The sequence below is a fragment of the Nansenia antarctica genome (assembly GCF_963989245.1).
Source record: "Nansenia antarctica genome assembly, chromosome: 2".
Lineage (NCBI taxonomy): Eukaryota > Metazoa > Chordata > Actinopteri > Argentiniformes > Microstomatidae > Nansenia > Nansenia antarctica.
Window position 1 is genome coordinate 63,828,676 of NC_137675.1, and position 72,089 is coordinate 63,900,764.

The following is a 72,089-nucleotide window of genomic DNA, read 5'->3' on the forward strand; positions in this document are numbered from 1 at the left end:
GCATATTCACACACATAAAACTGATAAGACCCATGTTTCTAAAATAGAGAATAACTTCACTGTCCATCCAGGGATGGAAATGTGCCTTTGGCATCACCATGCAAAAAGTGTAAATGAATTTAAAATCTATATATAATAAATAACCTTCATATTTTACATATTATCTTCAAATCATATCATCACATCATACACATTAAAAACAGCGACAGGACTGATCGATTTAAAAATAGTGAGTGGCTACCTAAGGTGTGAGTAGCTGTTGACTAAAGCTGTTGAGCCAAACAAACGGCTGTAGCTATAGCTAGTATTTTATTTTGTGACTGTCCTGTACTTGTTTCACCTTGTTAAACTGAGTCCTAGCCCTACACTGGGGGACATGCATTTATTCATGGGTAACTTACCACAGCACACACAGACACACTCACTTGAAATGACTGATTGAGCTACTGCTGCCTAGCAGCGGGTTGAGAAGGCTCTCTCCCACTCACTCCCACCAATCTGTGCTGTCAGCAGACCTGCACCCTTGTTCAGAGAGGGAAAACAGGCTGGAATAGATTAGACTCTGAGGGCTAGTTATTAGCAAAGAAACATGGGTAAGATACTCAAGAAATGTGAGTGAACCCGTACAAGTCCATACAACCTTTATCTCTTTCCATACTGTACTTTTATATATGGTGGGCTTCATCAAATAACCTATAGTAGTATAGTATGTTTCTACATAGACTATGAGATAGCCAAGTGAAGCCACAATGATGTGTGCTGTTTGAACATAGATAATCAAATGAACACAAATGAGACATCGTTAGAACAGGCCACCAGCAAAGCATTATCTTTGTTGCACCAGTAAACTCACTAAAAACAGAATACATCTTCACCTAGAGGAAGAGCAAAATGTCAACTTTATTGGCTATGACTCCCCTATTCAGTGGCCAACTGAAGACGGTCTAAGGGTACACTGGGGCACATCTGTATCTAAGACAAAGCAAACCTATTACGATTAATATGCAATTATGTAGTTGACCCATGACTGTACTAATATTCTATGTTATGGTGTGGCCCGAATCATCCTAGTCACAGACAAATGAGCTATATCCATGTACATGAATTCCACATTAAATTCCACATTAAAAGGTTAACTAGAGAAGGTTATCCTGGTCAATAACAACATCAAAGGCAGTTTATTGATCGGTATAACTGATCCGAAAAATCTAGATCCATTCACTTGATCGACTGTTGAAGTACATGGACTGTAGACTTGAGTTTCACAACGTGCTAATGAGGTGGCTGGGCTCAGAGGACATGAGCCAGCCACCACTACACATCACAACCACCTGGTTCACTCCCTGCCATTTCATTGTCACCGTGACAACGCTCTCCACGTAGGTCAAGCATGTGTCTACCTGTGTGACCACTGTTTTTGAATTGTTGTCAGTTGAACAAAAAGGGCACTATAAAAAGGATTCAAATAATAACACAACCATACACAAATATTTGTTTGATTTATGAAAGCATAGCAAGCCACATAACCTTGATCGCCCTGGCTGTCTCAGTAAGGAGCTCAAACAAAATAGCAAAAATGGCTTAGTGTACAGCATTGTTTGGTCCAGAGTCCAGTACCCAGACAAAGGGTCTATTCATTCCCCCAGTGAGCAATGAGTCAACCTTTTTAGGATTACCAATGTAAATGGTCTGTGCCAGGCTCGAATAAGCTTTTAGTGCCTAATAACTCAGGTGATTTTTAGGCATGGGGATATAATAATACAGGCCATCATAAAAATGACACCTCTGACATCATACACCCAAACCACCAGTCCAACTGTCTGTATACCGAGAAGTCAGATGGGACTTACAAACCAAACAATACTGAAGTTATTGTTGATCATGTGACATTATAATCTAGGCCAAATACAAACATAGCCAAATGCAAACCAAGAAGGAAATCACTTTGCTTATTCCATGGATTTGGGTCACTTGCCTCTAATGCATCACACAATAATGTGCATTTAGTATTAAGTACACCACCAAAATAAGTTTGAATGATTAAGGTGATTATACAATGACATGTTTAAATAAATATGTATTTATTAAAATCACATTGTGTTTCCACAAAAACCTTGACACCACAGACATACTGAAAGAAAGCAAAAACAGGTGAACTGTTGATATTTAAGACATCTCATCTGCCATCTAGTGGGCATGGCACAGAAGTACAATACAGGCATCTGTTGCTCAGTTCAGTCTGTATTTGGTGCTTATTCCATTGGAACTGTATGGAAAAGGAGGACATTTATAAAGTCCCCTGAGAGTCCACATCACAATGATTATCCATTGCCATAACACAAGAAAATTGGCAATATTCCAGGCAGGCAAACACACTGCTGGTGACCAGAAGCATGGCCTGGCAGATATTACATTGGCTCTCTAGGGAGGTAACCCATTTGTGGTGAAACAGCAGTGAATCACTCTGATACGCAGTCCACAGTCCATGTAAAGATGAACTTTCAAAGCAAGTCTGGTCCTTTCCTAGAGACAGTAGTGGTCCAGATCATGCCAGTGTCATCTTATACTGTACTTGATAGCACATTTGTGCTGAGACGAGGCTCACTGTAGCCTGGATGGATATCAATCTAGTGTCTAACGCAGAGGTTCTCAACCCTCTCCTCTGGGACCCCCAGCCGCTCCACATATTTGATCTGTTCCACCACCAGCACACCTGATTCAACTGATCAAGTATAAAGCAATTATGGTTTGTACTTGATCAGTTGAATCAGGTGAGCTGGTGGTGGAACAGATCAAACATGTGGAGCGGCTGGGGGTCCCCGAGGAGAGGGTTGAGAACCACTGGTCTAACGTGAGCTGCTTGTTCATGTTCCCTTCATGAGCCTCCACTAGGGTTTGGTTGTGCTGCTGTGGGGTCTCACTGGAGGTTCTGCAGCTTATGATAGATAGACTTTATTTGTCATTGCTACAGTACAGGTACCAAACAACGAAATTTAGGAGGGGAGGCTCCCCTGGTGTTTAGGAAAGGAAAAAGAAACACATTTTGGAAAAAGCATAGATGCATAAAAATCACAAGAAGGTAAGGAGCTGGTTTACATCAATAGAGGCTATGTACACAATCCACTGTACTATACTGCACAGATAGTCAACTAGGCTTATCCCGGCCAGCAGACTTAGCCTCCTTCTGCTGTAGTTTCTGTTTCTTCAGGAGGCGGTAGGCCTGCACCACCCTTACCCTCTCCTCCTCCATAATCCTCTGCCTGGCCATGGAGGGCTTGACTACTGTGGACACAGGGGTGTGGCCCAGCAGAGTGTTCAGGAGGAGCCCCTTGGTTGACGCACCCTGAAAAGACAGACAAACTTCATTTGATTTCACTCAATCGTCCAACCTTTCACCCACTCCGGGGTAGTGATTGACATTGAAATGAAGGAAGATCACACATGAATCACAGTTGGTTATAATTACCTGGAGCTTGACAGGAGCCTTCTTGGGCTTGATGGTCAAAGACGGTGGAGCCATTGCTACTTCACCAAAGCCGATTACATCTGAAAGATATCAACCAAATTAGACCACGACAGAGAAAAGATACTGTAGGATGATCTGATATGTTGCATGCTCTGGAGTTACTTACCTGTGAACCTATCTTGTTCCTCTTGATCCGCTCGCCTGTCAAGTTTCTTCTTGTGTAGTCTCTGTAACCTCCCTTTATCAAACCTGTATTCAGACAGAAGAAGATTAGTTGTTGTGGCTTCATTAAGGAAACATCACTTTTTTTTTTTTTTTGCCCCAACTGAAACTATTGGTTCCAGATAGTCTTGACAAACAGGTCGAATGTTTGAATGCATGAGTTTCCTGACAGATTTAAGACGTCCTCACAACACACCCCACTCACTCTTTCTTCTTCTCAGACTTGCGCTTCTCTGCAGGTTTCTCTTGCTTCTCCTGCTCCAGTTCAGGTTGTCTCTCCACCTGATTCTGGGTGAGGAAAAGGACGTGTTGTGCCTCGGTGCCCATGCGGCGCATGTATGCTTTCTCTGACTCCTTCTTTCCTCTACGAAAATGTGGGACAGGGATGTCCCCAACCTGAGAGTCACCTTTCTGGGGTTGGGGAGTGAGTTCTGTATGGGGACAGGACAGATGTAATGAGGAAGAAAGACACACAGACCTAAAGTTTAAACACTCGGCTGATAGTATACTTATAAGGCAGGCTGGAACTGCGTTGGTTTCTTACGTTTTAGTAAGTCTTTCTTGGTCTTTTGGGGTGCCGTTTTCATTCTCTCCTTGCTCTTCATGATCTCGCGTAGGCGAAATGGGATTTGTTGGAGATGGTCCTTTTGCTTTGGTTTGCCATCTCGCTTTGGCTTCTCCTGACTACAGAAGACACATTATTGGCACAAATGATCATGACATTACTATCTCGACTACCTTAGGGTGGAGACGGGTAATGATTTAATAGCAGCGGTAATCAAAACATAATTCATCGGCTCATTCCAGCATAATGGTTAGCAGGGCTAGCTCGTAAATCTTGTAGTCACCGTTTGGACAAAAATGTAAATACTTTCATGACAGCTAACTACCACGGAGTCTGTATTTCAGTCAGCCAGGAGAGCAGCAAGCTAGTTAGCTAGCTAGCTAGCTACATACATTCAAAAAGGTATTGTCTCTTGCTAACAAGCATAGCTAGCAAACATCTGTGGAAACCCCTTAGAAAGACAAGACTCGAGTTAGCTAGCTAGTAAGACGGCATTACCTTGGATGTTGCCCGGTCTTGGCACCTTGTTTTACCGATTCAGAGGATTTTGCCTGCTTATTCTTCCCCATATTTATTTTCTGTTGATTACAGTTATACAGTAGCTAGTGTTTCTCTTTTTCAAAACAGCAAACCCCACGTGAGAAAACATGCAACTCAGAAACCTATGACCTTTCAACTTCAACCTCAAACAAGTTCAGCCCACTATACTTATGTCGCAATCGAATTGGCTTAACAGAAAAGCGCACATTCATTTGATTGGTCTGAATACTGTCTGTATACTCATTATGAAAGCTGCTAACACTGTAACAACGCCAGAGGGCGTATTCTTCATAGAAATGTATTAATTGTACTGTGAAGTGTGTGAATGGAGTGTGTTCACAAAACAATATCTCTCTGACAGTCCTTTTATTTTAATCATGGATAGAGTGTAACTAATCACACAACATAAATAGAACGTTCTCATGCTATCACTTCAGTGCCAATCTAGTTTCCCTTGTGTTCAGTATCACTGTAACATCAGCATTGCAGTAAAGCAGAACGTGTCACAAACTGCTGCTCATTCATTATGAGGGTTGGGGGGAGATAAGCTGTGCTCTGTCGCCCTTTCACATGGCCCTCTTTTGTGGGGATCAATGGTACAAAGGCTCAGTGGTCTGTGTGCAAAGGGCCCTGTGTCTATTAACAATCCAACATTGCCTCCCCTCCTATTTGCGTCTCATACAACAGTATGATTTACACTCATTATATAGTTTTCATAATGATATAAATAATTTTCGAATTGTATTGTCTACTCTAAGAAGTCCTGGAATGTAGTATACACCACTCCTATTTCTACGTCTGTTCCAACATGTAACACCTGATCATGCCTTTGTTAACCTCTCATCAGATTGCTGCAGGTCTGGCCTGCAATGCTTTATAGTTATTATGTTTGTAATCATCATAGTGAAGGATCAGTCAACATGGTAAAATAAGCTCCTGTATAAGCATTTGGGAACCGTAATTGCCCAAGAATAACAATTAACTTTATTACACAAGTTACACACGTGTTTGTTTGTGTGATTACAGTGAGGCGCTGTAATACTGTAATAATCCGTTACTGTAGTTGAATGGACTAGGCAGTAGGGAGATTAGCTGTGGCCAACAATGCACTCAATCTGGGAGACTGCTGATGTGAGGGAACTCAGAGAGGGGAGATGTTCCCCATAGACAGGCATTGCATAACAGTTCCATCCAGTGATAGTGGCACCTGTGGGGGAATGAACCACATGCGGTATGTCTCACTGCACCTAATGACATAGAGTTATAGTTTATAGATTTATCCCTGTGAATCTTCTCTTCAAAATCTTCTTTGTAATCCTCTGGAATGTTCTGGTCATTCTGGAGGTATCCAATTGCCTTGACATTCTAGAAGAAAAGGTATGGTACCATGTGGTAAGTCATTCTGATTCCTGACATAGGTCATCTAGCCATGTACACACACTCCTACAGCTTCTGTACATGATACACACTTTCTCATTTCACATGAACACTTTAAAAAAAAAAAAAATCATTTTCCGCATTTCCGCTTATTTCTGTAGGCTATTAAATCAACTCTCAGTAAATTTATTGAAACATGAAAATGGATGGGCTGTAATAGACTAATACATTATGTAAAATAAGCTCCTATTTGCTACTGTCAGCCCATACAGAATGTGCTGGAAAACACATGTACATGTGTTAGAAAACACATGTACCTGATATCTGCACGCACAGGCCAATGATCACAGATGTCTCCCCTCCCATCTCCCCCTGCCACCTCCTTCCATTTCTCCAACCTCATATCCCTTCCCGCTCTACAGGTATTGCAGCAGTGCATCTCTCACGTAAAGGCTGTTGGCAGGTGGCCTCGTCATAATCTCCTCAGGGTTTGGTGAGTATAAAAGGCCCATTAGTCGCCCTACTCACTCAGAGCAAGCCTGATAACGCCATCACAACTGAACGATACTGCCACACAGCTGGTGAGTACTGGGCGATGGAACCGAGACCAGGGCATAGGAGGGCAGATGAGACATCATAGATTGTTTTTGTTGCAGTTATTGTGTAATATGGGAATAATGGAGGTGTACTTAAAGCAAGTACCTGTAATGGTCACCAAGGTTGTTTTCCAATATATTTTCTTTTCTGTAGCCCAGTTGTTGAAGGCTGTGTCAGTTAGGTGGTGTACAGTACTTGTTCCAAATGTTGTTATAAAATAGCTAAAGTTTCTCATAAAACATATATTTGATGTCAATGAGACTAACCTGGATAAATACATATTGAATACATTGTATGGAATGAATCAACCACTAAAGAAAGTTAAAAGCATTCTCAGCAAATATAGTTTGCTATGACCTGTACTGCTACATGTATATGTCCCTAAATTACACTGCTGGTTCCTAGCATTGATTTTCAGAAGGTGGTTAGACATGACGTCAAGATGGATTAAAAACCTCTTTCAAATTGAGACATAATATAGTTCAACAAAAGGGTGTTGTTTGGTTCTTGTGTCCTCCCAGTGTGGGCAACTCAATACTGGACTGCAGAGGTCTCCTTTTGTGATTGGCCAGATAAGAGGGGCAGTTGACTAACATCCCTCAAACACTTTTAGCAAATGCAGCATGTCCAGGCTACCTCTAATCAGATTACCCAGGGTGCTGTGCAGCTCAATGGCTGCTCATTCATTTGAGGGGATTATGGGAACTCTTATCATCCATGTACAGCCGTGAGGAGTCTCTCTTAGGGGATTTCTTAATATATAGGTGTTCCTAATCTCTATGGGATGATTCATCTCATATTATTCATTTCATCCATCAGGATAATATTATATGAGTATTGGGGGTTATGAATGGGGTGTTAGATGGTATCATGATTAATAACCAATATTCTGCATAGACCCAGCATTCTCTGCTAACCAAAGAAGCATGAATCTGGAGGTAGCCAAACCTGAGGTGAAGTCTGCCAACAAGGGTGCCATCAAAGCCATTAACACTAAGCCTGGCTCTCCACGAAAGGGCCCACCCAAGTTCAAGCAGAGGAACACCCGTCAGTTCAAGAGCAAGCCCCCCAAGAGGGGTGTCATTGGGTACCGTAAATCCTAATAAATTCTATTCTATTGAAAGTAATTCTTTGGGATTATTCAGTGATGGTCATTTCAGACAGTAACTAGGTTACCTATCCAAATATAGATGATATACAGTACTGTGGCTATTTTTTTGTCATTATAAGGAAGTTGTGCTCATTGTTTTCCTCAGATTTGGAGAGGATATTCCCGGTATGGAGGGTCTTGGCTTTGGTAAGTGTCACCACTTTATGGAGCCACAAATAAAGACAATTACAGAATCCTACCTTACAAAGTGAAGTCAAGAGAAGCTATTCTACATTATATCATCTATTACAATTCTCTTTATATTTCCCTCTACAGATATTACAGTCATCTGCCCCTGGGAAGCCTATAGTCATCTGGAGCTGCATGAACTGGCTCAGTACGGTATCATCTAAGTCCTCCATTCATCACCTGAGTTGTCAGCTACAGGATTCTCCATAGTAATTGGAGAATACATCCCATGAAAATGAAACAACAGCAACAATAACTCCAAAAGATCACCAAAAAACGGTCGTTTCTGTGTCAGATAGTTTTATTTGGTGTCCTAAATCCAGTTGACTCATATCTCTGCTATCATGTAGGTCTCCTTGGGTTTTTCTATTTTACATTACTCTCTGCCAAGTACATTCGATGGTTTCAGTAACAAACTCGCCAATACATTTCCCTCTTCAATCTACCATCAGGTCGTCCCATCCCCTTACTACAGTACAGTTTGGATCTTTCTTATCCTTTTTCTATGTTTTGTAAATAGTATTTTGCTCATATTGCCAGTTTAAATGTCCCATGTAAAGGGACTACAGACAATTTGCTAGCTCAGGGACGATCATTTGCTTTCATGACAACTAATATTTGCTCTAGAAATGTCTTGTCATTCCTATCCAGTATACTGCTGTACAGTACCTAGTTATTTCTACCAAATACATTATTGTACAGTATTTTAACTAGGCCTGCAGTATGGACAAGAATGTTTATTTGAATTGATGATAATTCTCCATACATGGATATTGCATACTGTTTTTTGCCTGTGCTCTTTTATACTGTAGATAGATGTAGTATTGTGGAATTTTGAGGAGTTTGCATGTGGAGCAGTAAGTGAGAGCAGCCGTCTGTGATTTTACTGACCACAAATTGCTGGATAATTGAAAGAATGTGTGAGTTTTGCACAATTATCAGCAGCATTCATTGGATTGGCAGGAACTAAATCTCTGAATAAAGGTTGAGAAGTTTTTTTTTAAGTTTGTCTTTTTATTTGAACCCTACTGTTACTTCTACTCCTAATGATGAGAAACATATTGTACACACTCATATTAGAAATTCTATCCCTCAAGGAAAATCGGCCCCATAATTAGAGTGGAAATCAGTCAAAAGAAATTAAAGTGAAATGATGTATGAGACATATTCAGTACTTACGTACTAAATGTAACGCTGTGCTTTGAAGTCATGATCTGACCTGGCACAAAAAGATAAGGTGGGTAGTCAACATTTAGCTTTGTCTAAGGTATGATGTCATATCATAGCACCAGATGTGAGCCACAAAACAACCGGACCAGTGCATAAGTAATGTGGGAGTCATTAAGATTACATTTTGATAAAACATCTGCCTCTGTTGCTATTCTGATGCTGTCCTCTGCATCTCCTTTGGATGCTAGCTCATTGCCCTTTTACCAAGAGGACATGTGAAGGGTTGTGGGAATCAGAGAAAGCAATCCATTCAAGAAGAGAGGTTCCATCGACTACATCAGGTGTCCATCAGAGTGTAGTGATGCATCAGGGTTATCAGCCTGTAACTTTCACTGCTCCAGCTTTACTCCACTGGATACTGTCCAGCAGTCGTGTGGTGAGGAAGAGAACCAAGACCTGTACCCCCAGGAGAACAGCGGCTACTGCCCCTATGAACCCTGTATGCTGCTCCACCCAGCGGGACATGCCCCCCAGGCAGCCCCCCAAGAAGACCACGCTCTGGGCAGAGAACTCGCTCAGCTGCTGGGCCCCTACACCACACTGGGAGTTCCACACTGTGCCGTTCTCCAGGGGGTCCACACAGCAGGTAGCAGGGACACCACAGGCCAGGACCCCTGGGGCCGAGCAGTTGTAGTACCTGTGGGAGACAGGGGACAAGAGAACATGTGGTTCTACTCTTGTAATAATAGTAAGCGTTCTTATGTTGTTACGTTACATAATATGTGCTTTTGTTGAGGTCAAAGCTGTGTACTACAGTATATCTGATACATTATTATTATTGAAGGAGAGCCTGTAGTGTCGGAAGTGCCATCCAATGTTTGAGAGGAATTCATTGATCCTTGCAATATTAACAAGTGTACAGTAAACATGTTGTCCCCTACGAATTATGTAAATGCCCCTCCATAAAAGGATGGAGAAACCTGTGAATTTATTCATAAACGTTTTACTAAGACACTCTGAGTTTTACAGTGCTGTGTCCCCATTGTGCACAGGGAGGGGCTTTCCTCTTGATGCATTCAACCTTCTGTGATTGAAGAGAAGTATAGTGTGGGTGCCATTATGCTAGTATTGTACTATTGAATTGGTTAGTCTATAGGCCTACTGCATTAGGCTACACTCCTTAAGCTGCATTCATAGCCAGACTGAAAGGTTACCGGAACATTCAACATAGTCTCAAATTATTTTTGTGGGGGATCATTTCTGCAGACCAAACAAATGATGTGCATATGTTGCATATCTGCCAATCAGTGTAATTTAGTAAATACCGCATACAGTATGTATGGCAAGACGCATCATTCACCCAAAGTTATTAACAATTGTCCCAGTGGTTTCAGAGATATAACGTGTGACATTTGTGACAACATGTTTATTGTATAATAGTTTTGTATTTGTAATCTACTTTATGTATTTGAAAGATGCACATATGCCTGGATTTGACGGTATATGCCTAGATTTTACTCTATACAATCTGTGTTTTAAAACGTTGTATTGTATATATTTGTCTTGCAGGCTACTTTTGTATAACCTGTACATTGTGACCTTCAGGTAAAATTCACTATAAATTAAAATAAAATTAAATGTACATGTATAGACTATTGCAGTGTAGGCCTAATCCTAACTTTTATCTTGGTATCATTATGAAGTTGATATAGGCCTATACAGAATTTAGAATGTTCTGCAATAATATGCAGCGTTCTTCAACCTTTAGTTCAGTCAGTGGCAAAATGAACCAAGAGACGCAACCTGCATAAACACACGTACAACCATGTAATCTCCATCAACAAACATTGGCAGTAGAATGGGTCATACTGAAGAGCTCAGTGACTTTCAACGTTGCAATGTCATAGGATGCCACCTTTCCAACAAGTCAGTTCATAATGTCTTCCCCGCTAGAGCTTCCTGAGTCAACTGTACCTGTTATTGTGAAGTGGAAACATCTAGGAGCAACAACAGCTCAGCCACAAACCTCACATGCTCACAGAACAGGACTTCCGAGAACTGAACAGCATAACGAGTAAAAATTGTCTGTCCTCGGTTGCAAGACTAACTACTGACTTCCAAACTGCCCAGGAAGCAACTTCAGCACAAGAACTTGCTTCATGAACCCATGGCCGAGCAGCTCCACACAAGCCTATCGTCATGTGTAATTCCAAGCGTCGGCTGGAGCGGTGTAAAGCACACTGCCATTGGACTCTGGAGCAGTGGAAACGTGTTGGAGTGATGAATCACGCTTCACTATCTGGCAGTCTGACGGACAAATCTGGGTTTAGCGGGTGCCAGGAGAATGCTACCTGCCCCCAATGCACAGTGTCATAGTGTCAACTGTAAAGTTTAGTGGAGGAGGAATAATGGTCTGGGGCTGTTTTTCATGCTTTGGGCTCGGCCCCTTATTTCCAGTTAAGGGAAATCTTAATGCTACAGTATACATTGACATTCTACAGAATTGTATGCTTCCAACTTTGTGGCAACAGTTTGGGCAAGGCCCTTCCTGTTGGTGGTGATGTGGCTGAAGAAAGAGTGAAACTGAGCCAGGAAAAAGAGAAGGTAGAGCAGGAGGTAGAGGTTAGCCGGCTAGCAATCGGAAGGTCGCTGGTTCGATCCCTGCCTCAGGAGGGAGCTTGCATGTGCCCTGGAGAAAGGCACTTAACCCCTAATTGCTCCAGGGGTGGCTAATATGGCTGACCCTGTGCCTAGACCCTGTGCCTAGAGCAAAAATACCAAACTCCAACAATTGACTGACAAGTTGATTGCACGGCAATAAATCAGTAAAGAAAATAAGAGGGAGACCTCAAAGGAGATACTTAGTCTGGTGCCCCATGACTATTTTTGTACAACATGTATTAGATTGGATAAACTCTATATTGATTTAATTTGACCATCCCACGCACGACCTCACTTTTGCTTTGTGTTTCTTTTTTCTTTTCATACTATTGTGTTATGTTTGTAAGGAAGCTCTATCTGTTTGAGAGTTTCTTATACAGTATATAAAGTGAAAATGTTCATGAATTTTAAAAAAAAGTTACAAAACAAGGAGATACTTAGAAGGAAGAGAGACAGAGAAGGAAGATGCAGAATTGTATAAGATAAGGAAGGAGAGGGTGAAAATACCAAAAGAGGTGGGCAGGATGTGGAAAGGATGAGAAACAGATGGAGGCAGTCAAGAGGAGGCAAACCCTGGTGATGGTGGCTGAAGAAATAGTGAAATAGAGCTGTAAAAAGAGAAACTTGAGCAGAAGAGGGAGCAACTATCACCTATAGATGATAGGTAATTGCTAGGTTTACTATAGCAAACATGTATACTGTGCATATAAGATAGTTCATCAAAGTTCAAATTCAATACATTAAATGAACATCAGATTCATTTGTTCTCAGCTGAGAAATGGCTAGGCTCCCTTTCTCTAGCACTGTGATGACTGTGTCTGGTATTCATTCTTATAGGAAGTCTTACAGATAGAAGCAGAGAACAGCAATCAAACATTATGCCTTTGATGTACAGTTGATTCACTTACTTTAGAAGAATGTAGCTACTTAGTGTAAGTCGCTCTGGATAAGAGCTTCTAAGTGCTAAATGACTGAAATGTAGGCCTAAAAGTGTAGGCTACAGTAAACTGTCCCCCACGAATGACGTTGCATGGGTTTTCGAGAACCCTGAGAATTAATCAAGACGTTTATTTAAAAATGTGTTGTTGCGTCCCAGTGGCACACAAGGAGGGCTTCCACCTTCTGTGATTAAAGAGAAAAATAATCTGGGCGCCAGATAGTAGTACAGTAGTAGTACAGTAGGCTACTAACTCTGTATTGTTATAAAACGTTTTTTTATGATAAATTGGCGTCTATTTTGCAGCATCTCTTAAACTAAGCTTGCAGTAAGTCACCAGAATGTGCTATAGCTCATCATACAGCTTAGTTGTATACCATTCCAATTTGTATATTGTATAACAAATGCTTTAGTGTGTATAACACACATTAGCACACGAGTCAATAGGCACATAATCACATGATACGCACATGTTGATCTCCCAGTCACGGTAGTTGTCCGCCCCGCAGCACTGCAGGCCCGTCTGGATCTCATCTGTGATAAACCTCAGGTCCAGGTCGTCCTGGTAATGAACCATGGCCGCCAGCATGCCTGAACGTAGGTAGCCCTCTATCTCGCCCTGCAGACTGTAGGCCACGATGGCAGCCAGGACCTGGGCCGCCACCAGCACCAACACGGCTGCAGAGAAGATCCGCAGCAGGCAGCAGTTCTCTCTCAGTGCTCCCACGCAGCCCGACAGGCAGAGCACAGACAACACAAAGCCCAGTGTCACAAACAGCAGCATGGGGTCTGTACCGATGTGGCCAATCTTCTCCTGGGCAAAGGACTCCTTGTTGATGAGGCCCCACAGGCCCAGGGCCAGGACCACAAGACCCAGCACAGTAAATAGCAGGTTGCTCAAGAACAGGAGGTACTTCAGTAGGTAGTCAGTCAGGGAGTAATACCGATGTGGTCTGGGTTCCCCGGTTCTCCTAGAGGACCAGTTATCCTGGTTCTGTCCATCACTTGATCCCAGATGTGACGCTTGCTCATCCGTGCTGTCCCCAGTCCCCACATGCACAGCTGCTTCAGCCCCCTCTTTATTTCTGTTTGCCTTCAGATAGAAGCAGAGAACAGCCATCAAACATCATGCCCTGAGGTTTCCTGACTTTCCCTAACATGACTGAACATATCATGCACCTGGAAATCCTACAGTAAATGTATACACACACAGTAAAACATGTAATAGTAAACATGCTTTCTATCACTGTACCTTTGGTATGAGTGGGCTGGTCTCAGTCTGTGTAGTGTCCCTCCTGGACCAGGGGAAAGTAATCCCCTTTATTACTTGTAATATCCTCATATTCCCAAAAGCTGGGAGAGGAGTCTCCCTTTTCTCTAAACTGGTCAGAATGATCAACTCTGGGACAGAGAGAAGAAAGTACAGTATGGGGAAGGGAGTGAGTGAACGGGAGGACGTTGTGGGAGCCGTACAGCCGTGTGCTCTGGGCTACAAGGCTTGGGATTCCAGCATCATGTGAGAGTCACAGTGGAGAGATTAAGAGGTCGTCAGAGAACGCCTCAGTGAGTGTTCCAGGGAGAAGAGAGAGGCTTACAGAACTGACCCTGCTCAGATCACATGAGCCATGTGATGAAGTTGTGAAATGACGTCATGCTTGAATCAGAGTTCGGTCGTTGATGTTTGCTATTTGCTGGCAGAGGCAGTTATCTGTAAATTAAATTGAATCAAATAAAAATCTAGAAAAAATGATCTGGAAGGTACTTCTACCCAATGCGGGGATAGCTATCTTTGGAGTGCCCGAGTCTGTTGAGCCCTTCACATCAAAACAGCTAGGTATCATTGCATTCACCTCTCTTCTGGCTCGCAGGAGAATTTTTATCTTTTGGAAATCTCCTGCATCCCCCTCATCAGCATCTCTCCTAGAGGATGATGTCGTTCCTTAGATTAGAAAAGATTCAATTCACCATTAGAGGATCAGTCCAGAAGTTGTACTTTACCTGGCAGCCTCTCTTATCTTACTTTGAGCGTTTAACAGTGCTCCCCCCTGATTGAGGCCATTTGATCTGTATTTGATGTGTTTGGATGCTGTGTAGACATGTTTAGGTACATTGGTTTAATATATTTTTTGTATGTATGTAACTTGTTATTATGTGTGACTGTTAAGTGAATAAGTATCATTTGAATACAGTATAAGATGACTGAATGCATCCCTTGTGGATGTCTGTTCAGAGCTATGGGGACATTCGATATAGCCTAATGGTTGTTTATTTATTTTATTTTATTTAACCCCTGTCATTTATATATACATATATATTTTTAAATTATTATTTATTTTCCATTGGCAATAGGTGTTTGGTTGATGGGTGGGGGGCTGGGTGGATACATAGGGAAACATCTAAAATAGAAGGACCTTCATTCCTTATTTGTGTACCCATAAGTGTTGTACTGTGTTCTACTTCCTTCTAATAAAAATATTGTTTAAAAAAAGAAATGAAGTTGCCATTTTACTATACGGTTGTATGGTCAAGGCTATGGTTCTAATCAAAATAGTCTGTCTCTGAAATATAGAAGAATCTCCTGGCAACTACAAACTAGACTCTCTAACTGAGACCAGTGTGCCATGAGCGTCTGGGTCAAGTTCAATACGCCAGTAAATCTTTAGCACCTGTGCATTTGGCATCTCCTCCAAAACTCATAAAACTCTATAGGCAGAAAACTGGACTCAGTCCGACAGACACCTTCTCGGAGGAACAGGAGTTCTGGAGACGTTATCCTAGCTTATATAATCAACACAATGTATCTGTTCCGACACCACATAATCCTTGGATTTCCTGGCTTTCATCAGATGAAGACTGATGACTTTAAGTGCAGGGACAGAATAGTTAGAATAGTTGTGACCACATTGGTAGCCCTCAGAGGGCAGCAAAGACATCAAAGGCATTATTGTACCTAGCACCCACAGCTCAGTGTATTCTGTTCTGATTCTGTTTCAACTATCAGTCACTGACCACAGTCATCATCACTGGTACACTCCCTCAACACAGTGGGCTGGCCAGTGTGCACTGTCAATTCTACAGTCCAAAGCCAGTTCTCAATACATGTAGACCTACAGGTATGTCATATAGCATGATTCTAATGATGGGAGTACCTCCCATTGGAAAATGAGCTATACATCGCTATTAAAGTTTATCTAGAGCATAATAGTCTCTTCCACAACTGTAAGATTGTGCTGCAGCTCACCCTTGACAGCTGCTCATCCATCACTGTAGGGCCAGCAGCATCCAGGGACAGGCTGACAGTTTGGCTGCTCATCCATCACTGTAGGGCCAGCAGCATCCAGGGACAGGCTGACAGTTTGGCCTTGTGGGTAGTTGGGAGTCCAGGTGCTCATCCATCACTGTAGGGCCAGCAGCATCCAGGGACAGGCTGACAGTTTGGCCTTGTGGGTAGTTGGGAGTCCAGGTGCTCATCCATCACTGTAGGGCCAGCAGCATCCAGGGACAGGCTGACAGTTTGGCCTTGTGGGTAGTTGGGAGTCCAGGTGCTCATCCATCACTGTAGGGCCAGCAGCATCCAGGGACAGGCTGACAGTTTGGCCTTGTGGGTAGTTGGGAGTCCAGGTGCTCATCCATCACTGTAGGGCCAGCAGCATCCAGGGACAGGCTGACAGTTTGGCCTTGTGGGTAGTTGGGAGTCCAGGTGCTCATCCATCACTGTAGGGCCAGCAGCATCCAGGGACAGGCTGACAGTTTGGCCTTGTGGGTAGTTGGGAGTCCAGGTGCTCATCCATCACTGTAGGGCCAGCAGCATCCAGGGACAGGCTGACAGTTTGGCCTTGTGGGTAGTTGGGAGTCCAGGTGCTCATGCTGTGTTTAGGGTCCCCTACTCTCAGCTTCTCGATTTAGCTTGGCTCTTCCTCTTGGTATGGATCTTCCCTGGTAGAAGAGCTAAGCACAGTTGGTGTCCTGAGTATGGAATATGCAGATTTTTTCCAGCTTCTTTGACATGTTTTAGCTAACTGAACCCCTTACCTGCCAATGCCAGTCTCTCAGATCCCACACCACACAGTAGTGGAACGAACTCTCAAAGGAGCAAGTTGTTCACCATTTGAACCCTTAATTAGTCTTTAAGACTGCCGGCACTAATAAAAACACTATTCTGGTTTATTTCCAAACCTATATAGCAGACAAATGTGTGCAGTATACTGTATGAACAAAATGTGTCCACCCCAATGGCATAAGAGGCAAAACAGCTCTCAAATTGGTATTGATGTCTGAATTATAAATTCCTTCAAAAATACAAGACAATACAATTGTGTGGTATACACTCAATGAAGGTGACTATTACTATTCATAACAATCGATGTATCACATGTAACATTTATATTGAACTACACAAGGCGTTTATTGTTCCTTTCCAATGTGGCTACATACAGTAAACAATCTATGCTGATGTTTGTTGCAGCAGCTGAATGGGAATGTTAAATAGTTTATCACCTCTCAACAGAATGAGAAAAGCATCTGACTCCAGAAGGCAACTCATTTCTGCAGTCTAGGGCATAAACAACTTCATTCTTTTACAGTTAGAGAGCTGTTGAGAAGCTGTCCAGGCTTGTTAATAGTTTTCTATTACCAGCTCCCGCAAGGCTACTCACTCTGTCATCATTTTAGCTGAAGCCCACATCCATACTTACAATTCTCATTGGTCTACTCCAGGCTAAGCCTATTCAACTATACTTGAAGACTTCAAGGGTTCTAAAACATACACATACACACGCACACACACACACACACACACACACATTTTATATGCTTTATTTATGTCCACATAAATTGTACAATATCTAAAGGACATAAATACTATCAGTGCATTTTGACATTATGGAAACAGTCAGTTATAGTAGTGCTGAGCCAACAACCAGTTATGCCTATTCACACACACACACACACGCACGCACGCACGCACGCACGCACGCACGCACGCACGCACGCACGCACGCACGCACGCACGCACGCACGCACGCACGCACGCACACACACACACACACACACACACACACACACACACACACACACACACACACACACACTGTTAATCATCAGAGATCAGACTGGGGAATCAACCTGCTGGTAATTAGTTCACCTGCTCTATATCTCCGGAGGAGTGTGAGGAGGAAGATCTCTGTGTAGGAGTTCAGGCTTATGGAAAATCCTCCACATCATCATAATTCAAGGGCGCTTTTTTTTATGTGTGTGATTGTTTCTCTCTGGTTCTACTCCTCCTCTCAATATAATGTTTCTGAACCAGTTTTTTACCCTCTTCTCTACAGCCTTTCATTGTTTACAAGAATTGGTTTTATCCCTACCTGTCCCTACCTCTTTACCTGTGGCACAGTCAATCCAGGCTAAAACACAAACTGTCCCAAACTATCATTTTGATTATGGATTTGGTTGCAGCTTGAAAACACACACATCGTAAGGACTCCCTGACAGTTTCACTCACTCAGTGCTGTGAAAACATTCACCGCAGCCACATGTCTCCCCAAAATGGAAGCAGTTATAATGTCAATGAGGTTAGGTTACAACTGGTCTGTTTTTTTGTTGGTCACCAGGCATTGTTCCGACAGGCACATGGTGCTAGCTGGAGGAACAGACTCCCTACTGCATGTCTTCTGTTGGGCCCCAAGAGTTGGAGTGTGGAGGATATTTTCCAGAGTAAAAATCCATTTTCATAGGTCTGATATAGCTATCATCCAGACTGAGATGTCTTGCTGTATGTCAACAAACGGCAGCAGGAGAGAAAGGTAGTGACAGTAAGGTGAAAAACAGAGAGAGAGAGAAAGAAAGAGAGGGTCAGATTACCCCCTCACTGGCACCTAAGGTCCTGTGCTGTCATTCTTTCCTCAGGCCTGTGCTGGCCTTGCCCCAGACCTCTGGAAGGAATTAGTTTACTGCTTATGATCAAGCTGGCGATGAGGCAGGCCAGAGCCTTGGACTGGAGCTGTGGATAAGGCTGGAGGTGGTAATGGGGCTGGGACCGGGGCTGGGGATGAGGCTGGAGATGGTAATGGGGCTGGGACCGGGGCTGGAGATGAGGCTGGAGATGGTGATAGCAATGGGGCTGGGGATGGAGAGGGGGATGGGGGAGGATGGGGATAGGGGTGGGGAAATGGTTTGAGTATGATCACATTTGCTTACACACATCACTCACTTGAATGGAATACACATCTACTCGGTCCTCGGCCAGCATCTGTTTCTATTCCCTAACAGAATACACTACTGTTGGATATCACAGCAGTCCGGACACAAGCAACATGTGCATCTCCCATAACAGTGTGGGGCCAGTGTTTGGGTAGAACTGTGTATCTTGTCTTCCTCTAGTCTCACTAAGTCAGACTCTCCTGTGTTCGGAGATTAGTTTTTATTCTAGCTTGTTATGTCTATGAGGGAAGGAGGATTAAGGGCACAGTCATCATCACTCATGCATCTCTCTCTCTCTCTCTCTCTCTCTCTCTCTCTCTCTCTCTCTCTCTCTCTCTCTCTCACTTACACTCCAAGCATTCTAAAAATTACAATATAAGCCAGTAATTGAAATAAGCTGCATAAAATTGGACATGTGGCTGTGGCTCAGGAGGTAGAGCCAGCGTCTAATGATCGTAAGGTAGGCGGTTCAGTAGTTCGATCCCCACGTGTCGAGGTGTCCTTGGGCAAGACACTGAACCCCAAATTGCTCCCAATGAGTGGGCCGGCGCCTTGCATGGTAACTTGCTGCCATTGGTGTGTGAATGAGAGGCCATTGTAAAGCGTTTTGGAATAAGGTGCTATATAAGTGCAATCCATTTACATGTTCATGTCTCCTGGTAATGTGTTCCACAATTTAGAAGCATGCACAGAGAAAGCTTTTGGTCTTTTGCGTATACTTGGAATGTTAATGTCAATCTTTTTTGTGAGGAACCAATAAAATAATTGGATATCACAGTTTAAACAATGAACGTCTTAAAATAATTTATATACTACAGTCAGCCAATGTGAAGAGGCCAAAACAGATAAGATAAGAAATATAAATGTGACCTTTTCACTTCTGTTCTAATGTCAAACTTGTCAAACTTCTGTTCTAATGTCAAACTGTTGGAAGGATGTCACACTTGGGTAGACATCAGTAATGCTCAATGATGTCTCCTTTGAGCACAGGCCTGAGGAAAGAATGACAGCTCAGCTCCATTCTATTTTACTGTACTTGTGTGTTATTTATCATACAGTATACGCAGCTCCCAGTCTGAGCAGTGTTTGGCTGGTAATACTCATGTGCTCTCTGCACTCTCTGCATGTTTGCATCATGTACCCTGGGTCTTGTTATTCTACTGTGGAGGCTGATTGGGTCATTGTTTCCAAACCTTCCTGAGCCTCTATGCTGGTTTGCAGACTGCGTCAGACTGCATAACAAAGATTTACAACTGTGTAAATTGGAGATGACTATTGCACAACACAAGTCACAGTACTCCTTCCTTTGTAACCAAAGTAATTGCTCTCAGAAAATGATGGGAATTGGCAAATGTTTTGTCCTGCCTGCTATTTCAATATTAGAGAAAATGTGTTTCACTGATAAATTCTATTTTTTATTGAGACTCTGTAAGGAACAAACCTTATACGTTCCAGTCAGTCCTTTGGTCCCCATGCCAACAGAGATACTGACAATGCTGAGGGGTCCAACTCCTCTATCCCGGGAGCTCACAGTCTGTGTCATCATCTTGTAAATCATCAGTGGGCTATAAATTCAGGAGGTGTAGTTTGCTAGAAACATGTTTTTTAAGACAGTAAAAAAACACTAGCACTCTCAGAGTCTAGATTTTGGAGTAAAAAAAAGGTTCCCATAATGTATTTGCTTGCAAGTGTAATAACTTTTAATAGGTGCAACCTATTTCGGTCAGAGACCCTCAAGAAGTCAAGATTTGAATCACAGATGATGGCAGACTGTTTACTCCTCTAATGTTTTCATAGTAACGCAACACTAATTATATCCACAAAAAGGCAATGTCCACAAGGGACTTGGACATTCTCTGAGCATGTCCTCACAGTTGGTCAGACCACAACATGCTGGGGTCAGAGCCACAGAGAGTTTTCGTAGTCCCACAGGAGGCCTACATCTCTTGTCATTACTCCATGATGGCTCTGCAAGGATCTACTTAGCCATCTATGGACTGCTGGCTTAGACCCTGGGCTGGCCATAGGCCCTCCTCTCCCCTATCCACACAGAGGGAACAGACCATTGTTTTTCTGAGAGAGTCATATTTGGATCAGTGCAATGGTTGTGTCAATTTCATTACGTCTAATTGTGACTGCCAAATTTATCACATAATACCACTGGTAGTAAACAAGACTTGTGTTTCTGTGTTACTCAATGTTGAATAGTGACTACACCTCTCAATGGCTCTCTTTTAAATCTAACATCTAGAACAGCAGGTGATGTAATGACTATTGACAATTTAGACAACGCACCAAGTGGACAATAGTTTTCTTCTGTACAGATGAGTCAATTGTGGCCAAATGGTTGATCCTAGAGTTTCATTACACATGAAATGTATTTTCATTTCTCCATCACATGATTTTGACTAAGACCAAGCTTTTACAAGCTGTTGGTGCGTGTATGTGGCTCCTTGGTCATGGGACTGCTGGGTCCAGGTCTGCAGCATTGATCTGATCCGACACTCGGAGGGACTGCTGTTGGCTGGGCCCGTCAAAGCCCAGATGCTGCACAGACGATTACACTAGGCAGTAGGAATGCTGTGCTGGAGCTTGGAGCGATTGCTGCTACATCAAACACCTCCACTGGATCTAAGCCCTGGCCTGGTCCTGGGGGAATGCATGATGGTACAGTTGCTCTAAGCCACCCCCCATGAGGAACCCATGTGGAGGATAGATAAGGGATTATTACTTGGCATGGCTGTATGGATCATCTGTCATTGTATAGGATGCACAAATAGGCAGGGCTTCATGTGGTCAGGGATTTCACAATTCATACTTCAAATGAATGGCGCAGTCTTTGGAGGAGACATTTTATTGCAAAAGGCCTCCAAAGTATTTATGAGTGTGTTTACTGTATGTGTGTGTTTAGGCGTGTGTGTGGGGTTGTGTGTGTGTGTGTGTGTGTGTGTGTGTGTGTTTGTGTACAATGAACCGTGGAGAGTGATCTCCTCATTAAAGGGGGCGGGAGCAGGTGGGGGATGGCTTAGCAGTTTAGGGAGACACTTATAAGAACGCTGCCCTGGCCTTGTTCATCCAGTGCCTCAGTGATACAGGATTACTGTTTTTCTGCTGCTTTAAGGAGGAACAGCCCATAGATCAGCCTCACAATCAGGTAGAGTATTTACCATGCACCAACAACCACTGGGTAGCAAAGATGATTTATTATTATAGAAATTAATTGAATGATGTATTAAATCGATTAAATCGATTAAATCGATTTTGAAAATAAATGATGGTAAATAATCTAGCAACCTGGCACAGTATATGAAATTGGCTGATATATATTATACAGTAGGCCTAATTTACACTGCTATGCATATCATCGATGAGGGCTAATTTTGCATAGTGTTGTATTTGTTTCAAACTAAAAGCCGACAGTTCAACAAATCACATATTGCTAGTGTTGGGTGATTTAAAACTCAATGAAAACCTTCCCTTGTTATTGGATTGCAATGAAAACAGACTAATTATCCACAGACCGACTTCCAGTCGTATCTATTCATAGTAAAATGATAACCATTTCAGCATGTATACATTTTAATAGTGTGAATATGCTCGGCACATGTGTTCACAGAGGTTCTGTCCTTTGACAGACAGTTTGAATTCCATCCTTTTTCTTGTAGGCTTGTCTCTTTACCATAGTGGTGTGGTTGATGTCATTGTGCTGTTGTTGTTTTGATGAGGAAGATGAGGATGAGGAGGGCCCTGACCCTGCTGTCTATGCTGTCTCTATGTGGAGCTCAGAAGTGGAGAAAGGAGACATCTGAATTGGACCACAAAGATACAGGATGTGAGTGAGTAGCTTGCATTAGTGACAATATTCATTTGTTTGTGCTTTCACCTCTTCAAAGTAAAACATATCTATGAACCTTTTATATTACTTGAATCAATGTTCTGCCACAACAGAGTCTGTGATATTACATCTAACAAGTGTGTACTGTGCATCAATTGATGATGTAGCATGATGAATTAATAACTGTGTACACACACACGCCCCCCCCCCCCACACACACACACGCCTTAACACACACATACAGTAAACACATTCATAAATACTTTGGAGGTCTGTTACAATAAAATGTCATCCCTAAAGACTGCGCCATTCATTTAAAGTATGAATTGTGAAATCCCTGACCACATGAAGCCCTGCCTCTTTGTGCATCCTATACATCCTGTTCTTCATCTGAATCTGATGTGATGATTGATCACAAGCCAGTTAGCACACAATTCATTAATTAAGTATTGAATGAATTCATTGTGTGCTAACTAGCTTGTGATCAAATATCATCACATCAGATTCAGATGATGAATCATACTGTAAGCTGTTGTACAGGATGTCTTACCAGATGTCTTACCAACATAACTCTTCCATAGACAATACAGACACCAAGAGCTGCTCTAACCTGACCCAGGTGCTGGACAACTGGAAGTATGCCATCATGACCCAGGTGAAGGACCTGCTAGTCCACGACCCCACCTCTGTCCTGCCTGAATATGGCAGGTAGGAAACACTGTCAGCAAGAAAGAGGGTTCCTCATCTGCTGTGTATAAACGTAGTCTCTGTGAATGCATGGGAGAAATAACTAGTTAGAAAAAATGGAAGAGAATTTTTTTTATATACTATATATTCATTCAAACTTTTTGCTCATAGCTTGACTGTTCGCCAGTCCAGTGACCAATTTGATCGATGACTATAGCGAAATATGCACGAGACGCTTTGTTGGTGTAGTGATGACCTCACTTTGGAGAGACAGAGCTCCAAAAGAGCTGTTGCACCTGGCTCAGTGAACGTGGAGAGGTGTGGCCCCTGGTCACTAGCAGTGACTATCATTGACCCATTCCTGGAAACACTGGGTTCTGAGCCGTAACAGCCAACAATACACACGTGTATAAGCAAGTTTTCCCTAAGCACTCTCCAATAACAAGTCTGGATGGCCTGAGCGCTCAATGATCCTGCTTAATGTGGTCCAGGAAACTTCTCATTGATGTTCAATAATGTTTTGTGTCTGTTTTCCTGATGTTTCCTGAAGATTACATAATGACATCATAATATATTATTATTATTATAGTGTGAACTTACTCATGTTGTCCAGAGGACTGAGGCTGGGATTCCCCAATGGCACTGATGTGTAGATGTCATGATGCTGTAATTGGATACATTGTCATTCTTTTACCAGAGCAAAGGCATAAAGTCTGTTGTGTCCTGACTGTTCCCTCCATTCTAGTAATCTTCTCTATTCCCTCTCTGTCATTCCTCTTTGCTGTTCTGGGGCTCTAAAGAATCCAGCCTCTGTCTGATGCTGTGAGAGACCTCTACAAGCAGTTCAACTCTCTGAAAGACGAGCTGGGGACACTCTCCAATAAGTTCAACAGGGTGGAGGCCTTCGTAGATGACCTCCAGGCTGGCAAACTCCCCCCTCCTCCAGTGTGGACTGCCCCTCGCCGCCCCATACGGAAGGTCTCCTCCAGCCCCAGGCTACCTCTGAGGGCGCCACTCGGGGCACAGATGAGGGCACCAGACAGGGGCATGAGTACAGGGCAGCGGTCCACAAGAACAAGGGGAAGGAGAGTGCCCAAGCCTTAGAGGTTATTCTAGTATCTTATATCTACTGTATACTCCTTTAGAACAAGCATGGACTATCAAAAGCAAGAACTGACATTGGGGCAAATACTGTATGTTGTGGGAGGGTAGAGGTTCTGAAGGGCCATGAGACACAAGGTGGCAGCATACACCCATATATACAGTAAATGAATACCAGTATCACACTTCTCTGGTTCTATGCTCTCATAAATGTATGGTGACAATAAAACTTCCCTGCAAATTCTAAGTTTATGATCCGGTACTATGAAATATGGTAATGAAATAACTAGTGTTGTTCCGATACCATTTTTTGATCCCGATACCGATACCGATACCTGACCGTGCAGTACTTGCCGATACCGAGTACCGATCCGATACCACGGCGTTTGAAAAAACAAAACAAAAAAACATGTTTTTTGAGCCACATACTCACCTCGATGTAAAATTATTGCTAACACTTAGTCTGGCACTGCTCAAAACCTTTGTAAAACTCGTAAAGTTTTTGTAAAACTTAAGTAAAAAAAAAAAAAAAAAACGTTTTTGTAAAGTACTCGCCGATACCGATACCAGCATTTTTGTGCGTATCGGTGGCCATGCCGATACTAGTATCGGTATCGGAACAACACTAGAAATAACATAATGACATGGGCTACTGCATCAAATAGGCTTGAGTAGACTGTAATCATGTCTTTCCTTTTCAAATCAATTTTGAAAGTTAGATTTTTGTCCTTTTGAAAGATTTGGCTGATTATTACAATATATGAGTTTTTGTAACTGTACGTCTACTTTTAACAGGTTATGAGAACGTGAGGCTCTACACTTAATTGCTTTTATGAATCCACTGCTATGCCATCTCTGGCTGCTCAGAATTGATATGATTGTATATCAAAATACACAAATATTGTCAAAAATAATGTTCTTTATTAAATCTCTGCACAATACAGTTTATTGCAAATCTGAAACGATTCCTCTGATGTCAATTTGCAATGGAACACAAGCAGGTCTAGTGTAACACCAATCATTTGTCATATAGAGGTCTCAGTAATTTTCTTTGTCACATAATGTTGATAACAGTATGGACTAACATGTAAGAAAATAAATATTCATACTTTTATATCATGAATACTATTCACTGCTGCACTCAGACTTCTTGACCTCCTTCTCTGAGGACTTTGACCCCACAGACACTTTGCATGAGTAGACATGGTCCTTATTCCATTCAGACGTCTGGATGGTCAGGTAGCTATTGATTTGGAATGTCTTGTCGGGTTGCGGCACCGCAGTGGTCGTAGAGATGCCAGCGGGTGACTGGATTCCCATTGGCTGAGTGTGAGGAGAGGAGAGGCTGCAGGACCCACCTAAAAGGACATAGCCAGGGGGGAGGAGAGGGAGGGACCCTGCAGTTAACCTATCACCATTTACTAATGTTGATTGACATACTGTATGAGGCTCAGATATAGATCCACAGAATTCATTATCATTATATGGGTTGCTCTTTACAGTGCTTTGGACTCTTATTTCCTCTGAATTATCAGAACTCCTAATTGAAGGATAAGAAACCAATTGAAGCATCTTCCACTGTCATCCTACCTTAAGCAATTCACAAAGTTGAATACCCTACCTATTTGAAACTGCAACTGTGCAACACTAAAACTGTACTAGAGTGGTAGAGGAACTATAGAATTATGAGTAATTCAGTCTTAGTCAACTCCTCTGGCCACCTGCAGATCTATCTACTCTGACTGGGGCAGCAACCCACAGTTCTGAGAGTAGAGGAGTTAACCTCTTCATTTACATGGAGTTATAAATAAGAAGTTGAGGGCCAGCAGATGTGTCCTGGGGGGAGGGGGCGAGGGGGGGAGGCAGGAAGGGAGGAAGAGGTTTTAATTACGCATCACTGACCCGCAACTCAGTATTAGAGCTACAACGTGTCTCCTGTGTCTGACTCTGATATCTTGAGATAGTAGTTATGAAATCATTAGCTTGTTTCAAGGTGATGTCGCTACCAGTGGCTTAGTCCCAGCTGTCCTAGCTCCAGATGTCCCTACTCTATAGTGGGTATTTCCACAGTCAGTGTTGGTGGTTCTTTGTCATCCTCTAGAGTGTGTTCATGGCAGTGCAGTCCTTAAAGAGTTCAAATGTAAAGAAGAACACACACGTTATTGATTTCAACTGACAGAGGCCCATCTTTTATCACAAATGCCATGTAGTTTGCATATGATGCTCTGAGCGGTCTCTGTTGCTCAAGTGAACACTATAATAAACAATCTTTGCTTTACCCGACAGAGCAAGAGCATGAGGACTAGAGGAAGGAGAGTGCCCAAGCCTGGACTAGACTTTCAAGAGCAAGAACTGTGCTCCCAAACATGAAGCTACACTCCTTTTTTTTAGAACCCAAATTGCATATATTTATTGTTTTGACATTCATGTTTGGACATAAGTGTTGCTGAATGATGGATATGATGTTGTATAGTCATTTCTAAAGCATTGTATCTGGTTTAAATTGATCATATGATATTTCAACCTGTGTTGTGACTCTCAGACTCATGCGTGTCGTGATGCGTCTGTAAATATGTATGTACAGTATGTTGTGGGAGCGTAGAGGTTAGGAACTTGAGCCACATGGTGGCAGCATACACACATACTGTATATATATAATACCTGTATCACACTTCTCTGGTTCTATGCTCTCATAATGTATGGTGACAATAAAACTTCCCTTTAAATTCTAATGTTATGATACAGTACTACGAAATATGGTATCCATATTCAATTTTAATGGTTGACATGTTATTCCAGCCTTGTATTAATTCCTTTTGATACTGAACAAACATGAAATATGATATGGACTATTGCATCAAATAGGCTTGAGTAGAATGTAATCATGTCTTTCCTTTTTAAATCAACTGTCCGTTTGCAAGATCTGGCTGATTACTACAGCATATGAGCCTTCTACTTTTCAAACATGATCATTACGTGAGGCTCTACAGTTAATTGCTTTTATCCACTGATATGTCATCTCTGAATACTAAGAATTGATATTAGACTGAAATGTTATCAAAATGCACAAATACACACATTCATGTTGTTGCAATGCTCTTTATTAAATCTCTGCACAATACAGTTGATTGCAAAGCTGTAACAATTCCTCTGATGTCAATTTGCAATGAAACATGAGAGGGTCAACTATTACAAATAATCTGTGCTATATACTGTAGACATATGTAATTTTCTTTGTCACATAATGTCTATGCCAGAAGAGCTTCTTAAGCATGAACAGTATAGGCTAACATGTAATGAAAAGCAAAAAGCATACTCTTATATCATGAATACTATTCACTGCTGCACTCAGACTTCTTGATCTCATTCTCTGAGGACTTTGACCCCACAGACACTTTGCATGAGTAGACGTTGTCCTTATTCCATTCAGACGTCTGGATGGTCAGGTAGCTGCTGATTTGGAATGTCTTGTCGGGTTGCGGCACCGCAGTGGTCGTAGAGATCCCGCTGGTGACTGGATTCCCATTGGCTGTCCAGCTGACCTCCGCGTAGCCCATGGCCATCTGATTGGCCAGACACACCAGAGTGGCTTTACTGGACTTCAGTTCATCACTGGATGGAGGGAGGATGGTCACGACAGGTGCAGGGAGCGTAGAGCCTGGCCAGGTGGAGGGACGAGAAAGTAGAACACAAGATGTTATACTGTAGTGTAGATTGTATGTTTTCTGCAATTTAAATGATACGTTTACTGTACATATGATGAGGCATCACATGGTGCTCAAAGCCTTTACAATTAGCAGGTCCCAAAAATGTACACTAAAATAATGTTTTTCACAGTAATTAAAAATACATGCTACATTTTAACTGTTATACTGTTCCTGTTTAATGCTTGTTCAATTTAACAGATTTGCAAGTGAAATTCAATCAATTAAAATGTAATTTTAAAATGTAATGCTACACATACAGTATAAAAACGCAAAACAGGTATTGTAAATACCTAATCTTTAATTCAATGTGTACACCTACAGTGCATTAGAATACCGTACATGAAAATAACTACCATGTAAATACCCCAAAAATATATCACGTGATATAATGTGTGAGCAAAATGTTTAAGAGAGATGGAAACAACTTGTGATCTTAGAATTATAAGGTTCTATCTCTGTTTAAGGTAGTTCAGAGATATTGAGCGTCAACGTTTTTACATTCCATTATGTTTTGTGAGATGGAACATTTGTACTTCATTAATTACTAACTAAAACATTTCAACATTTTAAAAATAACACCACACAGGCATGAATAAACACCTAATGGATCAGATTATGTAAAAAACTAAATTTTGACAAAAATGGAGATAGAACTTTATAATTCTAACGTCACAAACTATTATTTCAGACTAAGGATGACTACTGCTGTATTGGAAGTAGTATTGGATAGTATTAGTAGTAATCTCAGACGCCGGAAATGCAAAGCAATACAAGTTTAATGGCATTTTGTCTGAATTGTCAAATTTACCATTATACAATTAGGCCTAAGTATTTGTGATACACCAAATTAGGTATCAATAAACATATTGTAAAAGACATAAATAGCGTAGGGTAGTAGGGTATCACATTGTGAATATTTCCACAGTAAATGATTTGAACTGATTTTTTTAATGAAATTTGAAAATAACTTGAATCAATTGTATTCATGTTGCAATACTGATGTATTGAAGAATAACATAAAACAAATGGATAATATTAAGAAGGTAAACAGGTACTCACCAGTGACAATCAGCTTCGTGCCTTGTCCGAATACCACAGTGATTCAGTTTGCAGACACGGTCGTACAAAAACCTCCTGACATTCACAAGAGAGAGGAGAGGAACTGAAACATCCTATTCAGGCAGCGCTTCACTATGTCTCCTCCATACAGTCATGATCATCACACTCTTTTCAAGAACATGATGATTTTGTTGCAGGTATGGTCCATAATCCATTTCATCCAGTCAGGAACTTGATGTTGATAATGAAGATGTTGAAGATGTTGAAGATGTTGAAGATGTTGAACATGTTGAACATGTTGAAGATGTTGATGATGATGAAAGATCAGTCTCTTTTCAGACAGCATGTAGATTTTCTCTCTGTATGCAGTGCATTTCTGTTGATACACTAGGTTGATATGACAATGATTGAACAGCTGCAACAGCCACCTCTTAGATTGCCCAACATAAAGCAGAAGTGAAGTCAGTGAGGTTTTTGTCCTGGTGTGAATCACCGTGATACGTACTCAGCAGCAGAATCATCACATGTCAGACAGTAATACATTGCAGAGTCTCCAGCTTCTACCTGCTTTATGATAAACCAGTAGTCTGTGTCTGAGAGATGAAGAGAGTTGAAGCGGCTGGAGGAGAACCCTGTTCCATAGTTGTCAGGAGAGCTGTGAGTACGGAGGAGACGGAGAACATACTGAGGAGCCCCACCAGGGACTTGTTTATACCAACTGACATAGTTTCCATCATATCTACCAATGTTACAGTCCATCGTGACCTCCTGTCCTGTGGTCTTGGTCCGGACAGATGGCTTCTGGGTTAAAACAATCACACCATGAACACCTGAGGACACAGAAGACTAACCATCAGACTCTTATCAGACTCTTATCTATTTGTAATAATAAAAAAGCTAATTTTAATGTGTATAGAAATGTGATAAATGTGTAGAATTGCTGACATGTCAGCAAACAGTAAAGGTATGGTAGAAATGGTCAATTGTAATAAAATAAACTTCTTTACCTGTCAGAGCAGTGATGAGAGTGCAGAGTGTCCCCAGCATGTTGTCAGTGTGTGGTGTGAACGGCCCTTACTGTCCAGCTGAGAGATGAGCAGGTTTGGAGTGTGAGGAGAGGAGAGGCTGCAGGACCCACCTATAAGGACACAACCAGAGAGGAGGAGAGGGAGGAGTCGATAAGCAACCAATCATCTGATCTGATTCCATAATAAAACATCCAATCAAGGAATAGGAATAGGAATAGGAATTTTTGTTCAAAAACAGTTTGAACCAAAAATATCTTTTTCACAGACTTGAGAAGAACACTCTCCCAGGCTCCTCTACTAAAAGGTTAAAAGTTATATGTAATACAGTAATTCAGGATGTACAGTAATAGAGAAGAGTTCACATATGAAGGTCATATTTAAATTCAAGACGGATGATTGTTGGTTCATAAGTACTGAACTTCCTTCATCTTTAATCTTGTTTTTAGTTGAAACATGTGTGAAACTGCTGTTCATTCATACAAAAAGATTTGGACAGTCCTTTATTCCAGCTGCACTCCGACTCTACAACCAGGCCCTGCAGGGTGGGGGAGACCTGGAGCTGAGAGGCCGTTAAGACTGCTACTTGGACTATACATGCACTTGAGCACTTTATCTTGCACTTTTTACTTATTGAGCCTGCACTGTTTTATTTATTTATTTATTGAATGTTTTCTGTCTGCCCTAACTAAGCTGTTTGACAACAACATTTCCCCATTGGGGACAATAAAGGTTTTCAATCAATCAATCCAATCAATTCTCAACTATCAGAGGTCATGTGTCTGTATTATCAACGAATATAGTGCTATTATCATGGAATCATGGAATGATCAGTATCAATAGAGGTAGAACTTCCAGTTTTTCCACTAAGTCATTTACTCACACACTTCAATAATACTGTCACAGTATATTTATATTTTATATAAAAATAAAATAAAAAGTTACTGTAATGATACATAATGTAATGATCCATAACCAAGGGTAATGGAGAAGAGTACAGAAATGATGGTCATATTACTTTGTATATGGGAGGATTGAATGGTTTCTAAATATTGCACTGCCTAACGTTCAAATGATATGTATCGTTTTTAGATTATGAGACAGCATACAGTATATGAGGTGGGATGTCTCATTTTTCTTTGTTTGAAAGACGGAATGTCAAACTGCTGTTCATTCTCAACTGACAATAGAGGTCATGGACTTGTATAATCAATGTACTTGTTTATATTGAACACAATTAAGGAATGTTCAGTGTATGTTTGCGTATTCATTCAGCAGAAAAACAAAGTGAAGGTTGACATTATTTTTGACAGTGAAAGGTTATGGTCTGAGCAGTGTATGTCAGAAAGCAGAAGTGAGTGTATTTGGTGAGGAGGTTTTTGTCATGGTGTAAATCACTGTGATACGTGCTCGTTAACAGAGCCATCCCATGTATGACAGTAATACACTGCAGAGTCTCCCTCCTCCACATTATTGATAGTCAAACGATAATCTGATTTAGACTGATGATTAGAAGTGAATTTAGGAGAGGAGAAACCAGAGCCATATGTTACAGAGCTCCAACCATGGTACCAACTTAATACAAACTGAGGAACTCCTCCTGGAAACTGTTTATACCAGCGAGCACGACTATCAGTAACAGTCCCCAGGTTACAGTCCATAGTGGCCGTCTCTCCTTTACTCACTGTCACAACAGGAGGCTTCTGTGTCACCACAGTCACACCACTCACACCTGGGAAATAACAAGATCACATGGAGTAAAGACAAACATACAGACTCAGTAATGAAACATGAACTAAACCATCCAGTAAGTCAGCCTCCTTACATGTCAGAGCAGTGATGAGAGTGCAGAGTGTCCCCAGCATGTTGTCAGTGTGTGGTGTGAACGGCCCTTACTGTCCAGCTGAGAGATGAGCAGGGTTGGAGTGTGAGGAGAGGAGAGGCTGCAGGACCCACCTATAAGGACACAACCAGGGAGGAGGAGAGGGAGGAGTCGATAAGCAACCAATCATCTGATCTGATTCCATAATAAAACATCCAATCAAGGAATAAACAACAGTTTGAACAAAAAATATATTTTTCACAGACTTGAGAAGAACACCCTCCCAGGCTCATAGTTTGGAATATAAACAAAATGAATACAAACAATAACAAAGTTGAATACCCTACCTATTTGACACTGCAACTGTGCAACACTAAAACTGTACTAGAGCGGTAGATGAACTATAGAATGACGAGTAATTCAGTCTTAGTCAACTCCTCTGGCCACCTGCAGATCTATCGACACTGACTGGGGCAGCAACCCACAGTTCTGAGAGTAGAGGAGTTAACCTCTTAATTTACATGGAGTTATAAATAAGAAGTTGAGGGCCAGCAGATGTGTCCTGGGGGGAGGGGGCGGAGGCAGGAAGGGAGGAAGAGGTTTTAATTACGCATCACTGACCCGCAACTCAGTATTAGAGCTACAACGTGTTTTCTGTGTCTGACTCTGAGATCTTGAGATAGTAGTTATGAAACCATCAGCTTGTTTCAAGATGATGTCGCTACCAGTGGCTTAGCCCCAGCTGTCCTAGCTCCAGATGTCCCTACTCTATAGTGGGTATTTCCACAGTCAGTGTTGGTGGTTCTTTGTCATCCTCTAGAGTGTGTTCATGGCAGTGCAGTCCTTAAAGAGTTCAAATGTAAAGAAGAACACACACGTTATTGATTTCAACTGACAGAGGCCCATCTTTTATCACAAATGCCATGTAGTTTGCATATGATGCTCTGAGTGGTCTCTGTTGTTCATGTGAACACTATAATAAACAATCTTTGCTTTACCCGACAGAGCAAGAGCATGAGGACTAGAGGAAGGAGAGTGCCCAAGCCTGGACTAGACTTTCAAGAGCAAGAACTGTGCTCCCAAACATGAAGCTACACTCCTTTTTTTTAGAACCCAAATTGCATATATTTATTGTTTTGACATTCATGTTTGGACATAAGTGTTGCTGAATGATGGATATGATGTTGTATAGTCATTTCTAAAGCATTGTATCTGGTTTAAATTGATCATATGATATTTCAACCTGTGTTGTGACTCTCAGACTCATGCGTGTCGTGATGCGTCTGTAAATATGTATGTACAGTATGTTGTGGGAGCGTAGAGGTTAGGAACTTGAGCCACATGGTGGCAGCATACACACATACTGTATATATATATATATATATATATAATACCTGTATCACACTTCCCTGGTTCTATGCTCTCATAATGTATGGTGACAATAAAACTTCCCTGCAAATTCTAATGTTATGATACAGTACTACGAAATATGGTATCCATATTCAATTTTAATGGTTGACATGTTATTCCAGCCTTGTATTAATTCCTTTTGATACTGAACAAACATGAAATATCATAATGATATGGACTATTGCATCAAATAGGCTAGAGTAGAATGTAATCATGTCTTTCCTTTTTAAATCAACTGTCCGTTTGCAAGATCTGGCTGATTACTACAGCATATGAGCCTTCTACTTTTCAAACATGATCATTACGTGAGGCTCTACAGTTAATTGCTTTTATCCACTGATATGTCATCTCTGAATACTAAGAATTGATATTAGACTGAAATGTTATCAAAATGCACAAATACACACATTCATGTTGTTGCAATGCTCTTTATTAAATCTCTGCACAATACAGTTGATTGCAAAGCTGTAACAATTCCTCTGATGTCAATTTGCAATGAAACATGAGAGGGTCAACTATTACAAATAATCTGTGCTATATACTGTAGACATATGTAATTTTCTTTGTCACATAATGTCTATGCCAGAAGAGCTTCTTAAGCATGAACAGTATAGGCTAACATGTAATGAAAAGCAAAAAGCATACTCTTATATCATGAATACTATTCACTGCTGCACTCAGACTTCTTGATCTCATTCTCTGAGGACTTTGACCCCACAGACACTTTGCATGAGTAGACGTTGTCCTTATTCCATTCAGACGTCTGGATGGTCAGGTAGCTGCTGATTTGGAATGTCTTGTCGGGTTGCGGCACCGCAGTGGTCGTAGAGATCCCGCTGGTGACTGGATTCCCATTGGCTGTCCAGCTGACCTCCGCGTAGCCCATGGCCATCTGATTGGCCAGACACACCAGAGTGGCTTTACTGGACTTCAGTTCATCACTGGATGGAGGGAGGATGGTCACGACAGGTGCAGGGAGCGTAGAGCCTGGCCAGGTGGAGGGACGAGAAAGTAGAACACAAGATGTTATACTGTAGTGTAGATTGTATGTTTTCTGCAATTTAAATGATACGTTTACTGTACATATGATGAGGCATCACATGGTGCTCAAAGCCTTTACAATTAGCAGGTCCCAAAAATGTACACTAAAATAATGTTTTTCACAGTAATTAAAAATACATGCTACATTTTAACTGTTATACTGTTCCTGTTTAATGCTTGTTCAATTTAACAGATTTGCAAGTGAAATTCAATCAATTAAAATGTAATTTTAAAATGTAATGCTACACATACAGTATAAAAACGCAAAACAGGTATTGTAAATACCTAATCTTTAATTCAATGTGTACACCTACAGTGCATTAGAATACATGAAAATAACTACCATGTAAATACCCAAAAAATATATCACGTGATATAATGTGTGAGCAAAATGTTTAAGAGAGATGGAAACAACTTGTGATCTTAGAATTATAAGGTTCTATCTCTGTTTAAGGTAGTTCAGAGATATTGAGCGTCAACGTTTTTACATTCCATTATGTTTTGTGAGATGGAACATTTGTACTTCATTAATTACTAACTAAAACATTTCAACATTTTAAAAATAACACCACACAGGCATTAATAAACACCTAATGGATCAGATTATGTAAAAAACTAAATTTTGACAAAAATGGAGATAGAACTTTATAATTCTAACGTCACAAACTATTATTTCAGACTAAGGATGACTACTGCTGTATTGGAAGTAGTATTGGATAGTATTAGTAGTAATCTCAGACGCCGGAAATGCAAAGCAATACAAGTTTAATGGCATTTTGTCTGAATTGTCAAATTTACCATTATACAATTAGGCCTAAGTATTTGTGATACACCAAATTAGGTATCAATAAACATATTGTAAAAGACATAAATAGCGTAGGGTATCACATTGTGAATATTTCCACAGTAAATGATTTGAACTGATTTTTTTAATGAAATTTGAAAATAACTTGAATCAATTGTATTCATGTTGCAATACTGATGTATTGAAGAATAACATAAAACAAATGGATAATATTAAGAAGGTAAACAGGTACTCACCAGTGACAATCAGCTTCGTGCCTTGTCCGAATACCACAGTGATTCAGTTTGCAGACACGGTCGTACAAAAACCTCCTGACATTCACAAGAGAGAGGAGAGGAACTGAAACATCCTATTCAGGCAGCGCTTCACTATGTCTCCTCCATACAGTCATGATCATCACACTCTTTTCAAGAACATGATGATTTTGTTGCAGGTATGGTCCATAATCCATTTCATCCAGTCAGGAACTTGATGTTGATAATGAAGATGTTGAAGATGTTGAAGATGTTGAAGATGTTGAAGATGTTGATGATGATGAAAGATCAGTCTCTTTTCAGACAGCATGTAGATTTTCTCTCTGTATGCAGTGCATTTCTGTTGATACACTAGGTTGATATGACAATGATTGAACAGCTGCAACAGCCACCTCTTAGATTGCCCAACATAAAGCAGAAGTGAAGTCAGTGAGGTTTTTGTCCTGGTGTGAATCACCGTGATACGTACTCAGCAGCAGAATCATCCAATGTCAGACAGTAATACATTGCAGAGTCTCCAGCTTCTACCTGCTTTATGATAAACCGGTAGTCTGTGTCTGAGAGATGAAGAGAGTTGAAGCGGCTGGAGGAGAACCCTGTTCCATAGTTGTCAGGAGAGCTGTGAGTACGGAGGAGACGGAGAACATACTGAGGAGCCCCACCAGGGACTTGTTTATACCAACTGACATAGTTTCCATCATATCTACCAATGTTACAGTCCATCGTGACCTCCTGTCCTGTGGTCTTGGTCCGGACAGATGGCTTCTGGGTTAAAACAATCACACCATGAACACCTGAGGACACAGAAGACTAACCATCAGACTCTTATCAGACTCTTATCTATTTGTAATAATAAAAAAGCTAATTTTAATGTGTATAGAAATGTGATAAATGTGTAGAATTGCTGACATGTCAGCAAACAGTAAAGGTATGGTAGAAATGGTCAATTGTAATAAAATAAACTTCTTTACCTGTCAGAGCAGTGATGAGAGTGCAGAGTGTCCCCAGCATGTTGTCAGTGTGTGGTGTGAACGGCCCTTACTGTCCAGCTGAGAGATGAGCAGGTTTGGAGTGTGAGGAGAGGAGAGGCTGCAGGACCCACCTATAAGGACACAACCAGAGAGGAGGAGAGGGAGGAGTCGATAAGCAACCAATCATCTGATCTGATTCCATAATAAAACATCCAATCAAGGAATAGGAATAGGAATAGGAATTTTTGTTCAAAAACAGTTTGAACCAAAAATATCTTTTTCACAGACTTGAGAAGAACACTCTCCCAGGCTCCTCTACTAAAAGGTTAAAAGTTATATGTAATACAGTAATTCAGGATGTACAGTAATAGAGAAGAGTTCACATATGAAGGTCATATTTAAATTCAAGACGGATGATTGTTGGTTCATAAGTACTGAACTTCCTTCATCTTTAATCTTGTTTTTAGTTGAAACATGTGTGAAACTGCTGTTCATTCATACAAAAAGATTTGGACAGTCCTTTATTCCAGCTGCACTCCGACTCTACAACCAGGCCCTGCAGGGTGGGGGAGACCTGGAGCTGAGAGGCCGTTAAGACTGCTACTTGGACTATACATGCACTTGAGCACTTTATCTTGCACTTTTTACTTATTGAGCCTGCACTGTTTTATTTATTTATTTATTGAATGTTTTCTGTCTGCCCTAACTAAGCTGTTTGACAACAACATTTCCCCATTGGGGACAATAAAGGTTTTCAATCAATCAATCCAATCAATTCTCAACTATCAGAGGTCATGTGTCTGTATTATCAACGAATATAGTGCTATTATCATGGAATCATGGAATGATCAGTATCAATAGAGGTAGAACTTCCAGTTTTTCCACTAAGTCATTTACTCACACACTTCAATAATACTGTCACAGTATATTTATATTTTATATAAAAATAAAATAAAAAGTTACTGTAATGATACATAATGTAATGATCCATAACCAAGGGTAATGGAGAAGAGTACAGAAATGATGGTCATATTACTTTGTATATGGGAGGATTGAATGGTTTCTAAATATTGCACTGCCTAACGTTCAAATGATATGTATCGTTTTTAGATTATGAGACAGCATACAGTATATGAGGTGGGATGTCTCATTTTTCTTTGTTTGAAAGACGGAATGTCAAACTGCTGTTCATTCTCAACTGACAATAGAGGTCATGGACTTGTATAATCAATGTACTTGTTTATATTGAACACAATTAAGGAATGTTCAGTGTATGTTTGCGTATTCATTCAGCAGAAAAACAAAGTGAAGGTTGACATTATTTTTGACAGTGAAAGGTTATGGTCTGAGCAGTGTATGGCAGAAAGCAGAAGTGAGTGTATTTGGTGAGGAGGTTTTTGTCATGGTGTGAATCACTGTGATACGTGCTCGTTAACAGAGCCATCCCATGTATGACAGTAATACACTGCAGAGTCTCCCTCCTCCACATTATTGATAGTCAAATGATAATCTGATTTAGACTGATGATTAGAAGTGAATTTAGGAGAGGAGAAACCAGAGCCATATGTTACAGAGCTCCAACCATGGTAACCATGGTACCAACTTAATACAAACTGAGGAACCCCTCCTGGAACCTGTTTATACCAGCGAGCAGCACTATCAGTAACAGTCCCCAGGTTACAGTCCATAGTGGCCGTCTCTCCTTTACTCACTGTCACAACAGGAGGCTTCTGTGTCACCACAGTCACACCACTCACACCTGGGAAATAACAAGATCACATGGAGTAAAGACAAACATACAGACTCAGTAATGAAACATGAACTAAACCATCCAGTAAGTCAGCCTCCTTACATGTCAGAGCAGTGATGAGAGTGCAGAGTGTCCCCAGCATGTTGTCAGTGTGTGGTGTGAACGGCCCTTACTGTCCAGCTGAGAGATGAGCAGGGTTGGAGTGTGAGGAGAGGAGAGGCTGCAGGACCCACCTATAAGGACACAACCAGGGAGGAGGAGAGGGAGGAGTCGATAAGCAACCAATCATCTGATCTGATTCCATAATAAAACATCCAATCAAGGAATAAGCAACAGTTTTAACAAAAAATATCTTTTTCACAGACTTGAGAAGAACACCCTCCCAGGCTCATAGTTTGGAATATAAAAAAAGGAATACAAATAAATAAAAGTTATATGTAATACAGTAATTCAGGATGTACAATAATAGAGAAGAGTTCACATATGAAGGTCATATTTAAATTCAAGACAGATGATTGTTGGTTCATAAGTACTGAACTTTCTTCATCTTTAATCTTGTTTTCAGTTGAAACATGTGTGAAACTGCTGTTCATTCTCAACTATCAGAGGTCATGTGTCTGTATTATCAATGAAAATGGTGCTATTACAGTTTTTTACGATTGCTAACTCACCATGTTCAATACTGAAACCAGTTTCACAACTCTTCATACAGTCAGCAGAGCAGAAACCCATGTGAACAAAACTGTGACTCTTTCTCTGTGATTTGTGCATTGCTTTCATACAGAATGCATTCAATGACTACGTTCTCCAAATGCCATAACACTTCTCTCATTCAAACTCCCCCACTTGCAAAATACTATGTATTTGCAACATATTTTTTCATTGCTAACATACTGTGTTCAAAACTCTGAAGAACACGTTCAAAACTGAATTATTTGGTGCAATTTTGCAGTAATCATATTCCTATCATATATGACAGAAAGCTCGCAATAAACAGTTTTTTGCACAGTGTTTGAGTGTGCAGATGCTGTTATTTTGCACTCTATTGATACTCTTCAGTTCCAGCACCTCAGCAAAGGGATGAGCGGTGGTATTTTCACTATTTGCAGTAATCATATTGAAATGTCTAGAAAATATTACAGTAGCAGAATATATACAATGAAATGAAATAGACTAGATGCATTGCCAGGGAAGACATTAGATGTGACCATATGCAGACCAGAGGGTGGACCAAAACCCTCAGGAGTGAGACATTTTTGGTGTGATTGCTATTGTATTGTAGCCCTGGAATTTCTGTTTTTATTTTTTGTTTGAACTTTGCATCTTCCACTTTATTTTTCACTTTTCATTTTACACAAGTAAATGTAGTGTACTTTGAAGTAAATGTACCGTAACTTACTTTCTGCAAAGATACTGAAAAAAAAGGATAAACGATAGAATACAGTAAAGGATAGAAGCAAAAGATAGGATGAAGGATAAAAGCAAATTGTGGCATTTCTGATTCATTCTTGTTGCCTAATACTTTACAGTTTTACAGTCAACTATTCTGTCTATGATTACTATAAATCAAACCATTTTTATAATGAAATATTCATTCTTGTGAAAATCATTCAAACTATGTAATGCTCCCTGTTGTTAGTATTTTGTAAGTCAGAATGTTATGAATGACAGTGTATGCTTCTGAGTGAACATTGTTGCCAGTGTGTGGTTGAACGAGCTTCTTTTGAGACATGAATGAAGTCATTGGCCAACATGAGTGTTACGAATGCAGACTGTATGAAGAGTTGTGAAACTGTGGTTTCAGTATTGAACATGGTGAGTTAGCAATCGTAAAAAACTGTAACATGGAATCATGGAATGATCAGTATGTGTATCAATAGAGGTAGAACCTCCAGTTTTTTGTCTCCAAGTATTTTACTCATACACTTTAATAATACTGTCACAGGCTCATTAAAAACAAAATAAAATGTTACTGTAATGATACATAATGTAATGACCAATAACCATGGGTAATGCAGAAGAGTACAGAAATTATGGTCATAACTTATGGTATGATTAAATGGTTTCTAAGTACTGCACTGCCTAACGTTAAAATGAGATATCGTTTTTAGATGACAGAGCATACAGTATATGAGGTGGGTTGTCTAAATTTTCTTTGTTTGAAAGACGGAATGTCAAACTGCTCTTCATTCTCAACTGTCAAGACAGGTCATGGACTTGTATAATCAATGTAATTGTTTATATTAAAAAAAATTATGGGATGTTCAGTCTATGTTTCCATATTCGTTCAGCAGAAAAACTAAGTGAAGGTTGACATTATTTTTGACAGTGAAAGGTTATGGTCTGAGCAGTGTATGTCAGAAAGCAGAAGTGAGTGTATTTGGTGAGGAGGTTTTTGTCATGGTGTAAATCACTGTGATACGTGCTCGTTAACAGAGCCATCCCATGTATGACAGTAATACACTGCAGAGTCTCCCTCCTCCACATTATTGATAGTCAAACGATAATCTGATTTAGACTGATGATTAGAAGTGAATTTAGGAGAGGAGAAACCAGAGCCATATGTTACAGAGCTCCAACCATGGTAACCATGGTACCAACTTAATACAAACTGAGGAGCTCCTCCTGGAACCTGTTTATACCAGCGAGCAGCACTATCAGTAACAGTCCCCAGGTTACAGTCCATAGTGGCCGTCTCTCCTTTACTCACTGTCACAACAGGAGGCTTCTGTGTCACCACAGTCACACCACTCACACCTGGGAAATAACAAGATCACATGGAGTAAAGACAAACATACAGACTCAGTAATGAAACATGAACTAAACCATCCAGTAAGTCAGCCTCCTTACATGTCAGAGCAGTGATGAGAGTGCAGAGTGTCCCCAGCATGTTGTCAGTGTGTGGTGTGAACGGCCCTTACTGTCCAGCTGAGAGATGAGCAGGGTTGGAGTGTGAGGAGAGGAGAGGCTGCAGGACCCACCTATAAGGACACAACCAGGGAGGAGGAGAGGGAGGAGTCGATAAGCAACCAATCATCTGATCTGATTCCATAATAAAACATCCAATCAAGGAATAAACAACAGTTTGAACAAAAAATATATTTTTCACAGACTTGAGAAGAACACCCCCCCAGGCTCATAGTTTGGAATATAAACAAAATGAATACAAACAATAACAAAGTTGAATACCCTACCTATTTGACACTGCAACTGTGCAACACTAAAACTGTACTAGAGCGGTAGATGAACTATAGAATGACGAGTAATTCAGTCTTAGTCAACTCCTCTGGCCACCTGCAGATCTATCGACACTGACTGGGGCAGCAACCCACAGTTCTGAGAGTAGAGGAGTTAACCTCTTCATTTACATGGAGTTATAAATAAGAAGTTGAGGGCCAGCAGATGTGTCCTGGGGGGAGGGGGGGGAGGCAGGAAGGGAGGAAGAGGTTTTAATTACGCATCACTGACCCGCAACTCAGTATTAGAGCTACAACGTGTTTTCTGTGTCTGACTCTGAGATCTTGAGATAGTAGTTATGAAACCATCAGCTTGTTTCAAGATGATGTCGCTACCAGTGGCTTAGCCCCAGCTGTCCTAGCTCCAGATGTCCCTACTCTATAGTGGGTATTTCCACAGTCAGTGTTGGTGGTTCTTTGTCATCCTCTAGAGTGTGTTCATGGCAGTGCAGTCCTTAAAGAGTTCAAATGTAAAGAAGAACACACACGTTATTGATTTCAACTGACAGAGGCCCATCTTTTATCACAAATGCCATGTAGTTTGCATATGATGCTCTGAGTGGTCTCTGTTGTTCATGTGAACACTATAATAAACAATCTTTGCTTTACCCGACAGAGCAAGAGCATGAGGACTAGAGGAAGGAGAGTGCCCAAGCCTGGACTAGACTTTCAAGAGTAAGAACTGTGCTCCCAAACATGAAGCTACACACCTTTTTTTTAGAACCCAAATTGCATATATTTATTGTTTTGACATTCGTGTTTGGACATAAATGTTGCTGAATGATGGATATGATGTTGTATAGTCATTTCTAAAGCATTGTATCTGGTTTAAATTGATCATATGATATTTCAACCTGTGTGTTGTGACTCTCACTCATGCGTGTCATGATGCGTCTGTAAATGTATGTATGTACAGTATGTTGTGGGAGCGTAGAGGTTAGGAACTTGAGCCACAAGGTGGCAGCATACACACACATATATATATATAATACCTGTATCACACTTCTCTGGTTCTATGCTCTCATAATGTATGGTGACAATAAAAATTCCCTGCAAATTCTAATTTTATGATACAGTACTACGACATATGGTATCCATATTAAATTGTTATGGTTGACATGTTATTCCAGCCTTGTATTAATTACTTTTGATACTGAACAAACATGAAATATCATAATGATATGGACTATTGCATCAAATAGGCTACTGTAGAGTAGAATGTAATCATGTCTTTCCTTTTAACTAGGGTTCGAGTTATAAGCTGAGCTTTGTGGGGGTCTCCAAAATAACAGTGCGAAATGTTCTCATTTACGCGCGCGAATCATGCCCACACAGCGATGGGACTTACACGTTTTAATTAGCCATAGGCTACTAATTTCACCACATCAACAGCCAGGGGCGCCGCTAGGGGGGGGGGGGGGGGGGGGGGGGTAAGTTAGGACGATTCTAAGGGCCCAGCACTGACAGGGGCCCAAGAGAATCTTTTTTTATATATTATATTTATAATAATATTATTATTATTATCATAAGGAAGTTAATGTAGCCGACTTCAAATTATAATTCTATGTATTAAAAAAAGTTACAAAAGAAACAAACTGGAGTTTTGTTTCCCTATGTTTGACTAAATTAAGCCTTATTATTTACCCCTCTATTTAGTCATTGCATGGTTCAGTCCACCCGCACGAGCTGCTAGACTCGAGGAACGTTACCGCGAATATTCTGACAAGGAGAGAGAAGATGATGTCACAGGCGAAGCCAACGTCAGGTAAGGGTCTCAAAGTCAGGTAAGGGTCTCAAAAGAGAAAAGTAACAAAGTCAGGGTCTCAAAAGAGAAAAGTAAAAGTAAAGAACGAGGAGAGTTGTTAAGTTATCCTATACTTGTGCAGCTAACGTTGCATTCGGAGGAAACACGATGAAGATCACCTTTAGCCAAGCCTGGCATAATTTATTGGCGGGCTGTACACACATCAGTCTCACGGTGACAGTCTTGAACTAACATAGTTCCCACAGGTGATGAACACACATGAACGTGATGACGCAGGCATGCGTCCTATACCCTGCGCATTAGCGCCTCTTGTGGCACAATCTTAACATTACACATTACACATTATATATCAACTGAGGACATATCACACAACTCTTAACACCCCCACTTGTACTCAGGTTGTTGCAATCTGAACGAAAATAACAAAAAATACAGAATGAAAGTGGACCCCTGTCTTACACATTTCAAACTCCAAAAATAATAGCTGCAAACTTCTTCAGTTTCAACTTAGTTACAGGTTTGGTCATTATATCAGCAACCATGTCATCTGTAGGACAATACATCAAAATAACTCTCCCCTCACTCACAGTAGATCTGATAAAGTGGTACTTTATGTCCACATGCTTACTCCTCTGTCTGTTTACAGGGTTTTTGGCAAGAGCAATTGTTCCCTGATTGTCCTCATACACTATTGTTTGTGTGTACATGTAGTTATCTATACCTCCTAGTAACTGCTCTAGGTATAGACACTCCTGTATGGTTGAAGCCAGTGCCATATATTCCGCCTCACAGGTGGAAAGTGCAACCGTAGGTTGTTTTCTAGTTTTCCATGAAACTAGAGAGCTGTTCTTACTAAGCCTCACACAGTACCCTGTGGTACTGCGCCTGTCTCTGACATCAGACGCCCAGTCAGCATCACTGTAGGCCTGTATACCTAGCTTCTCACTGTCGTTTTTTTAACCCTTTCTTAGAAGTGCCCTTGAGATACCTCAATGTGTGTTTCACAGTGACCCACTGCTCCTCTGTAGGCTCAGCAAAGTACTGTGATAGCCTGCTTACCACAAAACTTAAATCTGGTCTGGTACAAGTAGTTAGGTATATAAGGCTTCCTACAGCCTCCCTGTACATCCTGACATCATTCATCTTTACTGCATCCTCAGTATATTCCAGTTTCTGATCACAATGCGTTTCTCTAATTCTACAATTTTGCATATTAAAACGCTGTAATATCTTGTTAGTGTACCTTTCCTGTGACATCTTTACACATCCATCGGATTGGCTGAAATCGATACCCAGAAAATGTTTGAGACTGCCGAGATCTTTCATCTTAAACTTTCCTGCGAGCATCTCTTTCACCTCTCTCAAAACCTTCTCATTGCTGGCTGCAATGATCAAGTCATCGACCCATATGATTATGATCACCTTCTCGTCTGTTGACTCTTTGGCATAAACACAGTGGTCGGCTGGGTTTTGTGTTAAACAATCATGTAAGACTCTATTCCAATTTCGCCCCGATTGTTTAAGACCATAAAGTGATTTTTCTAGCTTATACACTAGATCAGGGGTGCTCACACTTTTTGGAACCAAGATCTACTTTTCAAGTAGCCAGTCTGCCAAGATCTACCAGTCTAGTTTCAACATCGCAAACGTACATGCACGTACTACAAAAACACACACACACACACACACACACACACACACACACACACACACACACACAGTTCCCAGCCTGCATAGTAAACTCACAATACACTTTCCCTCTCTCTGTCACACAGCCACAGGAGAAGACCATCACAAACCCTCCCTCTTTGCTATTCTCGCTCACACACATTCACACACACACACACACACACACACACACACACACACACACACACACACACACTTGCCAGTCTGCATAGGGAGCCATAGCACAAACCCTCCCTCTCTCTCCCTCTCTCTCCCCCTCTCTCTCCCTCTCTCTCTCTCACTCTCTTACACACACACACACACACACACACACACACACACACACACACACACACACACACACACACACACACACACACACACACTCACTTTCTCTCACTCACACACTGACAGCCAGTCTGCAGTACCATAGCCAACTACTGATCCAACAAACAGAAAAGTAAACCAGATACAAAACAGGTAGTTCCCTAGTTTGAAAGGAGGAAATAAATGCATTTCTCTACCTTAGTGGGAGACCTGGCACTGGGAGGAGGCAGCTAGTTTCTAGTAGTCAAGGCTGTAGGAGCTGGTTGCAAGGTGTCATCAGCCACTGTGGATCTGTCATCGAAAAGGCAATCTGCAGCCTCGAGAAACTTTTTTCACAATTTCGCCGTCTTTGAATGACTTCTTGTGTTTAACAAGAACGTGACTGACGCGATAAGAAGCTATCGTTGCAGCCGTACGTTTTCGCTCTTTTGCCACATTTCCCTTCTTCCAAACAGCCATCGTAGATTTGCTGATCAGACAGACGCACTTCCAATATCACATTGTGTAAAAAAGTCCTCCTCCCATTCTGGATGGAAGTTATACGTTATTGGTTTCTTACTTGGTCCAGCTTCCCCACTCATTTGTATAGCCTTTATTTAGTATTATATAGTAAATAGTAGAAATTGGAAGGCTAACTAGGTAATTAGTCTCGCCGGTATTTTGTATTTTGTAGTTGGTGCTGTTGACTGCGCATGCGTGGTGAACCGCGTGTTAGGTGTAGGTGAAAAGATCAGATCTCAGACTGGCTTACCTGTACGTCAATCAAGTGGCAAAAGCCATAGTGAGGATGGATGATAGGCGAACTTTTTTTTCCCGTTTTTTCTTTCTTTTTCGTTTTGTTCAATGCCATGCGATCCACCCATACTACCTTGGGATCGGCACCCCTGCACTAGATCATCCTCCTTCTCTTCATAACCCTCTGGTGGATTGATGTATATGTCATAATCTATGGGAGCGTGCAAATACGCTGTTTTCACGTCCATCTGGTGTAGGAGTAGGTTCTCCTGTGCTGCTTTTTGTAACACCACCCTTACACTCGTCAGGTTTGCTGTGGGTGAAAACGTCTCCCCATAGTCTATCCCCATTACCTGGCTGTAACCCTTGGCCACAAACCGTGCTTTGTACTTGTCTCTTCCATTTATATCACTCTTGATAGAGTAAACCCATCTACCCCCCACTGTTTTCTTGCCTATTGGCAGGGTTGTCAGGGTAAATGTCTTGTTCTCTTCTAACGACTGGACCTCCTCATCCATGGCTTTTACCCACTCTTTTGAGTTATCTGACCTCATAGCCTCTCCAAAAGTCTGTGGAACACCACATACCGCCCTGTAGCAGTAGTCTACTGTGGTATGAACCCCATCACTATCACTGTCTTCATCTACAAAATCCTCTAAGTGACTCGGTTTCTTCCTTTCTCTGGTTGGATACCTCCTACTCTCAGGTTCATCACCTGTCACACTCTGTTGTGTTTGGTTATGGTCATTAGGCCTCACCACTGCACCTGGATTACCACTATGTGTACTTCTACTCTGTTCACTTGGCTCTTCAGCATTTTCTGTTCTCCTATTGGCCTCCTGTGTGGTCTCGCTAGTCCTTGGTTGTCCCATACTGTTATAGTCATCATTTGAGTTTGTCTCACATGTCTGTGTCTGTTTTTCTACAGCTGCCCTGCTCACAAACTTCACTAGCCTGTGTTTCTGTACTTTGTTTGTATCTGAATGATATACCAAATATGCCGGGTTGTTCTTGTCATATCCCACAAAACACCCCTGGTCACACCTGGTATCTAGTTTTCCCTTGTCCTGTTTGTACGTGTAGCATACAGACCCAAACTTCTGCATTTTAGATACATTTGCTTTCTTGCCTGTCAGCAGCTGGTAAGGAGTTTGCCCTGTACGTCTGTTAAAGCATCTGTTACGTACCATCGCTGCTGTTTGTACTGCGTAGTGCCATAGTTGTTTTGGTAGCTTGCTTTCAACTATCATGCACCTACCCATCTCAAAAAGAGTACGCCAACCCCTCTCTGCAGTCCCGTTCTGGTGTGGGGAATACGGAGCTGACGTTTCATGTCTAATTTTGTTTTTCATATGTGTATATTTCAAAGTAGACAGCATCGATGGCTTTTGGATAGAAAGCAAATCTATCAATTGCAAGTGTTCTGTGCATATCCTTCACCACACTACTACCACACTACACTACTAGTGAGCAGAACAAGGTCCCTGGAGTTTATGAAATGTTATTCAGCACATGAGCCACATGCCCATCCCACACATACTCTCTACCCCCCTGTACAGTTTCTCCAGTGTCATAAAAAAAATTCCTTCTTCTAGAATCTAGCACGACGAAGCCAAGGTCCCCAGGCCCGACCAGATTACTTTTTCCTGCTATGATGGATGGATAGATGATTCACTTACTTCAGTGTGGCTGGTGGATAGATGACTCACTTACTTAGCCAAATGCATTGTTGCTTTTGATAAAGGCATCTGCTAAATGCCAAAAATGTAAAAGAATGTTTGGTATGTAAGGGATGTGAAACAAACATTTATTCATATGAAACACTGTATACTATTTAAATGTGATATTAGCAACTAATGTCCTAACTATATAATTAACAATGTGTGTCCCTCAGTGTGCCTATGTGTTTGTGAATGTGTCTATTCATCACACAGCATTTCCAATACCTTGAGCTGGGTGCTGATGTTCTCAGACTGTAGCATGACAGACATCTTCTTGCTGACTTTAAAGTCCCAGGAGCAGAACACCTTGGTAGCCAAGTTTCCACGAGACTTGAACATGCGGAAACTCCTCCCAAAGGACTTGGACATGCTGAGAGAGAACAATACAGTTAAAAGTTGTTAAAATAAGATCCCATTTTTGATGAATAGATCTGATTCTCCAGAAGAGAGGTGGCCATTCGACCTGAAGACGAGGATGATGCAGTTGCTGAAGAAGGCTATGCCGATGGTTAAGAGGTAGGCCAGGGGGATGTTGTATGACGACACCTGAGGGTCACAGACCGGGTCGGAGGCATCACTGGTCAGAGCAGGTTTACAATTCTTGTTGATGGTGGAGTTGGTGTAGTAGCCGTAAAACATCACACTGTCAGAGAGGAAACCCTGAGAGGGAGCAGAGGTGGGAGTGTTGAGTGTTGAGAAAGCAACATGAAACAACTTAAACAATGCATTACTGTATATTCATGTGAAATTGTGTTGTGCAGACTTTAACTCCCTTCTTACCGTCCCAGTGAGCAGCTCCAGCCCAGTGAAAGTGCTGTCACTGGGAACACGGTCAGGAGGGTTGACGGCCTGGGGGATGACCACCAACAAACCATTGATGAGGAAGAGGAGGATGTTCAAGAGGAGGAGGATCCTGAGGAAGAGGAAGTAGGAGAGGACCCCCGTGCCAAAACGGGCGCTCAGCCTCTTCGTCGCCACCTGCCACAGCTGCAGGAAACTCAGGAAGAGACAGCCGAACATGCCATGGTGCAAGACCTTTGGGAAATACACAGACACCAACACACACATCTTATCATCATGCCTTCCATCTCAGTTTGCCTGATAACGAATGTGTTTCTCAACAGTCTTTCTCTGTGCCAGTATTTATTAAATTATACTCACTCTCAAAATGTAAATATGGAGGGTGCTATAGCAGGGAGCCTCACTGCTTAAGTTGGAGTCTCTGTCACTGAATACACGTTATCTAAGGGAAGATTATAACTGCATAAGGTGGAATCTTTGAAGATCTAAACACGTTTTGTGTGTCATTCTTGCACTGATTTACAATCCATACCTCAGCTCAGTCTTCTCTGCCAGACTGAAAGGCATGGTGCGCAGCATGCACATTCGGTCAGCCACAGACAGACTGTGCAGGTTATTCACCAGCTGCTCCCTCTTGGTCTCTGTAATCCAAGCACATCAGCTAAACCATTTTCACTGCCATTTGTCTTGTTGCTTGCAGCAAATCCCACAGACACAGCCAACACTGACTCCCAGTGGAGAGACTTGGAGAGGGACAACTGTCTGTTAAACCAAATTCTAGAGAGCTGCAATCGCACCAGAGTGGCTTCCCTCCAACAGCATCACTCTCAGTAGATGCAGTAGGGTCTGGCTTTAAATGTCCCACATATGTAGAGGGCAACTCCCGGTGACTAGGAGAGGATTGACAAGTGGGTTTGGGAGTGACACTCACCCTCCTCACAGACATCTTCCAAGTCTTCCTCTGTGCCATAGTCACGGTTACAAGGTCTGGAAGAGTGGGCGATGTCTCGGATTGCGGGCTGGGTCTGGCGATACTTGCGCAGCTGAGTGGAACGGTTGTTGCAGTGGGTGATGATTGCAACGCGACTCTGTCCTGTGTGAGGAGATATGGTACTGTAAAGTCAGAGGCTTTTATAGAGAGTGGCAAGGCCACAGACACTACTCAAGCTAGGGTTTGAAACTCCTGGCACAGTAAGATAACACATGGGAGAACTCAACAAATGTTAACAGCAGAATATGCAGTATAACCTTAACCTTAACAAGGCCATTCCTGCAACAACAACCCAAAAAATCACACTATCAAAATATTCACAAATCCCCCAAAATCCTTGCCCTGGTTTGGCTAAGAGGGTGATCTTACCGGCAGTGCGACTGGGCATGGAGGAGAGAACCCTCTGGGTGGCAGCAGACCAGCGGCTCCTCATCAGAGGGCGTGCCTGAATGGGTGCATCACCTATTTCCAGCCTGCTCTCATCTGTCCTCATCCCTCCACGCTCTGTGAGGGAAAACACGGTTGAGATTAGATGAGAATTAATAAGACATACTGGTGCTGTACATTTGCCGAATGTTATGTTTGAAGAGCTATTTCATGCTCATTCGTTTCTCCGTAAACAGAGCCCACTCGAGTTACCTCTTTCTTGCCTTGTGAGGTCCTCCATTTCCAGGGCTTCAGGTTTGCCCTCAACATCCGGTCCTGGCTCCCTGAAGAGCTGACAGACCTGAGCCATGTCATCAGCTCCAAGGTTCCTGGGGAATGTTGTGCAATAGAGACACGTCATGACATCATGCTATAGATGCAGACAGAAATCAATGTTATACTTCATTGTACATATCTAAATAGAAAACAAAACCCATAGTAGTCATGAATGAAGTGTAGGCCTAGGTCTTATGGTTTCCCAGTTCTCCAGAGAATGTTCCCAAGACAACTGAAGTCACTGCTTCCAAATTAAACAGGACAGAGGACAAAGAGCAACGCAGGCTTCAAAAACAATGTGCAAATACGGTTTAAATGACAATATCAGTCAAATAGAAGCACACAAGACATTAATATAAGATACAGCACTTCATGTACAATAATAAACATATTGTATTTTGGCCACCACAACCTTGAGCTGAAATAATGGAAACTTTAGATAGGGTAGGCTACTTCGATCTTGGCCTTGAAATAAAATAACAGTGTGTAATAGCATACAAGGGCAGTATGTGAATTTGCAACTAAAAAGAGAGGAAAACTAGCTGGATATACAACCATGTGTTATGCATATAGCAGAGCTGAACTGAACACAGTTGTACGGTAACCATACTGTACGTTTGGGAGCAAGTGAAAACAGTTTGAGCATAAACTGCAATAGCAGTTTGTACATAACAGGAGCAATAAAGTACACAGACAATATGATTAGCTATAAATAATTAAAAAAGAGCAACTAATCACATGGGTCCACATACAAAACATTGGTCAGAGAGGAGGGAAGAGCTACTTACTCATACTCAGGATCCATTTGACAAGGGTTCAGATTGAAGGTAACAGTGTGTGCCATCCTCCTGGTTGGTCCTCTGTATCTGCGTGTCCACACGTGTCTGTATCTGTCACAGGTGGTGTCACAGTCTAGGCATCTCAGCCATCATGTCCCCCAGTTCATGTGAAAGAGAAAATACCAGGTGTTTTTAATGAGCGGGTTCTAACAACTCTTAATCCATGAAACATTAGATATGAAACTTCCCTGAATGTCCCCCGATCTGTCTGCGAGAAAAAGGCTACGCTTTCCTTCTAGCCTCCCACACAGCAATGGTGTGTAGTCTACTTCTCCCAAAGGCCCTTATCACAGGCACTGTGCCAGTTTAGATCAACAACTTCTTGGTCAACAGTCGGCGAGAGACACAGCATAGTAACAGGAAATAGCCTACCAATTCCTGTGGGGAAGTTGAAATTCTGCTCTGATAAGATACAATTAGAGCACAGGTCATTGCTATATTTTCATAAAAATAATCATCTCCACAACTAAAAATTCCGACGAGTCTCAATTGCAAGTGTACGATAGATTGCTTCATTGTAAATCCTTGCAAAAATCAATTACCATAGCCCTATGATTGAAGCTTGATATGTCTATCACTTGCTTAAAATAAAGCCTATATCAAGTCAGTCACTGAGCGTATTCTTTCAATTGAAACGCACTCCTTAGTTGGGACAAATCAATTGTTTTGTTTTTCCATTTTGGCATGTGTGTTTTCATTCAGTGCACACATGTGTGACACTGCTGCCATCTAGTGGGGTTTGGAGAGATGATGGATAGTGACACACGCACGCACGCACGCACGCACAGACACGGTCCTCGAGTATGAATGAATGGTCTTTACAGGTAGCCTGTTACCCAAGAGGTCGTTATTTATAGGAGATATCAATCAAAAAGCAATAATGAATAATCATAGCATATGTGAATTTCTGCATTTCTAAAAAAAAAAAAAAAAACGCAAACTGCCTAAATTGGATTTAGCCAATTGGATTAGATTGGATGTTAGATAGTTTGAATTAGCCAATTTCTTCGCCCGAGCCGCGAAAATTAGTGGTGGTCTAGTGGATAGTGAGTTGGACTTGTGATCGGAAGGTTGGGAGTTCAAATCCCGCCTGAAGCCACACCACTACTAGTGTTTAGCCCTTGAGTAAGGCACTTTGCCCTCAGTTACTCCAGGGGGAACGTCCCTGTAATTCGTAATTGTAAATCGCTTTGGATTAAAAGCGTCTGCTAAATGGCAAAAGTATTCTTATTAAAATTAAATTATTATTATTATTATTATTATTATTATTATTAATTATTATTATTGGTCAAGGTGGTGGTCATGGTGATGGTCTCGAGCTCAGACGGTCTCTGGAATTCAAACTCCAACGGTATTCTGAGACACGACACGGAGCCCCGGTCAGAGAATAACGGTATGGTGTATTGAACTTCAACTTGTAATTGTAATTAAATGAATACAAACACGGCAATACAATACAGATATCGTCGTATAAATCGGCTGGTTAGAGTTAGTTAGTTTCCTAACAGCTATCAAAGTATCGCCAGAACATCTTGACCACTCGAGTGATAAACTGTTAGCGACTGTTAGCTTAATCGCTAGCGGACTTGTTGTAGTCAGAATAGTCCGTTCTCTCCCCGGCCGGAGTGAAATACTTTCAAATGAAACTACATAAGGTTAACATTGGTTAATGTCCAACATTTCCAGAATACACGTCATTACAAGGCATTCTGATTTCATGTCTTATAGTGAACTTCTGTCCACTATTTTTGTGTTTCTCAACAGATTATATGAGAATATATAAAATATGAACCAACACTATTTTATGGGGACCATCCCCATAAACCCCAACAAATTCCCCGCGAAGATGTGGAGTCTGGTCATCAACCCCAAGAACCCGTCTATCCACTGGGACGCCTCTGGGGAAAGTGTGATCATAGACCAGCAGCTGTTTGAGGCTGAGCTGCTGTCCCCCCAGATGCAGCCGTTTGATGGACGTCTTCAACACGTGGACGTGTTCAAAACGTTTAACTTCACCAGCTTCGTCCGCCAGCTGAACCTGTACGGGTTCAAGAAGGTCGTGGTCGACCCAGACAAACAGGAGGATGGTGCCACTGGCAGGTCTCCCACCGGCGGGATCCTCCATCACTTCCACAACCCACACTTCAGACAGGACCGTCCTGAACTCCTGGTCAATCTGAAGAGGCTGACCAGCAGTAACAAGGCCAAGATGAAAGCTGGGTTAGAGGTGAACTGTCGGCCACCTAATCGCTTTCCCCGACTAAGGCCTAAAGTAGAGAAAAGAGGTAAAAAAAAAAATTTGTGGTTAATATTTTTTTGTACATTTTTTGACATGTACACAACAGGGCATAACAACCACAACTAGTATCCGTGGGGGAGGTTATGTCCCATGTAATAGTAGAAAACTAAACAATAACAGAAGAGGTACATTGTTAATCATACCAGTTCCCAAGTATGTAATAAACAATTACGGTATTCAAGTAAATCAATAGCTGTCTTACACTACAAAGAACATTCTTAGTGTGAACCAGAACCACCCAGTTTGTATGTTTAATGCAAAAATAAATAAATACTGTTGATCTCTCAATGTTTCTACAGGTTCTGTGTATATTGGAGAAGGACATCGAGCATCTCCTTACCGATATCACCAGAACGTATCACAGTCTGTGAAGGAGTATGTTGGGACCCCAATCCCACCTCGTGGCTGGGTCTTGGGTCATGGTGATGCCCCCACACCTACAATATTCTACACAGACAAGGGAATCCCAATATCGGTCTTCCACGGGTTTCCTGCAGACGCTTCCTGTCCGCAGTCAAGCCCAACCACTGTGCATATTCAGCAGGGTTCACAAGGCCTTGCAATCCCTGGGCCGAAGTTCAATGGTTTTATCCCCCAGCATGCACAATACCGACCTGGATTCTTTTCCCCAGGCAATTATGTGAACACTCATCAGTTATATGTACAGAAAGACTCTGCATTTGTGATTTATAAACATTCATCTAAGTTAAAAATGTGTTTGTTTCCCATCAGTGTACCAGTGCTGCCCCCCAGTAGCAGTGGACACAGACATGACAGGGAGTGCGCAACAGACATCTCCCTCATTCTCCCATTATAGCGATTACCAGGTAGGTGAACAGCCCATTTCTGCGAATCTATCTCCAGTGATGTGGAATTCATAAGTACATGGGTAGAAAGTTGTTCAAAGATGAAATTGCAGGCCTTTCATGCAAAGCTATAAGATTTATATTTTCAATCCCATATTTTAGCCAAACTGTCCTGTGGGCTTTCTGTCTCCTGGAAACCAAAACCAGGACTGGCAGAGCAGTGAAAATCAGGAAAGCAAGAAAAGTGATGTCATTGTCAACCTAGACACAGTCTTCCAGTTAGTTGGTGAACTGCAAGCTTCCCCCAAGATACGCATGGTAAAAGTGGGGACCCCAGATAAGCATTTCCTGGCCACCCCTAAATCTGGTCCTCAGCCCACCACCACCATCCACAGCTCCTCTCACCCAGTCTCTTCACAGCCAGACTCTTCTGCCAACTCCAGCTCCGTGCCTGTTTTCATGGATGCCAACCCAGTGACTCCTTGCGGGCCCATTATTATTGCAGTCCCAGGGAAAGTTCCTCAGGGAATAGCCATCACAATCGGTGGTCCTGCGGGTGAGCCAGTGAAAATGGAGGAGCAGGAACCTGGCTCTCTAGATGTTGAGACTAACCCTATCAATGCCTCTCAGAAGGTTAGTGCTGTGAAACCTGTCATGTCTAGTTAGCAAAGAATACACTGTAGTTCTTAATGGGAATGGTCAAGTTAAAAAGAATTCAGCTACAGTTCACAAAGAAAGCAAATATAATCTATATACTTGTCATGTACAGTATGATTACCAGTTGTCTTCATGAACTCTGTGGTTGAAATTAACAAGATTTCCGTCCTGAACTCCTGGTCAATCTGAAGAGGCTGACCAGCAGTAACAAGGCCAAGATGAAAGCTGGGTTAGAGGTGAACTGTCGGCCACCTAATCGCTTTCCCCGACTGCCGACCGCAAATGGTGGTAGGCCTAAAGTAGAGAAAAGAGGTACATTTTTTTTTTTGTGGTTAATATTTTTTTATTGAATTTCACAGAGACATGTACACAACAGGGCATAACAACCACAACTAGTATCCGTGGGGGAGGTTATGTCCCATGTAATAGTAGAAAACTAAACAATAACAGAAGAGGTACATTGTTAATCATACCAGTTCCCAAGTATGTAATAAACAATTATTCAAGTAAATCAATAGCTGTCTTACACTACAAAGAACATTCTTAGTGTGAACCAGAACCACCCAGTTTGTATGTTTAATGCAAAAATAAATAAATACTGTTGATCTCTCAATGTTTCTACAGGTTCTGTGTATATTGGAGAAGGACATCGAGCATCTCCTTACCGATATCACCAGAACGTATCACAGTCTGTGAAGGAGTATGTTGGGACCCCAATCCCACCTCGTGGCTGGGTCTTGGGTCATGGTGATGCCCCCACACCTACAATATTCTACACAGACAAGGGAATCCCAATATCGGTCTTCCACGGGTTTCCTGCAGACGCTTCCTGTCCGCAGTCAAGCCCAACCACTGTGCATATTCAGCAGGGTTCACAAGGCCTTGCAATCCCTGGGCCGAAGTTCAATGGTTTTATCCCCCAGCATGCACAATACCGACCTGGATTCTTTTCCCCAGGCAATTATGTGAACACTCATCAGTTATATGTACAGAAAGACTCTGCATTTGTGATTTATAAACATTCATCTAAGTTAAAAATGTGTTTGTTTCCCATCAGTGTACCAGTGCTGCCCCCCAGTAGCAGTGGACACAGACATGACAGGGAGTGCGCAACAGACATCTCCCTCATTCTCCCGTTATAGCGATTACCAGGTAGGTGAACAGCCCATTTCTGCGAATCTATCTCCAGTGATGTGGAATTCATAAGTACATGGGTAGAAAGTTGTTCAAAGATGAAATTGCAGGCCTTTCATGCAAAGCTATAAGATTTATATTTTCAATCCCATATTTTAGCCAAACTGTCCTGTGGGCTTTCTGTCTCCTGGAAACCAAAACCAGGACTGGCAGAGCAGTGAAAATCAGGAAAGCAAGAAAAGTGATGTCATTGTCAACCTAGACACAGTCTTCCAGTTAGTTGGTGAACTGCAAGCTTCCCCCAAGATACGCATGGTAAAAGTGGGGACCCCAGATAAGCATTTCCTGGCCACCCCTAAATCTGGTCCTCAGCCCACCACCACCATCCACAGCTCCTCTCACCCAGTCTCTTCACAGCCAGACTCTTCTGCCAACTCCAGCTCCGTGCCTGTTTTCATGGATGCCAACCCAGTGACTCCTTGCGGGCCCATTATTATTGCAGTCCCAGGGAAAGTTCCTCAGGGAATAGCCATCACAATCGGTGGTCCTGCGGGTGAGCCAGTGAAAATGGAGGAGCAGGAACCTGGCTCTCTAGATGTTGAGACTAACCCTATCAATGCCTCTCAGAAGGTTAGTGCTGTGAAACCTGTCATGTCTAGTTAGCAAAGAATACACTGTAGTTCTTAATGGGAATGGTCAAGTTAAAAATAATTCAGCTACAGTTCACAAAGAAAGCAAATATAATCTATATACTTGTCATGTACAGTATGATTACCAGTTGTCTTCATGAACTCTGTGGTTGAAATTAACAAGATTGGATTATGTAATTTTTTCATAAATTCAGCAGCACCAAGGTGAAGGACGCAGATGTCAGTTTGTCCCAGGAGACCAAAAGCAGCAGACAGCAACCTAAATCTCCAGGTAAGACAATCCATCCACAATACATTGTGAATTAAGCCAACCTATAACATTTGATTAAAGATATGGCAACAATTCTGAAATCCTAATCCTGTCATTTTATCTTTTAGATCTGAACTTGTTGGTCGAAGCGGCATGTAAGCAACAATCTTGACCATAATTAAACAGGATGGCTAAAGTTCTCCGTTTTGCTTCTCAGACTCAAGAGATTCTCTGAATAAGCCAGTTTGCTGTTGCTACTTTTTAAAGACATGTTTACAATGCCAATTGTATGTCATTTAAATAATATCTTAGATACTGTATCCATTTATTCTATTTATTTGATCACTTTTACATCAGATCCTTTTTGTTCTGAATCATTAATCTTGTAATTAATAATAATAATAATAATAACAACTTTATTTATATAGCACTTTACGTCAAAGTGCTTTACAAGTACAATAGGTTAAAAAACAACACATTTTAAACAATATAAAAACAGCTATTTCAATTTAAAAAACACACAATTTCGCACCACAAATATAATAGGTAAAAACAAACATTTTAAACAAAATTTAAAAACAACTATTTCAGTTAAAAAAATAAAATAATAATAATAATAATAAAGAGTACCAGGACATAATTTGTCTTTTTAACTGGACTGGCAGCTACTTTTTATCTCATTTTTATCACTCACTTGTTTTAATGTGATACCAAAACCGACTTTTTTTTCGAATCTGTTTTAACCTCAGTCAATTTTCAATAATTTTAACAACTTTTGTCATTTGAAACAATGTTTAAGCTATGATTAAACTTTGACATTATTCAGATGTGGTTTGTGGTAGTTCTTGCATCCTGTTTTTATTATTTATGATTACATTGCCCAAACTAGAGAGGCCCCATTGAAAAGACATATTGTCATTGATATAGTACAGGTACCATACAACGAAATTTGGGAGGGGGGGGCTCCCCTGGTGCTAGGAAAAAAAAACTAAAAACAAGAAGGGAAAAGAGCTGGTTTACATAAATAAAGGCTATGTACACTATCCACTATACTATACTATACAAATAAAACACTGTGCTGTACTCATGCTATACCTATTCTAACATTTCCTATCTCTGAACCTTATGTACCCGAGGGTTGTCATATTGCACATAGTGTTATTGCACATTCATTTAAAGTGTCGCAGTTTGCAGGTTTGAAATGTTCACAGTTGTGTTTCAGTATTGCACTTGATTACAATCTGTAATTGTATGGAAGGCCATCAACGAGGTGATGCTGATTCATCTCGTGACGGTGAGGTTGATTGAGCGCTTGCACTTGGCGAAATTCGCATGTTATGTGTTCCTGTGAACATGTGTGCCTGTTGCAGGGGAGGCTGGTTCATTAGGGGCAATTGGACAATGCCCCACCAAAGGGAGAAGAGAGAGATTTTTTTTCTATGACTTCTAGACAGTGTTGCTTCTGAATATCATAGTCCAATCAGCTAGTGTTCTGTGGAGTATATCATAGTCCAATCAGCTAGTGTTCTGTGGAGTATGTTCCAATCAGCTTCAAGTCCCGCCCCTTTCAGGGCAACTTTCAGTCTACTCGAAATTGCACTAGGCTGTTCTCGTAGACTTGCATGTAAAATCTATTTTGGTAACTTCAGGCCATTCGGTCATTTGTCTATGGGGTTTTGGGACATGCACAAAGAATCGTACGTGCTTACGTCATGTCATACGGCCGGCGTCACGTTCGTTCACCTGCTTCACCATGGCTAGTAATGTTCTGAACAACTCGGTTGAATCTTTAAAAGAAACACCGTTCAGCCGTCGTAGCAACCAGGAGAAATTAACAGTAAAGGAATTAGGACCACCCAGACCAAATTTAATTATAAAGCAAGTTTATAAGGCAGGGAAAATTGGAAAATCGTATAACCGAGGATTTACGAGGGGTTGGTATGAGAAGAAAACATGGCTAGCGGGATGTGAAGTAACAAATGCGTTGTTCTGCTTTCCACTACCGGACTTTGTAAACAAATTGAACAAATGGATTAGAAGGAGGCATCTTTTGTTCCCAACTTGATATTGCAACTGGACCTATTACCGAAGTCAAACTTGTGTAAGCAAGTGAATCATCTGTCCTTCAGTCATGATAGGAAAACCAAATCGATGCTGGGAGAAGGAATGGCAGACTGTATTCTGATTGTATCTTCTATGCTCTTTGTATGTTTCTATGCTCTTTGTATGTTTCTATGCTCTTTGTATGTGTCTTGGTGTAGGAGAAACGTAGGACCACGTTGGAAACAAGTGTTTCGGTACACGTTGACGTGTAGAAACTGTAGAGAGAAAATTGTAGAAATTGTAGAGAAAACTGGGGGGGTAGAGGTGATGAAGAGGTCTGTACAGGGGGGTAGAGGTGATGAAGAGGTCTGTACAGGGGGGGTAGAGGTGATGAAGAGGTCTGTACAGGGGGGTAGAGGTGATGAAGAGGTCTGTACAGGGGGGGTAGAGGGGATGAAGAGGTCTGTACAGAGGGGTAGAGGGGATGAAGAGGTCTGTACAGGGGGGTAGAGGGGATGAAGAGGTCTGTACAGGGGGGTAGAGGGTATGAAGAGGTCTGTACAGGGGGGTAGAGGGGATGAAGAGGTCTGTACAGGGGGGTAGAGGGGATGGAGAGGTCTGTAGAGGAGGGTAGAGGGGATGGAGAGGTCTGTAGAGGAGGGTAGAGGGGATGGAGAGGTCTGTACAGGGGGGGTAGAGGGGATGAAGAGGTCTGTAGAGGTGGGTAGAGGGGATGGAGAGGTCTGTACAGGGGGGGTAGAGGGGATGAAGAGGTCTGTACAGGGGGGTAGAGGGGATGAAGAGGTCTGTAGAGGAGGGTAGAGGGGATGAAGAGGTCTGTAGAGGAGGGTAGAGGGGATGAAGAGGTCTGTACAGGGGGTAGAGGGGATGGAGAGGTCTGTACAGGGGGTAGAGGGGATGGAGAGGTCTGTACAGGGGGGTAGAGGGGATGGAGAGGTCTGTACAGGGGGTAGAGGGGATGGAGAGGTCTGTACAGGGGGTAGAGGGGATGAAGAGGTCTGTACAGGGGGGTAGAGGGGATGGAGAGGTCTGTAGAGGTGGGTAGAGGGGATGGAGAGGTCTGTAGAGGTGGGTAGAGGGGATGAAGAGGTCTGTAGAGGTGGGTAGAGGGGATGAAGAGGTCTGTACAAGGGGGTAGAGGGGATGAAGAGGTCTGTACAGGGGGGTAGAGGGGATGGCGAGGTCTGTACAGGGGGGTAGAGCTATTCTCATGCTAAAATTGACTGTAAATCCAGATTTTAAAGTTGATATTCTTCCCCCATAACCTGTGCCCCACCCAAACATTTTAGCACCAGCCGCCACTGGCCTGTTGGCGGTAGGGTTCAGTCTATTTAGAAGAATCCTTAGAAACAGGGTTCGAGTTATAAGCTGAGCTTTGTGGGGGTCTCCAAAATAACAGTGCGAAATGTTCTCATTTACGCGCGCGAATCATGCCCACACAGCGATGGGACTTACAAGTTTTAATTAGCCATAGGCTACTCATTTCACCACATCAACAGCCAGGGGCGCCGCTAGGGGGGGGGGGGGGGGGGGGGGGTAAGTTAGGACGATTCTAAGCGCCCAGCACTGACAGGGGCCCAAGAGAATCTTTTTTAAAATATATTATATTTATAATAATATTATTATTATTATCATAAGGAAGTTAATGTAGCCGACTTCAAATTATAATTCTATGTATTAAAAAAAGTTACAAAAGAAACAAACTGGAGTTTTGTTTCTCTATGTTTGACTAAATTAAGCCTTATTATTTACCCCTCTATTTAGTCATTGCATGGTTCAGTCCACCCGCACGAGCTGCTAGACTCGAGGAACGTTACCGCGAATATTCTGACAAGGAGAGAGAAGATGATGTCACAGGCGAAGCCAAAGTCAGGTAAGGGTCTCAAAAGAGAAAAGTAACAAAGTCAGGGTCTCAAAAGAGAAAAGTAAAAGTAAAGAACGAGGAGAGTGACAAAAAAAATAAGAAATGTATTCATTCAGACCTTCTTTTGGGGCCCATAACTTGTAGGCTACCTAGCCAACATTGTGTGGTTTAGCTCTAGCTAATCACTGTGTGGATGATCTAGTTAGCTCGCTATAGCTAATTAACATTAACTTCAAGTAAAGTTAACTTACAGTGCACTGTCAGTATAATTTCAGTTAAATATATGAGATGAGGGCAATTTTGGTCCAAATATAGATTATTAGAGCTCAGTGAATTTGTATCCAGCAGCTATGCACTCTTGCTATAGCTAGCTAGCTAACTAGTATAATGTTACATGCTAATGACGTCATGCACAGATGCAGCTCCAGGATCAGGACTCCTTCCCTCAACCCACCTCCCAGTTGAAGGAGAAGGAGGTGAGCAGTAGGAGGTTTGGGGTTAACAAACAGATTTTGAATATTTTAATGTATGCTGCATTACCATGCAAGCATTGAATACAACTTTAGCTAATATTCATATTTAGTTAATAGTTCTTCCAGTAATTGCAATAACATTGACCACTGGCATCTTAATAATATTGTTAGCTAGCTAGATAACATTTAAGTTAGCTAATCTGGTGTAATGTATGTATTACTATGTTCAGAGGCGCCCCGTCCATAGAGGCAACCAATGCAATTGCTTGGGGCCACCAAACAAAAAGGGCCTCCAAATTTTTTTCCCAAATTTTTTTTTTTCACATTTTTTTTTCCACATTTTTTTTTTCCAGATGGGAGTGTTACATTAGTTTTCTTAAGATAGGATAATAAATAAATCTGTTCAATGGGCATTTGCCAAAGTAGCCTACTGTTAATCAGTATTTATCCTGTATAGAATAGAATAGAATAGACTTTATTGTCGTTGTACAGTTGCCTATACAATGAAATTGTAGTGGCTCTTCCGAAGGTGCAAAAAAACAGAAAACATATTCACATATTCACAAACATATACACATATAAGATAAACATTTATGAACATGTCTTATGTCTACTGTTCAGTGTCTACTGTATGGTGTATATGAAGATGTTATGACGTTTTATCATGAAAATAATGAACAGCAAGCTAGATCCAAAACTAGGGCCGGTGGAGGAGGGCAATTGTCACATTGGACATTTATTGAATAGAACAGTCAAACTTGGCGACGTACAAAAATAATCCATAAGCGATCAAAACCAGAAAAATAACAAACAATGCGTATAGAATATGCGTATAATGCGGTCAACAAAAATACATCGCTCCCCTCTCTCTCCACTACCACCATGCAAGGTGCGCAGGTGCTTAAATTACCTTGCAATATCACCCCCCATAACCATATGACTTCTCAATACGGTGATCTAGGCAATAAACAAACAATCAAAGTAAACTCACAATAAACCCATTAGCCTGTTATACTAAATACCCCCTAAATCATATTCATACCTCCTACAACACCTCAGGCCTTTGGGTCGGGTGGTTCATGGAGGCAGACTGAAAGGACACACATTCATTGCCTATTTCATAAATGTTCTCCATATAACGACGTCGATCATTGATCGGCAACGACACTATATAATTGTTTGCCTGACTGGCAATCGGATTTGGGCAGTCTGGGGATTTACACGGCAAATCAAATGAAGAACTACAAATCCCTGATGACAGGGAGATGACGTATGACTGCTCTGATGAATCAACCCCTATTTCATTATTTTCTCTATATAGCGACGTCGATCATTGATCGGCAACGACACTATAATATAGTTTGCCTAACTGGCCATCGGATTTGGGCTCCTAATATCTAAAAAGCACTACGGTTTTCTTATTTTATCGGATTAAAGTAGCGAAGACCAGAAATTCCCATTGACCGCCAGTCAAACTTCTCCCCTTCTATCACCCAAAAAGGGGCGTGATCATTCTGATGACAGGGAGATGACGCGCAATTGCTCTGATGAATTGTAGTTTATTGATAGCTGGCTAGTCTCGCGGTGCCAGCCGTTTCCACTTCCGCTTTGCTCTCGCTCCAAACGTCTGGAGACCTTTATCCATAGAACGGATTCTATGTGCCGCCCGGAGCGAGCGGCAAATCTAGGACACTGATAGGCCGGACCGATGGGAAGCACCGCCCCCCCCGTCCTTCTCATTGGTTCAGCGGGGCATTTTTTTTTTTAAAGTTAACTATTCATTTGTTACGTATTTATTTGACATCTGGGTACAAAATATAAATAGTTAATACATCATGTAGCCTATATTAAAGCCTTTAAAAATGATTCATGATAAGATCCATCATTTACATGCATTTACATGCATCATTTACATGCTCCATGTTGCATGTAATTTGTATGCTACTTGTGGTCCAGTATGTCGCAATGTGTACTAGGTGTGCTACTGTACCTGTGGTCATGTACTGTTTTTACTGTTTTTATGTAATGTGCTTTGCATGTTTTTATGTGCTTTTATTATGTCAAATGTAATTGTTGTATTGTGGCTGTCTTGGCCAGGGCTCCTTTGTAAAAGAGACTGTTTTTTTTACTTACACACACGAGCGCGCGCATATGCGCGAACTTCGTAAAACCGTATTATATTTTAGTGTCAGGGAAATAAATACATTTTAAAATGTCCACATCGTCACCCGCCTAAGACCCTTACCAGGGGCCTCCATAATGTTGTTTGCTTAGGGCCCCCAAAAGTCTAGGGGCTCCACTGACTATGTTAATACTATTATAGGACATATTATGAATGATGTAGAGCAAGAAGTAACAAAGGACAATGACAGCAGCACAGCAAGTTGGCTTCATCACTAGGTTTCAAGGATCTTATTAAAGATTTGCTACTAAGAAGGCCCAGCGTTTAGCTTTGATTTGGTCTCTTTACTCCTATCTTGAATCGTTGTGCATTACTCTAGATTGTAGTGCCGGAGGAAAAAGGAAAGACGTAGGCAACGTAATGATAACTGTTTAATCAAAATAACAACTTGTACTCTCAGTACAGGACCAGAAAATAGATCACCAAAACTGTTGTGTCTAAACAGGAAGTTGCAACGTTAATAATCCTCCCCTCTGCCCCTAGTGCCAGAACTGGTTCCCTCCCACTACACAACCAACAGTAAGAGGAGAACATGAACCCATAATGTAGTCACTACACCAGCCCCCCCAGTGTTCACCTCAATATTGGAAATCCTCACGGCGAGGAGGGCGTATGGCCCGGCCCCTACGATCGTAGGTAAAGTCAGGAGGTGCGGGAGGAGGTGTGACATCGCCCATCACGTCCTCCTGCAGGGAAGGACGGGGGGCAGTGACGACCGGGGGCTCGCGAGCTGCGGGGGGTTGTCGGGGTCGGAGGGGGGAATGGCCAGGGCGCGGCAGGGGAGGTAGGACTGGAGGCCGGCCTCTGCGCGGTGGCAGGGCCAAGTCCAGGGGCAGTTCAAGGTCCAAGTGGGCCGGTTTGAGGCGATCAACGGACACACACTCAGGCCTACCCCCCATGTCAACCATGAAGTTCTTGGCTCCGGCCTCGATGACACGGAAAGGCCCGTCATAAGGAGGACGTAGTGGAGTCCTGTGGCCATCATGACGAATGAAAACGAACCTCGCTGAGTGCAGCTCCGGGGGCACCCTCGAAGTAGGGACACCATGCTGCGTAGTCGGGACCGGGACGAAGGTCCTGGCGCTGTCCAGCAGGGAGGCGCGCTGAGCGGCGGCGGACCAGGGCTCCGTTGACTTGGGAATGAAGTCACCGGGGACCCGCAGCGGCTGTCCAAACACCAGCTCAGCGGACGACGACTGGAGGTCCTCCTTAGGCGCTGTCCTGAGCCCCAGCATGACCCACGGCAGCTTGTCAAGCCAGTCGCTGTCCGTGAGGCTGGCTCGAAGGGCGGCCTTCATGGATCGATGGAAACGCTCACAGAGCCCGTTCGCCTGCGGGTGATAGGCGGTTGTGCGGTGGAGCTTGACCCCCAGATTCTCCGCCACCGCTGCCCACAGCTCTGAAGTAAACTGTGAGCCACGGTCAGAGGAGAGATCAGCAGGGGTGCCGTAGCGGGAGACCCACACCGCGATGAACGCCCGGGCCAGGTCGGGGGCTGTCGTTGAGGAGAGCGGAACTGCCTCCGGCCAGCGAGTCGTCCTGTCCACCATGGTAAAGAGATAGGTGTATCCGTGCGAGGGGGGCAGCGGCCCTACCAGGTCCACGTTTACATGATCGAACCTCCGCTCAGGCACAGAGAACTGCTCCAGGGGGGCCTTGACGTGTCGATGCACCTTGGCGCGCTGGCAGGCGATGCACGTGTCTACCCAGGCCCTCACATCCCTCTTGAGCCCATGCCAGACGAATTTCTCTGACACCAGCCGTGAGGACGGTTTCCTACCAGGGTGAGACAAGCCGTGTATCGCCTCGAAGGCGGGGCGCCTCCAGTTGGCGGGGACCACCGGTCGTGGCTGACCCATGGAGACGTCGCACAGGAGCGTGGCCCCTGCGTCACCGAAAACCACCTCTTCTAGGCGCAGTCCTGTGTCCGACAACTTGAGAGCCTGGACGGCGGGGTCGGCGGCCTGGTCTGCAGCCATGCGCGCGTAGTCCAAACCCAGTTGGACCGCACCAACCACCGCCCTGGAGAGACAATCCGCGACCTGGTTGGACTTCCCAGCAACGTGCTGGATGTCTGTGGTGAACTCGGATATGTAGGCGAGCTGGCGCTGTTGGCGGTCGGACCACGGCTCCGCCACCTTGGACATGGCGTGCGTGAGTGGCTTGTGGTCCACGTAGGCCGTAAACTCGCGGCCCTCCAGTAAAAAACGGAAGTGTCTGACAGCAAGCCACAGCCCGAGGAGCTCCCTGTCGAATGTGCTGTACCTTTGCTCTCTGGGAGACAGCTGGCGGCTGAAGAATGCAAGAGGCTGCCAGGCGTCCCCAACCCACTGTTCGTACACCGCTCCCACAGCAAAGTCAGAGGCGTCCGTGGTGAGAGCAGTGGGTGCCGAGGGCGAGGGGTGGGCCAACATGGCAGCGCGGGCCAGGGCCGCCTTGGTGTCCTGAAAGGCTTTGACACGCTCCGCCGTCCAGTCCACCGGCTGCTTCAGAGTCTTGCCCTTCTGGGCATCGTACAGAGGCCGCAGGATGTGAGCGATGTGGTGGAGGAAGCGATAGTAGAAGGTTACCATCCCGATGAACCCCTTGAGCTCGCTGATTGTGCTGGGGCGCGGGAAAGCAGCGACAGCTTCCACCTTCGAGGGGAGGGGGGTCACCCCCTCTGCGGAGACCCGGTGCCCGAGAAAGTCGATGGTGTTCCGTCCGAACTCACACTTCGCCGGATTGACAATCAGCCCATGTTGGCTGAGCCGTGTGAAAAGGGCCCGGAGGTGGGACAGGTGCTCCTCCTCCGTGGTGCTTGCGACGAGGATGTCATCCAAGTAGACGAAGAGGAATGGTAGGTCCCGGAGCACCGAGTGCATGAGGCGTTGGAAGGTCTGCGCCGCGTTCTTCAGGCCGAACGGCATCCGCAGAAACTCGAAGAGTCCAAATGGCGTGATTACGGCCGTCTTAGGGACGTCCTCGGGGTGCACCGGCACCTGATGGTACCCCCGTACCAGGTCCACTTTGGAGAAGAAGCGTTTGCCTGCCAGGTTCGCTGAAAAGTCCTGGACATGTGGGACCGGGTAGCGGTCAGGCTTGGACGCGTCGTTGAGGCGGCGGTAGTCCCCACATGGGCGCCACCCGCCGTCTGACTTAGGAACGATGTGCAGGGGAGACGCCCAGGGGCTGCTCGAGCGCCGAACGATGCCCACCTGCTCCATATGCGCAAACTCCGCCCTGGCGATGGCCAGCTTCTCCGGGTTGAGGCGCCTGGCCCTGGCGTGGAGGGGAGCCCCCCTCGGTCTCGATGTGGTGCTCCACTCCGTGTTTCACCGTGGGCGCGGAGAAGGTGGGCTTGGTAAGGTCGGGGAATTCGGCGAGCAGCCGAAGGTACTGGTCACTTTCGGCGAGCGTATTGGACCACCCGCTGTAGACCGCCTCCCCCTGCGTACAGGCGAAGGAAGCGAAAGTCTGTGAGTTGACCAGGCGCCTGTTCCCCACGTCCACCAACAGGTTGTGGGCGCACAGAAAATCCGCACCAAGGAGGGGAAATGTGACAGCCGCTATGACAAAATCCCACGAAAAGCATTGCCCTCCGAAGCACACGTCCACCGCCCTAGTGCCATAAGAGCAGATAGGTGTGCCGTCCGCGCCTGCCAACTGCGGACCACGCTCCTCCTTCGCCACATCCGATCTCTCTGCCGGAATGATGCTCCACTGGGCACCTGTGTCACAAAGGAAACTGCGACCAGAGGCGGTGTCTTGTATGAAGAGCAGCCTGTTGGTGACGCCAGCGCTCAGGGCCACTACTGAGTGCCGGCCCCGCCGTTTCCCGTCGGTCCGAAGGTGCAGGGTGAGCGGCACCGTTTGGCCTTGGCGCCAAAAGTGGCGTGGTAGAAACAATGGCCCGCAGCGTTACCCTGCTGGCCAGAAGGTCTGGCGTCATCCTTCGCTCTCCTGCGACGGTCGGGTGGCGGGGCGGCCGCGGGAGCGAGCAGGTCGGGGGACCGTTGAGGCATGGCCAAGACGAACCGGTCCGCCTCCCTGGCCAGGGCGCGGGGCTCCATGATGGCGGTGTTGGCCAGCGCCATCCTAACTTGAGCTGGCAATGTGCGCATGAACAGCTCTGTGAAGAGGATCATGGGGTCTTCTGTACCGAGCAGGTTTAGCATCCTCTCCATGCGCGCAGAAGGCCTCTCGTCACCCAAGTCCGACATGGCAAATAGGCGACGCACCCTCTCCGCAGTGGACAGTTCAAATGTCTCTAGAAGCAGGGCCTTGAGGCGCTCATATTTGTTCGTCGTCGGGGGAGCAGACAAAAAACCTACCACTCGAGCTGCGGTGGAGCTGCCCAACATTGCCACAGCATGGTTGTACCGGTCGTCGTCGTCATCGATGTCACTTTTGTTGAAATGTGCCTCTACAATAGCAAACCATGCAGCAGGCGTTGAGTCCCAGAACTCTGGTAGCTTGAGAGTGGGAGTGTGCGCACCACGCGTTACCCTGACAGGGGATGGTGATGGCTGCCGCTGGTTTGAACGTCTTCCTCGCCCGGACATTTTGCAGGATTGTAATGTTCGTTCGCTGGTTTTTGTACACAATTACGTTAACAAAAATCCACGTCGGGGTCACCAGTGTAGTGCCGGAGGAAAAAGGAAAGACGTAGGCAACGTAATGATAACTGTTTAATCAAAATAACAACTTGTACTCTCAGTACAGGACCAGAAAATAGATCACCAAAACTGTTGTGTCTAAACAGGAAGTTGCAACGTTAATAATCCTCCCCTCTGCTCCTAGTGCCAGAACTGGTTCCCTCCCACTACACAACCAACAGTAAGAGGAGAACATGAACCCATAATGTAGTCACTACACCATATAGTTTTTAGCTCTCCAGGTATACTATTCCACAGTACTGCCGCAGTGGGTAAAAATTACCTTTTTCCCATTTCACTATTCAATTTCGCTGGCACCATGTCTGTGTTGCTCCGTCTTGTATAAGACACTTTTGTCTTTGTGTGAAACAAGCAATGCTGAGTCAGTAAATATCTCTGCTGTAATTCTTCATTGATCTAATCCTGACAGTATTATGGCCAACTGATCTTTAAAAGATCTCAATGTATTTAGACACAATACCACACCCATTAAAATCATATTTAGACTTTTTGTGTGATTTATACTTTTATAATTGGGTTCAAATCTTCATTTAATTATACTTTTGTCCTTCTGTTGTTCAAGTCTTAATTTAATAAGTTAAAGACTGTTGAGATTTCTTTGCTGAATTGTTGATTCCTGTATTAAGTAATTTTAAATTACATTTACAAAAGATGTCCATCATTGGATTTCGTTCATCAACTTCAACTGGGTTGTCTAGCAAGGACGTGTCGTCCATATAAGCATAGTAAGCAGTGCTTACCCAACGAAAAGAAAAAAAAGGACAGTGGAAATATTAAAATAAAAGTGCATGTAACCGTTTGTTTGTTTTCATTAAAAGAGTCGTATTTTAGGTCCCAGGGCAGCAGGAGTCATTCATTTTGGCGCCACCTGCAGGAGTAAGCACTCGCTATTCTGCTTGCTTGCATTGCGTTGCATTATAAGCACTTCTCTCTCTGCTGAAATGTCGTAATGTAATGTCTGCGTCTCTCTGTGAAAATGTCTTCTTTTTTTTTTCAATGCCTCAGCCCGCTGTTTAATGTGGCCAGGGTAAGCATGCTTACCAGCCAATCAGTAGTTCGTTCATTCCGATAAGAGCTACTGATTGGCTCTTATCACTTTCAAGTTCACTTAACATTTCACCTTACTTTCTCTCGCCCGGCAGAATAGCTTATGCCAGCTAGCTCAAACGATCTAAATAATAATAATCAATAAGGATAACTTGCTTGATTTTGTTAATATGGACATTACTGTCAGCGACCTAAAGGGATTTCGTAGACTGGACTGGACTGGAAAAACACAACTACTGGCTAAAGGCCGCCCGATGCCACCACTCACCGATCTTCACACCCAGAAAGGGAGAGTCGCTAGGGGTTACAGCAAGCCTGGTATCGTATGAGCGGTTTATATGATTCGCGAGGCTGGTGGCGATCTGTGCTTGTTTATATGGTTTGAGTACTGCTGTACTGCTGGTTATGGCTCCTTATTTAAGACTTTCTCTGCTTTTACCTTTGAATGTAGGCCTGTGCCGTTGTGTTTGGAGAGAGAGCTGCTTAACACTTAATCAGCCGTGAGGTGTTAAACAGCACCAGTGAGTACAAAAAAAAATCTACCTTTGCACTCGATCAAATTTCAGGACCCTCCTTTCATGACTTTTCCTAGATATGTGCGTTCTACCACCCAGCATCTTTACATTTTCAAAATCGAGTTAGTATAAAGCGATTTTGCAGTATTTCTGTGTGTGTCTGTGTATTTGCCTTGGGATTCGGCTGCCATCTTTTTCTCCAAGGCTGCAATTCTCTTTTATATCAGCAGAGGTAGCAAGGGGGCACACACTGTGCTCAACCTTCAGGCTTCAGTGCTGAATTAGATACAGTGGATAAGACTGATATTTGTAACATAATGTGTTTATATATAGGCTATATATAGCAATAGTGATACATAAGATATGTATATGTACAGACAGTTATGAAAATGATAAACTGTACAGTATGTCTCCCAATCCCTTCAGATTTGTTGGAGCTGAGGGGTTTTTTTCACAGCGGGTTTACCCAAGTTCCATGCAATAGTGATAAGATATTATGATATGTGTAGCCTATGTACAGTTATGAATGATACACTGCACAGTATGTACCTATCAAGCTGCTCATCAACGAATATTATATAACAAACAGATATTTATAATATTGTATATAATGTATTTTTTGTATATCACTGTAGACCACGTTGTAGTAGTAGCCAATTGCAGAGTGTATTCATTATTTTGTTTGTTTGAATCCTCACTGTGTTCATGTTGTGCAGTGAACAAACAATTGTTGGGAGAATAAACTGTCTCTTGCCGTGAAATGTGTACATCAAATAAAATGATGTCGGCGATGATTATGCCTGTAATCATATAACGAACTGATATTTCTGAGTGGGGCAGTCCCAGATATAGTGAAGACAGACAGGAAAGTAAGGAGAAGAAGGGAGAGAGTATTGACAATTGATAATAAGATATTGATAATGTAGGAATAAGTGTGTTCATATGCAAACATATTCAATGGCATGTAATTAGTAGGCAATTGTTTATCACAGATGAATCCTGACAATTGATGGTTGATGCATGGGGGAGGGTCATCTTATTCTCAATGATCTCTTTCTGATCGTTTCCGATCACCACACAAAGGATGCCTCCAACAAGCCCTTCAAACCATCCCCCACCAGAATCAACGATATAACAAACGGATATTTCTGAGTGGGGCAGTCCCAGATATAGTGAAGACAGACAGGAAAGTAAGGAGAAGAAGGGAGAGAGTATATTGACAATTGATAATAAGATATTGATAATGTATTTCGCTGTCGACCAAAATCGTTTGAAATTACGTGCTTGTGCATTGAATGACACTATGTACAGCGCTGTCAATTTTCAAATAATGCAATAGGCTATATATATGAATGTTCAGTTGTGATATGAAGTAGCCAACAATTCTCATGTCGACCATGATAATAATAGGCTACAACAAGGTTGTACAAAGATATACGCAGATTCATATTTGGATAGTTGATTTTGGCACCATTAGCCAATTGCAGAGAGTATACATTATTTAGTTTGTTTACTGCACATTATAAATGAAATGATGTGTATTAATTATTTCGTTTGTTTGAATCCTCACTGTGTTCATGTTATAATGTTTAGTGAACGAACAATTGTTGGGTGTTTGCCACAAATCGGAATTCTCTTGCCGTGAAATGTGTACTCAATAAGACATGCGCTCTGCGCTGCAGGCTACATTTGATTATGTAATCATCAACGATTGATTAGTAGGCCATTGTTTATCAAAGATGAATCCTGACAATTGAATGCCATTTGAGATCGAGACTCGGTAGCCTAATAGTGATAATGAGTTCAATCTGTAAACAGTTATCATCTCAATAGGACGGCCAATGTAATGCGTTGTTTTTTTGATTTTGCATTCCTTGTTTCGTGGTAAACTAATCTCTTTCTGATCGTCCCGTTCACAAAAACCTAAGGTGCATAAGTCACGTAATATGGTGAAATAAATGTTCGTTCAGACAATACAACATATATTGAAAAATATGATGATGAATACATGTGGGATGGAGGTACGCAAGGCGACATGTCCGCGCCGAGAGGATATTCTGCCCGGTGTCCGAGAGACAAACAGTGGACCTGTGTGTGAGTGTAAACCTCTGTCTGTGTGTTCTGTAGACCTGCGTGTGAGTGTAAACCTCTGTCTCTGTGTTC

The 72,089-nt window shown here is 42.6% G+C and overlaps 4 protein-coding genes and 1 pseudogene across 5 annotated transcripts in view; 2 read left to right on the top strand and 3 right to left on the bottom strand.

Annotated features, from left to right (window-relative positions):
* Positions 1-2,856: 2,856 nt before the first annotated feature.
* On the bottom strand, positions 2,857-4,894 carry ccdc137 (coiled-coil domain containing 137). Its single transcript, XM_080524316.1, has 6 exons — positions 4,752-4,894; positions 4,233-4,372; positions 3,894-4,119; positions 3,633-3,715; positions 3,467-3,546; positions 2,857-3,343 (listed from the first exon to the last, which is right to left on the bottom strand). Exons 1-6 carry the CDS (start codon positions 4,820-4,822, stop codon positions 3,146-3,148), a joined length of 798 nt encoding a protein of 265 aa, XP_080380442.1. The 5' UTR covers positions 4,823-4,894; the 3' UTR covers positions 2,857-3,145.
* Positions 4,895-7,693: 2,799 nt separating this feature from the next.
* Positions 7,694-8,270, top strand: LOC308150924 (retinal rod rhodopsin-sensitive cGMP 3',5'-cyclic phosphodiesterase subunit gamma-like; the record flags this gene model as incomplete). Its single annotated transcript, XM_080523715.1, has 3 exons — positions 7,694-7,854; positions 8,024-8,064; positions 8,194-8,270. 3 exons carry the CDS (start codon positions 7,694-7,696, stop codon positions 8,268-8,270), a joined length of 279 nt encoding a protein of 92 aa, XP_080379841.1.
* A 1,381-nt stretch (positions 8,271-9,651) lies between these two features.
* tspan10 (tetraspanin 10) lies at positions 9,652-13,994 on the bottom strand (the record flags this gene model as incomplete). The annotated part of the gene is made up of 2 exons (XM_080523261.1): positions 9,652-9,973; positions 13,345-13,994. 2 exons carry the CDS (start codon positions 13,992-13,994, stop codon positions 9,652-9,654), a joined length of 972 nt encoding a protein of 323 aa, XP_080379387.1.
* Positions 13,995-28,030: 14,036 nt separating this feature from the next.
* LOC308150428 (immunoglobulin gamma-1 heavy chain-like) lies at positions 28,031-38,684 on the bottom strand (the record flags this gene model as incomplete). Its single annotated transcript, XM_080523262.1, has 8 exons — positions 28,031-28,356; positions 29,465-29,498; positions 31,896-32,221; positions 32,315-32,380; positions 34,391-34,708; positions 35,804-35,837; positions 38,217-38,551; positions 38,645-38,684. 8 exons carry the CDS (start codon positions 38,682-38,684, stop codon positions 28,031-28,033), a joined length of 1,479 nt encoding a protein of 492 aa, XP_080379388.1.
* A 14,447-nt stretch (positions 38,685-53,131) lies between these two features.
* The window catches only part of LOC308150429, a 19,424-nt pseudogene continuing 466 nt past the window's right edge, over positions 53,132-72,089 (top strand). The window contains exons 1-8 of the transcript in view: positions 53,132-53,612; positions 53,926-54,266; positions 54,359-54,453; positions 54,595-55,093; positions 55,249-55,401; positions 55,714-56,054; positions 56,147-56,241; positions 56,383-56,853. The product of the transcript in view is annotated as an uncharacterized misc_RNA (transcript). The remainder of the gene's footprint in view (positions 53,613-53,925; positions 54,267-54,358; positions 54,454-54,594; positions 55,094-55,248; positions 55,402-55,713; positions 56,055-56,146; positions 56,242-56,382; positions 56,854-72,089) is intronic.

Bases quoted from the DNA above. Each gene is read 5' to 3' on its own strand.
- ccdc137 (XM_080524316.1), bottom strand. From the start codon at position 4,822: ATGGGGAAGAATAAGCAGGCAAAATCCTCTGAATCGGTAAAACAAGGT. The intron at 4,120-4,232 runs GTAAGAAACCAA...GTCCCCATACAG, and splicing joins CAAGAAAGACTTACTAAAAC to AACTCACTCCCCAACCCCAG. The intron at 3,547-3,632 runs GTAAGTAACTCC...GATATCTTTCAG, and splicing joins GGAACAAGATAGGTTCACAG to ATGTAATCGGCTTTGGTGAA.